General features: G+C 56.5%; 1 protein-coding gene and 1 pseudogene across 1 annotated transcript; both read left to right on the top strand.

Moving 5' to 3' along the window:
- The first annotated feature begins 3,921 nt into the window (after positions 1–3,921).
- On the top strand, positions 3,922–5,060 carry LOC142429761 (proliferation-associated protein 2G4 pseudogene; annotated as a pseudogene).
- Positions 5,061–11,455: 6,395 nt separating this feature from the next.
- SLC29A3 (solute carrier family 29 member 3) lies at positions 11,456–49,443 on the top strand. Its single transcript, XM_075534387.1, has 6 exons — positions 11,456–11,544; positions 14,919–15,217; positions 33,941–34,023; positions 41,238–41,464; positions 46,365–46,527; positions 48,172–49,443. Coding segments are annotated over exons 1-6 (1,428 nt in total). The 5' UTR covers positions 11,456–11,543; the 3' UTR covers positions 48,827–49,443.
- Positions 49,444–60,122: the final 10,679 nt, after the last annotated feature.

Genomic DNA, 60,122 nt, shown 5'->3' with positions numbered 1-60,122 from the left:
TGAGACTTGAATTTTTTCTGGCATTCTTTCCACGCTCCTCCTTTGTGGTCTTCTAACTCGAGGCCTGTGCGCATTTCATCATCATGTGTTACCTTTGCCTTTCTCCGGCTGCCCTTTGGAACGTTCTGTTCGGCTCCTTGACCTCATCGTTTCATCCATGTGCCTTCACCGCTCTCTGATCAAGAGCAAGTCCCAGGTCCTCCCGCAGCTCATCCGCTCTTCTGTCACGAGGGTGCAGTGTGTCAAGTCTGTTCTTGAGATGTTCTCGACGTGCAGGTAGGATAGCCTCCAGGTCGTCTTTGGGCTGCCGGGTTTTCCTTTGCTCCAGCTTCAGCCTGGATTTGCATGTGAGCAGTTGGTCTCTTCCAGCTTCCGCCTAGGGCCTGGTTTAGCTGCTGACACTGCTTCTCCATCCTCCCTTCCCACAGACGCAGTCAAATTGGTGTGTGTCTTCCCCCTGGGGAAGTCACTCTGGATGCTGCTGCTGGTATTTGAAATACCAGTGATACAGCCAGCCTCTGGCATCACAGGACACATGGTGGTGTGGACCCTTAGGGGTCAGTCATTGGCGTCTGCATGGCCTAGGTGATGAGGGGCGAGTAAACTGAGTTAAAGCCCCCAGAATCCTGGCCGATCTGAGTTCAGAAGGGTGTATCAGGCTCGGCCTGAGTTCTGCAGGTAGAAAGGGCAGGTGAGTCGCCTGAGATCATGTGCTGTGGACCCAGACTTAGCCTGCACGGTTGAGTGGGTTAGGCACTGGACAAGGGCAGCAGACTAGAGGGAGGAGGAAGTTGGGCCATCTCCCGGGACGTTGTTGCATGAGTATTTACTGTGTGTTTCCAGCAGATGGCAGCAAATGGTCCTGTTTTAATAAACTAATATAAACCCACTGCCAGGGACCCCACATGAGGTTCCCAGCCTGTAAATCTTCACAGGAGTAGACAGCCTCATCTTTCTGCTGTGAAGAAGCTGGTGGATTTGAACCAACAACCTTGTGGCTATTAGTCCAACACGGACCAGACGGTACTACCAGGCCTCCTTATACAATGCTGGTGTTCATTTCCCCAAATAGGGAAAACCAAACAAATCCCTACCATCAAGTAGGTTCTGATGCATTGTGACCCTGTAGGACAGGGTAGAGCTGCCCCTGTGGGTTTCCCAGACTGTAACTACGGGAGTAGAAAGCCTGGGCTTTCTCCCACGGAGGCTTTCACACTGCTGGCCCTGGGAATGCTGCTGTTCCCTAACTCACACGGCGCCATACGCCAGGCAGAACCCCTCTGCAAAGGGCCTCTGGCGCTGTGATCCTGGAGGTTGGGGTCCTGGTTCTGGCAAAGGGGCCCTGGTGGCACTGAGTTAGGGGTTGGTCTGCTAACCTCAGGGACAGGCTCAAGCCCAGCCATCCCTCCCAGGGAGAAGGACAAGGCCGTTCTGCTCCCATAAAGATTTGCCAAGCCTCGGACACCTGATAGAGGGCTCTGTAGGGGGTGGATTCAACGTGATGGCCATGGAGTTGGGTTGGGGTGGGTTCCAGGCAGGGCCCAGGCCCAGGCCCAGGGGTGGGGCAGAAATCAGGAGAAGGTAGAAAATTGGCTGGCCTTCCGCTTTTGGGACCCCAGTCTGGCGCTGCTAGGGCAGTGTGGTGACGTGGCATGACTTGGAAAGTTTTGAGCCCCTGGGAACCAACTGCCCTCAGGTTAAGCCTCATTCACATGGCCCCACTCTGTCAGAGCGGAGCTCTGTCCCCTCGGGTGCTCAGGTCGCCAGGCCTGTCTCCTGAGAGGCCCCTGGGTGACTTCAAACTGCCAGCCTTTCTGTTCATCACCCATGCTTACCCGCAGAAGGGAAAAGCAGTCACTTCAGGTGACGGCTTGAGGTCAGACATAAGGAAGGACTCACACAAGTCTCAAAACATTTTTCCATTTTACGTCAAGCTGCGATACATACCTGTGGTGGGAGAGTTGCAAAAGGCACAAAAGAGCAGGCACAAAGTAGCCCCCCGCCCCCTCCCTTCCTCTTCTCTCACCAGAACCAATCTGCAGCAGCAGTCGGTACATGTCTTATCCACCCTTTCAGGAAGCTCTGTGCATATACAGATGTATATTTATACACGTGCATATTTAAATGCAGTGGATTTGATCCCACAGCCTCAGCCTCTTGATGGAGAAATGTGAAACACATTTTTCCAGGACTGACCCTGAAGTGGAGCTTGCTGGTGCCCCCTCCCCTGTGGACACCGTCTCCCTGGTCCCCTGTGGACACTGTCTCCCTGGTGACTGGTGGCCCTCAGGCTGAGACTCATCTAGGTGCAAAGGCCACCCTGGATGGCCAACCTCCCCTGTAGCCCGAGCCCTTAGCGCCCCCCAGTGCCACTCACTCTCCACTTTTGCCCCCACCCATCCCCTCCCTCCTGGTCCCCACCTATGTCGCTCATTCATTAACCTGACTCAGCCTCCTTCTGTCCAGGGACCCAGCCCCTCATCCCACCAGCCCAGCCCACTAAGAAGGGGCCTGGAGAACCTGTACCAGCCCCCCAAGGCCCTGCTTCCACTGTAGCCCCTGCATGCACAGAAAACCAGGGGCAGAGGGAGCTGGCCATCAGAACTTTCAAAATACTAGTGGCAGCAGTGTGGACTCAGAGGAAGGGTCCCTGCTTGTTGCCCACCTCTCCTCAGCCACATCTCCGTCGCCTCCCGGGGCCAGCCAACACCGCCCTCAGAAACCCTCAGTAGGGAGATGGACAGGCCACAGGGCAAACACGACCTGGCCCAGGCAGCTCTGGAAGCCCACGGGGCTGCTGGCTTCATCTGAGCTCCAGCAGGCTGTCTGGAGGACATGTGGACTTGGGACACCGGCTGGTTCCCTGAGTCATCGCTCACACCGGTCCTCGGTGGGGCCACTGCCTGCATCACCTTCCGAGTTCCTTTCTTGGGGAGGAGAGGACAGGCCCAATGGGAAGGCCATTGTCTGTGGGGGGAGGGGGGGTGACGGAGTGTGTCCTTGGAGCCCGGTGCAGGGAGTCAGTGCTGTCGGTCCTAGCAGCCGCAAGGGGCTGGCTTAGATCTGTCCATCTGAAGCTTGGCCGACGAAGCTGCTGCTGAGGTGGGCTGCAGGCTAGCAGCTCAGAGGATGGAGGAGGACACGATGTAAGTGCCGCCTCCCAGCCGTGGGGTCCCTGCTTGTCCCCCCCCCCCTGCGTGGAGGAGGGCTGAACGAGAGCAGACAGAGCATCGCTCAGCTCCCAGGTGTGGAGCCTTCGCCGGACATCACGTGCCAAAGGCCTGGCTAGATCCCACTTCGTGCTCAGAGAAGGCGTCCTTGGAGAACTCAGTGCGGCGTCCCCCTGCCCATCCTCTTTGTCTCCTGGTACCCGGGCCGAGGTTTCTTCCTGTTTCCACACTCAGCGCTTGTGGACAGTGGCAGCAACAAAGTGGTGAATTTCAAAAGAAGCACACCAGCCTGTGTGATCCACGGATGCAAATAATGCGATCCAAATCTGCAGGAGGGAACGGCGGCGGAGCTCAACCTGGGCGCACCTGGTCTGCGGGCGGCTCCGGGCGGGCCACTGAGGAAGCCCCAAATCCATCGGCAGGGAAGGGGATAATGGCCTTGTTATCAGACAGAGTGAATCGGAGAGGCGAGTACAGTAGATCTTGCTAGGCTCAAATACAATCTTACTTCATCTCCCCTTTGAACCAGTTACAAGTTGTTTCTATTTTGAAAGGGTGGGAGTGACGGGGAAATACGTGTGGATTAAATGCTTCTGGTGAATCCCCTTGGATGACAGATCAGGAATGTGAATAGTGTATTGAAAAGTGGATCGTGGGCTTTCGAGGACTCTCGGGGCACAGGCTGCGGCTCAGAAGGGAGGCAGAGGCCGAGGCTCAGGGGAAACGAGGCTGCGGCAATGGTGCTGGGAACATGCCGGGCGAGGAGGAGTGGCAGGAGCAAACTATGGCTGAGGACCTGGTCACGACTAAGTGTAAGATAGGGGGGCCGACATCGCCAACAGAGTACTTGGGTCTTTGGTGGAAGCTTCCAGCTCAGGTGTGTTTGTGCTGAGTCTGCGTGAGAAAGGTGCCGCCAGGATCATGGACGAGACCGGGAAGATCTTGCAGTGAGAAAAGGTATTGCCTTTCCGACCAGCATTTCTGTCAATTAATGTGATCATCATCTCTCCCCTTGGAAGAGCTATCAGGACTATATTCTCAAGGAAGGCCATTTGGTGAAAGTTGACCTTGAAGTCCATGTGGATGGCTTCATCGCCAACGTGGCCCACACTTGTGTGGTTGACGTAGTTGGGGGGACGCCGGTGACAGGGCGGAAAGCAGATGTCGTTAAGGTGGCTCACCTTTGTGCTGAGGCTGCCTTACGCCTGGTCAAACCTGGAAAGCGGAACACACAAGTGACAAAGGTGCCCATTCATTTATGCCACCACACCAACTGCCATCGATGGAGAGGAAACCATTGTCCAGAATCCCACAGACCATCAGAAGAACGACCATGAAAAAGCTGAGTGGCACACGAGGTCTGTGCTGCGGATGTTCTTGTCAGTTGAGGAGAGGGAAAGGACAGAGTGCAGGACAGAGCACCACCATATATAACCCACCGTATATAAACGGGACCCCTCTCACCAATACAGCCTGAAACTGAAACAGTTCCGTGCTTTCTTCAGTAAGGTGGAGAGATGATTCGATGCCATGGCGTTTACTCCAAGAGCATTTGAAGATGAGCAGAAGGCCCGGGTGGCTGAGGTTGAGTGCCCCAAACATGAAGTGCTACCACCATTTAATGCTCTCTATGAGGAGGGTGATTTTGTTGCCCAGTTTAAATGTACAGTTCTGCTCGTGCCCAACGGCCCCATGCAGATGGCCGCGGTCCCTCTGAGCCTGACATCTGCAAGTCTGAGATGGAGGTCCAGGATGCCGAGCTGAAGGCTCTCCTCCAGAGTTCGGCAAGCCGGAAAACTCAAAAAAAGAAAAGAGAAAAACAAGCAGCCTTTAGGACTGCAGAGAAGGCTGCCAGTGGGGACGTTCGAAGAGAATGAAGCTGGGGATTGAGCTGGGTCCCATCTCCTAGGCTTGCCACTCCTGCCTCATCCCCTTCCCACCACACCCCAGGCTCTGTGAAGTACAGGTCGGCTTCTCCATCCAGGACCACCAGCAGAGCGGGGGGCTCCCTGTCTCAACCCCGTCCACCCCCCAACCCAACCATTTCCAAAGACACCTCTAAATAGAAAAAAAGAAATTGAATAATAAAATCAGGAGTAAAAAAAAAAACAACCGTGGATCATGGCAGATGGAGTTGGGTCAAAATTCCACACCTTACCAGATGATCACCCTTCAGACCCACTGCAAAGCTGTTCTTGTTTTTGATATTTTCTGCTTTCTTTTCTATTGAGATTTTTCTCTATTTTATTTTGTTACTGCGTTCAGCTTTCTTCCTTTTGTTTTTTGCCTTTCCATGTTTTCCGGTGCATGAGATCTGGGAGGGAAAGCTGCAGAGGGGAGCACAGTTCCTTGGGAGCCGGCAGGGGAGGCTGGTGGGGACGGCAATGAGCACGAGAGAGGTGGGGACGTTCGGACATCGATGTGGTGCCGACCGTACAAGTAACTGTTCTTGCCTTTTCTGAACTATTGTGCGATATGTGGATTGGGCACCAATACAATGGGGTCAAGCAATAAAACTAGAAAATAAAAACAGAGTAGTGAGTCGTGTTTAATAAGGAGGACCCCCTTGTCCTGCTCGCTGTCATGGCCACCCTGAAAGTCAGGAACCTCCATGTCTATTCCGTGGCCATGACCAGCCTGTCCAGCCAGGCTCCCTGCGTGAACACAGTGCTTGGCAGACAGGGAGCAGCGGTCTCCCTCATTGCGTCCTGGAGCTAGCACCTGCTGCTTCGGCATGTGGTCGGAAATCTCGGCACACAGCTTAGTGATCTTCGTGCAAACGTCCGTGAGGAGCTCCCACATGGGCCACACGACCCTCCATGGAGCCACGTCACTGTGTGGACTGTGGAGCAAATTTCACAGCTCATGACTCGGAGCTGGCAGCACCTTTGAGGAGGGCACAGCCTGTGTACCCAGGGTTCCCGGTCCTTACCTGCTCCGGGGAGTGTGTCCACCACCCCCGCAAACAGCCACCTCCGGCTTGGGAAGGTGGATCATGGCAGGTGTAGTTAGGTCAAGACTGAACATCTTGTCATTTGATCTCCCTCTGGACCCGTCTTACAGCTGCTCTGGTTTAAAATAGTTTCCGCCTTGCCCTCTTCAGCATCAGCATCACTCGTGTTAGAACTGGAGAGTCACTGCCGTGTCTGGTTTGGTGCGCTGCATGGAGGGGCACTGGGGTCACCCTGGGATCCTAGGCTATCAAACCACAGAGCGATGTGGAGGGAAGGATCTTTAGGAAAAGAAGAACCCCACGTGCATTCGCTACAAATTGTCATCGGCTCTGAGATGTCTAGGAACTTAAAATTAAAATTACCAGGAGTCTGTTTGGGGTTTGATTTATGCTTCAACGATTGGCTAGAACATGGGCTGGGGATTTGGTAGAAAAATAAGCTTACTTTTCTTTGGAAAAAGAGTGAGTGAGTGAGAGAGTGAGCGAGTGTGCAAGCACCTATGTACCAGGAAGCTCAATAGCCGTGTGTTGTAATTGTGGGGCCAAGCGACAAGGAGGGGAGATGACCCGAGGAGCTCAAGGAGGGCCTGGGTGTATGTGTGCATGGCTGTGGTCATGCTGGGTGGGTTGGGCAGGCCTTGGTTTCACACAACAGCTGGGTGGGTTGGGCTCTCCAAGCTTTAAAGTTAGTGGTCAAGTGCAAGTCATTTGTGCCAAGGAGGGACCCTGTAGAACAGAGGCTCAAACCAAACTCAGAGCTGCCGGTCGATTCTGTCTCACGAAGGTTTCCCAGACTGTAACGCTTCATGGAAGCAGGCAGCAAAGGGTGGGTCTGAATCGTGTCTGAATGGTGATCTACAGAAGAGAAGAGTCACAGATAGACCGAAGAAAATGTCTCAGGGAGATACACCTGCAAACTCAGGAACACTTGGGGCTACCAGAACCGGAGGAGCCCAGGCAGAGACTTTCCCGGGGCTGGCAGAGACAGCACGGCCCTGAGACGCCCGGAATTTGGGCCTGGGAGATAATGAAGCCACTGGCCGTGGGGCACACTGCCCTGGGAAACTTGTGCATGTTGGCACAGATCTGCTCCTTGACCTTCAGGTCGCTCACAGAGCCCCCACACCCACACCAACTAAGGTCAAAGACCCAGATGCCCCTGGACCCAGGCAAGTCAGGAGGATGGTTTAGAGAGAGCAGCCAGCGGACACATCACTTCCCCAGAGACGCCAGTGCTCAGCACAGTGTCCAGCTTCCTGAGCCTCTGAGACAGAGCGACCAGCTCGGGCTTCCACAGGACAGCCTCAGTGTACAGTGCAGGGGAAGTGGCTGCAGCAGGCTGAGACCACAGGGCCACGTGCAGGGGCGGGGCCTTACCCTTGGTTTCACCTCCTGGCTGCCCCGCAGAAAGGTGTATCGGGGTGCCCCAGGCCCTACCTTTAGAAACCAGGGTCTTCCCGTGAAGACAACCTTTTTGAAGTGCATGTGGGCCAAGCCAGACCCAACTCCCAGTGCTAGACCTGAGGTGCGCAGGACGGTGTGAAGCAGGGCTGGCGCAGGTTCATGGGAGCTGTAACTCTCTCTGCAGGCAGCAAGGATGCCTACCTGGGTGCTGTTGACCCGGTGGCATCTGGGGGGCTGTATGCAGGGTCTCTGTCCCAGCTCCTTCCTTCCCTTGTTCCTTCATGGGGTGGTAACCTGGGCTGGACCTTTCCCCATGAGCCACTACTCTGCATGAGGGTTCGCCACCAGGCAGGCATCAGGACCCAAGGACAGATGCCTAATGCCCCCCCACCCCCGCCTTCCAGGAGCTACTGTGTGAGGGGGACTCTCCAGCCAGAGGCCACCCCTGGGACTGCCTAGGCCCCCTTGGGCCCCTTTTGCAGACTTAAAGGATAGCAGACGTAGATCATGCTGGCTGGCATCTCATCCTGCTTACCTCACCGCCTCCACAATGGCTCTGAAATGGGCTTGCCCAGTCTGCTTGAATGCCTCTGGAGATGGGAAACCCACTCCTTTCTAGGTGTAGTAGCAATGTTGATGATGGAGGTGCCATCGAATCGACCCCCCTCACAGCAGGGCCCCTGGGAGAGTCTGAGCAGTCAGCCTTTTGATTAGCAGCTGAGCCTGTGCTTCTTGTACCCGTTGGGAATCCCGCAAGAGCAATAACTGGCCTTCGGAGGGCGCGTCTTTATTTTCACTGTTGGGGCTCGTTTGTCCCTGTCAGGAATCAATAGGAACATATCTAATGCCTGAAACTTTGTCTTCACCACACAGAATACATCCGGAGCCCCAGGTGGGAGGTTCAGCCCCATCTGGCATCCTGAGACCCCCCTGCGAGACCCCTGGAACTTTGGCCCTGGGTCCCGGGCCCCTGCGGCCAGGTGTGAGCCCAGGTGGCAGCTCTGAGGAATGATATCAAAGTGGCCGCTAGGTGGCACCCAACCACAGGTGGAGTCAGGCAGGGGAGGCTCCCACTTGGGGCCTTTCATGGAGTTCCTGGGTGACCCTGCGTCAGTTTGTGTTGGTCTGGGCGACTGGCCTGCTGTTTTTAGTACACAAATGACTAGGCTTTAGGCCCACTCCACACAACCAGTCCAATGAACACAGCAAAGAGCTCTCGATTTCCAAACGGCATCACACCTCTGGTACCTGTAAGTGGGGTTAGGATTGCACCCCATACTGGGGTGGGACACAGTTCAATCCACAGCAGTTGGTGGCCAGGAATTCAGAGGAGAGCTACGCTCCCGCCCTCCCATGCAGGTGGGTTTGCCTGGGCGTGGCTACAAGGGGAGGTATTGTGAATACTGTTGTGAGGTGCCTTCCAGTCTGTTCTGACCCATGGCAACCCTGTGCACCACGGGCCAAAACACCACAGGGTCCTGCCCATCCTCACATCTTCCCCACGCCCCTGCCCACAGCTGCATCCACTATGTCAATCCATCTTGTGGAGGGAGGGCCTTCTTTTCGCTGCTCCTCCATGATGCCCTTTTCCAGGGACTGGTCTCTCGTGACAGCATGCCCACAGTCTGGGTGACAAAGTTGCCACCCTGTTTCTGAGCCCTGTTTGCAACCCCAATAGACCCTGGGTATGAGCCCCAGTGGGTGTGCTGTGTACACAGCCTGCAAACATGTGCAGTGACAGCATGTAACCACTAGGAGTCAGTAGATGCATAAGAACCCCAAGCATAGCGGCCTCAGTCTCCAGCTGTGCTAGCAGCTGGAGGCCCAGGGTAATTAAAACCGCCTGCACACGCACAGCCTCTGCGAAATAGGCATGCTATTTCTAAACTTTCCAGATGGTGACGCTGAGGCTGGACTTGCCTGGGGACAAAGCACCAGCATCCAAGGCCAGGTCTGTCTGCCAGCCAGGAGGCTTCCTTCTCTGGAACGCTGACCACACCGCAGCACCACTGCCCAGCATCCCTAGGGGGCAGAGGGGGTGGGGAGGACCATGGATCAAGCTTCTACCCAGTGCTCAGAACCTTCTAGGGCAGTGGTTCTCAACCTTCCTCATGCCATGACCCTTTAATCCAGTTTCTCATGTGGTGGTGACCCCCCCCCCCACCAACTATAACATTATTTTCATTGCTACTTCATTACTGTCATTTTGCTACTGTTATGAGTTGGGCAACCCCTGTGAAAAGGTCGTTCAACTCCCAAGGGGGTCGCGACCCACAGGTTGAGAACCACTATTCTAGGGTATTTCCAGGCTTGGGGGAGGGGGTGCTTCCTTAAAGGGCTAAAGCAGTCACAGAAAACATTAGCCCAGTGGCGAGCACATTGGCTGACTTGGTATTTCCTTCCCATTTTCCGTCCATCCTTCCATCTATCCATTTTCCAAACCTGCCCCGCCACTCTTGACAGATCCTTCGCCTCCTCTCTCCGCCGGCTCCTTCCCGTGAGCTGAAGCACCATGAGCAGGCACGCAGCTCGGTGCCATTCACAGATGCTTCTCCCGTCTGTACCAGTGCTCTGGGAGATGCTGTGCTCGCCGGCTGGCTCCCGCTGCCACACCGCACATGAAGTGGGGACACTCCAGGCACAAAAGTGCGTCTGCTGCATTCCTAGTCTCACTTATCCAAGGGGCCCTCTGGGGCCTTAGGGTACAAGAACCTGGCCCAGCCTGGGCCTGCCCTGACCACCACTCCCATTCCCAGCCTTTCCCTGGCCCAGTCAAGCCTTGGCCAGCCTTGAAGAACACAGGTCTCTCCATTTGGCCCTGCCTCTTATCAATGAAGTAGGGACAGGATTACAATCTCCCGGCTTTGACAGTGTGTTAGCCTGCCCCTGGTGCCCTATGCCCCCAAGCATTCCCTGGGAAGCTAAATGCACCCCATCAGCTACTCTGGCTGGGAAGTAGCCTTAGCAAAGTGCCCCTCCGCCCCCTTCATGGTGATAACACAGCAGAAGTCCTCCTTCCCACCTCCCCGCCCTTCCCCCTTCCTAAACGCCACTGCCATCAAGCCGATCCCAACTCAACTCATGGTACAACCCTAGACAGGGTTTCTGAGACTGTGAATCGTTTCGGGAGCAGACAGCCTCATCGCTCTCCCTCTGAGGAGCCTGTGGATTTGAACCCTCACTTTTAGGTCAGCAGTCTAACTCCTAACCCACAGCACCAACGGTGAATGAACGCCATGGGCAATGCTGTGGATATTGAACAAGCGCTCCCAGCAGGCACGTGGGAGGAATAGCACCTTAACGCACCTGCAAGTCCAATAACCCAGGAGAGGAAGGGCCTTGAATTGTGAATTTCAAAGTCTCAGGGAGCAGCTCCTCTGGGGCTGGGGTCACTCTCTGGCTCTGCAGTGGGTAGGGAGGGCCGAGGCCATGGGGTCTAGTCCAGGGTGGAGGACCCCGGGGTGGGGCGGCAGCCAGGAGATCGGAGATCAGGTTCAGCCCGCCCCACTAAGGCAACCTGAGCAGTTCATTTTCTGGTGCGGCGTCCCAGGTGGCTCTTCACCCAAGAAGCCCAGGGACTGTCGCCAGGCCAGCCCAGGCGCGGGGGGGGCGGACCAGAGGAGGAGAGTTGGGATGGGAAGCTCAGGGCGGGGCGTGGGGCGAGGGGCGAGGGGCGAGGGGCGAGGGGCGGGGCCGGTCCTGGGGCATGGGGCGGGGCGGGGCCTGTCCTGGGGCGGGGCGGGGGGCGTGGAGCGCGGGGCGGGGGTGGGGCCTGTCCTGGAGCAGGACGTAGGGCGGGGCGGGGCCTGCCCTAGGGCGGGCTCGGGGCCTGTTCTGGGGCGGGGCTCTGGCGGGGCGGGGCTCTGGCGGGGCGGGGCTCTGGCGGGGCGGGGCTCTGGCGGGGCGGGGCTCTGGGCGGGGCGGGGCCGGGCCTGTAGCGCCGCCGTAGCCCCAGTCGCAGTGGCGGTGGCCGCGGGCCGGGAGGCGGCGGCGGGGCGGCGCGGTGGCGCGGCGACAGTAAGTGAGCGCCGGCGGCTGGCGGGCGTGGACCAGCGCTGGGCGCACGGCCCGGTCCCGCCGACACCCCTTCCGGCTTCCGGGCGCTGCCGCGGGGAGGACGCCCGGGCCCCTCCGGCTCGGGGCCTCCTGGAGGCCCCTCTCAGCACCCCTCCTCGCCAGGCTCAGCCTGGCTGCCTCTCCTTTGGGGTCTCCGTTTTCTCTTCGCGCCCCTCCTCCTCCGCGTGGGGTTACTGGACCCCACCGCCGCCTGGATGCGGGGGTACTGGGTACGGACAGGCCAGCCGGTGGTGCCCAGAAGGTGGCCACCTTGTTTGTACAAGCTGGGGTGCCCACAACCCCAAAACAGGCTTTGCCAGCAGGCTTTCCCATAGGGTTAGTCTCCCACCCCCTTTCACAGGTGAGGACATTGAGGCAGGGGGGTGAGGAGAGTCAGGATCCACGTGGTACCAGCACCCAGTCCCCCAGCTCCTGCCCTGGGACCCCCAAACTGCTCCCAGCTCGAGCAGGTGCCTTGAGGGACACACACCTGGTCACCAGCAGCCTGTCCTGGAACAAGCTGGGGCTCTGGCTTACCGACCCCTTTCAATTTTAATCCAGAAGCCTGCAGCTCGCTTTTATAAAGAGTAATAAGGCTGTGTGCACGCCAGTGCCCTAGTCTGTGACCCGGTTTAGAGAGAATTCCTGGCTCCCACTCCAGCCGGTCCTTCAAGCCTGAGTGACCCTCAACAAATAGTCTCCTCCCGGAGCTGAGGAGGGGCCCTGGCCAAGGGTGGCACCGAGTGGCCCCACTCTGGGACCCATGCTTACCGCCCACTCCCCGGGGGAGCTGGGGCCTCTGGGAAAGGAGACCTGCCCACTCTGTGTTGTCCTGCAGGGATCAGAACAGCTCTCCATTTCAGATGACTAATTCAAAATGTGTGTGTGTGTGTGTGTGTGTGTGTGTGTGTGTGTGTGTGTGAGAGAGAGAGAGAGAGAGAGAGAGAGAGAGAGAGAGAGAGAGAGAGAGAGAGAGAGAGAGAGGCTCCCAGTGAATCAAGGTTGGGGAAGGACTCTGTTCTCTCAAGGGAATTGAAAATAGGTTTGCTGATTCAGACATTCGGGCCTGGGCCTCCTCCCTGGTCCTGCACCCACACTGCCCCACGGGTTACTAAGCTGGCCAGACGGTGGAGGCCAGCCGTATCCTCAGCCACCATTGGTAAGGGGCCACTAGAACCCCTCCTTGGCCTCTGCTCACAGTCCTCTGGTTCTGAGGCCTTCAGGAAGGATTCTCAGCCCCCTTCCAGAATCCCCGGGCTGGGCCTTGGAGCGCTGGGCTGTCAGCTTTCAGTCTTGCTCTGGGCAGCTGTGTGGCCTTGGACAGGTTGTGTTCACCTTGTTGAGCTTCAGATACCTCACCTGTGAAATGGGTTTTAGAACCGAACCGTACCATCAGGCCCAAGTGCACGACCCCGATTCGCATGAGTGCTGTGTTCCTTTCGAGCTGTTGGTAAAATTCACCGAGTGAGCCTGGGGCAAATCAAGTGCCTTCAAGGTCTCCGTTCAAGTATTTGCTGAGACCCAGTGCCCCGGAGTCCATTCTAACTCTTGGCAATGAGGTCATGCTCAGGCTGCTAACCACAAGGTCAGCAGTTCTAATGCACCAGCATGATGCGTGGGAGAAGGTTGAGGCTCTGTCCTCCGTCTCAGAAACCCCAGGGCCAGTTCTACTCTGTCCACAGGCTCAGTCACTGTGAGTCAGAACTGACTTGGTGGCAGTTGTTTTGTTTGCAGGGTGGACTAGAACTGCCTGGAGGGGCCCCAGGGCTGCGCTCTCTATGGAAACAGACTCCCACACCCTCCACCCACAGAGGGGCTGGAAGGGTCAAACCACAAACATTTGGGTTGGCAACTGAGTGCTTTAACCACTGTGTCACCAGGGCCCTGGCATCTGCCGAAAATTCCAGCCGGGTCTAACTCCAAGGGCTATCATGGGCTCCCTGGCAGTTGTGGGCAAGCCTCTGTGCCTGGTGTAGTGCTGGGAGCGGAGGCCCAGCCTCCTGTGTGGGCCGTGGCTCATTTACTTACCCATGTGTCGGGGTGGGAGGGAGCGTACGGAGAAGGAGCCACCTCGAGTTCCATCCTCAGCTTCATGGAAATAGTCACCATTTATCAAGCGCTGCCACGTCTTGGCTGCTATCTAGAGCATAGACGTCGGCATGCTACTTGGCAGCCAGATTCAGCAGCCAGCCAGCCAGGTGACAAGCCCCGGATGCTGGGGAAGATGCTGACGTGTGTTTAGCAGCTGCTGCTGTGGACCAGGCCTTGCCAGCCGGTTGCGGTTGTCTGGCGGCTGTAAAACAGACTTCCCTGGGTTTGGGTTATTACTTGCCACGGAGTGCTCAACGCCACGACACGCTGCCTGATCCCGTACCATCTTCACCACCATTGTGTGACTTGCCCATGGTCATGTCATCTCAGAGTCTCCCATCCATCTGAGGTTTCAACAAAGCCTGGGAGTGGCTCCCTCCCAGTGTGATGAACACAGGTGGGGACCCAGGTGGAGTTAGCCACCCAGGCTCAGCTGAGGGCCTCCCTGTCACCTCCTCACTCTTTGTACCTCAATGTCCCCACATGTGAAACCAGAGACTAGACTGTTACAGATCATAAGCCGGCCCTCTCCAAGCAGCTCTGGAGAACAAGGGAGTTCGTTTTAGATGACGAGTTAATTTGAAGGTTGTAATATTTATTTAGAATTATAGTTTTATTTTTGCAAACTGGTAATAAGTTCATGCTGACTCAAAATTCCAAATTTATGCAAAAGCGCAGTAAAGTCCCCTTCCCCCCTGTCTCCAGCACCCTCCTCAGAGGCAACTGCTCACTAGAAATTCCTGGTGCCTTTTCCCATGATTGCTTATGCATGTAAAAATAAACGTGCCTGCATTCTTCCCCCACCTTTTTATGTCAAGCATAGCGTGCTCCACACCCTCTCCCAACCCCGCCTTTTCTCATAGACAGTGGAAGTTTGGAGAGCATGCTCTGTGCATTCACTCTCCCAATGCCTTTTCGCTGCTGCATAGAGTTTGCATGCCTATAGACCAAGTTGCTTTTCTGACATGATTGCCGTCGGATGCTCTGGGCTCCGTTGCCACACACCCGGCCTACCTACCACACTAGATGCTGCCCAGGTTGCCCCTGAATGGGTGGGGTGGCCTCTGAGGTTGAGTGTAGCGCAGACACCCACCCATCTCTGAATCTGACCTATATCCCTGGTCCTGAAGGCTGCAGCTCCCCTGCCAGGCTGAACTTAGAGACCCTGGAGCGGGTAAGCTCCTCCACTGTCCCTAGCTTCTGTTCACCTGCCCCCCACCCCCTCTCTCTTCCTGCTCCAACAGTGGCCCTTGTCTCAGAGGACAGCTTTCTTCACAGTGCCAACTCCACCTACAGAACCGGAAGCCGCTCTCTCCCAGCGGACCAGGAGGCGCTGCTTGAGCAGCTGCTGGACAGCCGGCCGGCTCACCTGCAGAGGCCCGAGGACCGCTTCAATGGCACCTACATCATCTTCTTTAGCCTGGGCATGGGCTCGCTGCTGCCCTGGAATTTCTTTGTCACTGCCAAGGAGTACTGGATATTCAAACTCCGCAACTCCTCCAGCCCCGCCCCCCACGAGGACACTGTGGGCTCAGACATCCTGGTAAGTGGAAGCAAGCAGCCTGATGGGGCAGAGGGGAAGCTTCAGTTGGGGTGCACCTTGCAGGGAGGTCTGCAGCATCCTCAGACCGTGGTGGAGTGTGAGGAAGCCGTGTGGAGTTGAGTCAAGAGTCCCATCCGGCCCGAGTCATGCTTTGTGCTGCCACGCAGCTCGTGCTGGGTGTGGTGGGAAGGATGGGGGCAGCAAGCCCAATTCAGCCTTCAGGGTGCTCAGCATGGAGCGGGGAAGATGTGGCAGATGGTGACTCAGTGTAGCAAAGTACAAACGTACACAGTGGATGGATGGATGGATTGTGATAGGAGTTCTACGAGCCCCCGATAAAGTGATTTTTAAAAACCCCTAAAACCTCAAACTCCCTGCCATCCAGTCAAAGCTGACTCACAGCCACCCCTGTGGGTTTCCAAGACTGTCACTTTGACAGGAGGAGACCACCCGGTCTTTCTCCCTCGGAGCTGCTGGGGGATTCGAACTGTCGACCATGGGGATGGCAGCCCAGTGTGCAACCACACCACCACCACCAGCGCTCCTACAGTACACCCCAGAACCCCCAGGAGCTTGAAGCAGGGTTGCAAACTCATCTTTAATGGCTGAGTGAAAGCGGAACTTTGTGAAAGTCGTGTTGACCCAAAGAGTCACAGCGATGGGAAGCATGCTGGGCTGACATCGTGTTGCTAGAAACGCCATCGTCGCTTGAAAAACAAGGGCAGCATGCGCTGAGTCAGCAAAGACGGTGGCCGGCCCCGCGATGGCAGAGTCAGGCTCCGGGAAGCACTCACTCTGCTGCTTCCGAGTTTGACCCGGAAGCTTCCCCATTCCTCCTCCTGCACCGCCTCAGCCAGACTTCAGACATATCGCTGCATCTGCCATGCTGGCACTGGTGTGAACAGGTCAGAGGTCCAGAGTGGACGCAGCTGTGGGATTCAACGCAGAGGCTGAAGCGAGGGGGAAGTGGAGCGGGCAGCTCGGGGCAGGTGTGGGTTCTCTGGCAAGGGGAACCTCGTTCTTCCAGTCCTAGGTCACCTCATAGACCAAAGTGGTCCCTGGGGCTCCAGCCACTCACCAGCAAGCAGAACAAAGGGGGAGGCAGACACGCCCCTGGCCTGCGAAGTAGCACACATGACTTCAGCTCATATTGTTTAGGTCCGAATCAGTCTGTGACCACTAATGCTGAAAAGGATGCTGGGAAATGAAAGCTGTGTTCCAGAGTACCACGTACTCGGCTGCAATGTGAGGTTCAGTGCAAGACGGCCTGCAGTCATTGCAGGTCAAGTGCCAGGCTGCTCACCCCCAGGGCGTGGTTTGAAGCCGCCCGCTGCTCCGTGGAGAAAGATGAGCTGAGGCCGTGTGCTCCCGTCTAGGTGCAGGCTCAGGAAGCCGCAGAGCAGCGTCACTCTGTCCGATGGGGTCGACAGAGTCAGGCTCGCGTCGATGGCCGCAGGCTGGTTTCCATGGTTTGGGTAGTTAGGAAGAAAAGGCACCGTGGTGGCCGATGGCTCAGGCTGCTTTAGCTGTCACTGGACAGCCGACGGTTCGAACCGGCAGCTGCTTGCTCGCAGGAGAGCGCTGCGGCCGTCGGCTCCCTCATCAGAAACCCCGCATGGCAGTTCTGCTCTGTTCTGTAGGGTCACTGGGAGTTGAAAACACGGCGGCGGGTTGAGTTTTGAATGGCAGTTATGAAGAGGGGAAAGAATCTTGTTGGGGGCTGGGTAGGTAGGGGTGCATGGGATCCCTTAGGCAGCCGGTGGATTTACAGAACCAGGAGGAAACCTTCCAGGCGGAAGGCAGAGCCTGGACGGGGGTGTGGTGGGAGGAAGCATCTGGTGCTGCTGAGGGACAAGCAACAGAGAAGTGAGCTTGAGGTTGCGGCCTGGACCGCGGGTGTCCTTGGGGAGGAGGCTGACTGCTTTGGGCGGGCTGTGCCATTCACTGCCCAAGCGCTGCTCATGCTGTCGGTTGACTCGCTCTGCACCGTGGTTTCTAGCAGCAGCCCCGCTGGGCCTGGGTGCGCACACTGGACTCCCACAGGTGGGAGAGGCCTCTCTGTAGGCCCATCAGGGTGGAGCGAGCACTGTCTCTGAAGGAAGTGCAAGCTCTCTTACAAGGTACTGAACTGAGGAAGTGCTCCCGAAATTCCAGTTAGATTAGTCTGATACAGAGTGTGGCCGCTGGCCCTTCTGAAGCCTGCACCTTCCCCACCCATGAAACTCAGGGAGAGCGCATTTCAGTTCACCCAGGAAATGGAGCCGGGGTATACCTGTGTCTGTGGGGATGTAGTCTTTATGACAACAACCACAACAACAACACCTAAAGCCTCTCCTGGTGGCACAGTGGGGTAGGTTGGTGGTTCAAATCCACCACCTACTCCAGGGAAGAAAGATGAGGCTGTCTGTTTCCGTCATGATTGACAGTCTCAGAAATCTATATAGGTCACTGTTGGGTTTACTCAGAGCACGGTCCAATCTGGGAGCTTGTTAGAAATGCTGCGTCTCAGCCCCGGCCAGCCCTCCTCGGCCTGCCTGTTCACAGGACCCAGGGGGTGGACAGCAGGCTTTGAGGAGCTCTGGCTGGAGGGCAGCTTCTGGAAGCAGACAGGACAGTGGGGGCCCAAACCCTGCCCCACGCAGCCCAGAGCTCTGTCCTCTCTGCGCCGCCCCATTTTCCTGCCGTGTGAAATGAGGGCAAGCACACCACCGGCGTGCAAGGGTGAAGGGTGTCCCTCCCTGCGTTAGTGCCTGGCCCCATCAGCACTGGGTGCTCCGGACTAGCCGCACAGGGATAGGTGCTTGCTCTCAGCTGCCTGGGCTGCAGTGCTTCAGGATTCAGTGACTCCAACTTTCTGCTGTCCATGGTGAGTGACCCAGCTGTCCAGCCTGGGCCAGCCAGTGCCCGGCCTAGGCTGAGCCCCAGGCTGGGTTGTGTGCCTAGCCCGCCTCCCCGCCCACTCTTCCCGGCCTGGGGTCTCTGGGCTGCGCTGCCTCCCAGGCGGTGCCTGCCCAGCTGCAGGCACTTAGCATTCCAAGCCCTGCTCCCATGCTTTATTGCCTTTTTCCAAGTGCTGGCAGGTGCGGCTGCAGTATGCGCGCCGGCCCTGAGCTCCTGGCTCTTGGCATCGGAGATGCGAGACCTGTCACCCTTGGATTCATGGGCCGGCTTTAGGAAGCAAGCATGCTGGGGCATTTCTGTATTTTGTGGCCCATTTTTCTCTGCTTAATTCCTCATTCCTGCCCAGTAACCCCTGGTCCTTCTCCTGCATTTCCTATGAGAAGCTGCTTGCTAGCCCTGCTCCCAGTGGACCACACTGTCACCCACACTGGGGCCACTGGGGGTCAGCTGGGTCAGACCCACCACCTGCACCTCAGTTTGCCTTTTCCTTTTCAGTTCCCAGGGTTGGGTACCATCTGATGGGAAATTTGCGCCAGTTGGAATGTTGGCAACCTTGTTTGCATGACATCATTGTCAAGGTCACCGCCCACCTCAGGGGCAGTTCCTTCTGTCTGGATGGCTTTGCTTGTTTTTGAGGAGTGGGGCAGAGCCCTCTTGGCATAATGGTTATTCATTGGGCTTCTAACTGCAAGATCAGAAGCTCAAAACCTCCAACCACTCTGCAAGAGACAGGGCTTTCTACTTCAAAAAAGAGTTGTGCTTTTGGAAACACGGGGCAGTTCTACTCTGTCCTGCAGGGTCACTAGGAGTTGGTGTGGCCTCGATGGCAGTGGCTTTGTGGTTGGCATTTGCTGTGTGCAGTGGGGGGAGGCTGGAATGCTTTGGAACAGTTTGGGTCATTTCTTGCTTTCTGCCTCCTTTCTGTGTTCTCTGGAGTAAGACCTCTCAGACAAGCCCACTGTACACCTGTGGGCCCAGGGCCCAGGAAATTAGTGCTTCATCAAGGAAGCATTGATATGAGAAGTGGGGTACAGCGGACGGGGGAGGGGGGCACAGTGGGCACCATTTCCTGTGCCCAGGCTGAGCTCACCGGGATGCCAGGGCTGTTATGCCTGGTCTATCCTTAATCTTGCAAAGCAGGTCTGAGCAACTATTTTTCAGACAAGAAGCCAGAGGCTGAGAAGTCAAGGGACCTGCTTAAGATCACACAGCTAGAGTGGGCTGTCAGGAAATTCGGTGGCTAGAAGATTGCAGAACTGGCCCTACGCAGAGAGTGGGTGCAGGGGCTGTGGCGGAGCTCAGGGGCATGTGCACTTTGCATGCCTGTCTCCGCCCGGTAGCACCCTGGAAGGTAGGCATGGCTGTTGTCCAGGAGAGTCACAGATGAGGGTGCTGCCCCCAACCGATTGGTAGCCTTGGGGGAAGTGGGTACAGCTCTCACTGGACATCTCTGTGCCCGCTGCCTCCCTAGCACAGTGGCCAGCTTGGAGACTGTCCCAGCCCTACCTAGCCTCTGCCTCACCAAACCCCACACAGTATTTCTGAGAAAGATGAGCAGAGGACCTCCTCATTCTGCACGGAGCAGCAGGAGGGTTTGAACCACCATCTGTGTGGTTAGTGGCCCAATTCTCACCCCAGTGCCCTCAATCACTCCTGCCCAGCACATGCCACACCCACTGCAATCAAGTTGATTCCAACTCACAGAGACCCTCTGTAGTGTTTCTAGACTGCAGATCTTCATGGAAGACAGTCTCCCTTTTGTCCCTTAGAGCGGTTGGTGGGTTTGAACTGCCAACCTTGTAGTTAGCAGCCTGATGCTTCTTCCACAGCCCCTCCAGGTGCCCTGGCCCAGCACATTGTAGTATGTCATAACTGTGCTGCTATCATCGGGCTTGGGAGGACAGCGCCTTCCCTTCTAAGGGTTCTCAGTGGCCACCACCCATGGCGTTCTGATGTGTGAGGTGACTCACACAGCGCTAAGCTCCTGCCATAGCAGGAGAGAGCCTTAAGCATGCCCTCTCCTTATGCGTGGTGCCCGTGTCTCTCGCTCCTGGTTCAGCCCGAGGCCCCCGAGGAAGCAGGGTGGCATGACTTGGCAGCCATACGTAGGGTCACAGGGCAGATGCTTGGTTCAGGGAGGAAGGGTTAAAAGGAACCAGGACAAACTGCTTTAGAGAAGTGGAAGCCGGCGGTGGTCATTGAGGTCACGACAATGATAGGCCAACTGCCCTGTCGCCCTGCACCCAGTCTCGCCCCCACTCTGACTTCATCCCGTGGTAGCCTGACACATTATGGACTGTCGTCCTCAACTTCCAGATGAGGAAATGGAGGCTCAGAAAGGCAAGGCGAAGGACCCAAGGCCTCTTGCTAGTGATTGACAGGCAGGCGGGGGACCTGGCCCAACCTGGGGGGCAGCAGAGCCCAGGCTGTGACCAGCCTCCTTTGTGGCGCGTCCAGTGCCTTGGTGGGTTGCAGGCCTGATCACATGTTCCAGTCACCTGGGGAGCTTTTAAAACATCCTCATCTCCCCACGCCTTCCTCCATCCTGATTCTGTCTGGGAACAAGGTTAAAAGGCGTGTTTAGCTTCCAGATGAGGTTACTGTGCCGCTAGTTAACCAGGATCAAAGAGGAGCTTGCCACCAGGGTTGGGGGAAGGGCCAGTGAGCAGCTGCTCTCAGCCTCCATCCGAACTCAGACCAACCAGCCTAGCACCGGTTGCCTCTCAGATGGACTCAGACTCTGGCCAGAACCGGGCTGTGCAGGGAGGCAGACCCCAGGTCTGTCTGTCTTTCCAGCACCTCAGTGGACTGGAACCTCCAATGTTTTGGCCAGTGGCCAAACGGTAAACCCTTCTGGGCAGTCAGGCACTCACTCCCCTCTGATGGGGAGCGACTGTAATGTGAAAAACCTGCTCTACCTGTTTGCCTCCTCCTCTGCCCTCCAGCCCTCCTGCTACAGAGGGCCAAGGGGACCTCAGTCAGCTGTGGCTTTCCCTGGGCACTTGGCCAAAGCCCAGGTCCCGGGGTCCGCCCTGCTGACCCCATCTCCCCAGGAGGCCCTGGCCGAGAGAGTGGGACCCTGCGGCCTGTCTTCCTGGCCACCGCAGCGCCATGATTTCTGTGCACCCCCAGGTTGAGTCTGCGCCCTGCTGCCGCCATGGGTCAGGCGAACTGGCCCGGTACCAGCAGGCCCATCTCCCGAGGTGCCATGAGATGGATTAGAACAGTGGTTCTCAACCTGTGGGTGGTGACCCCTTGGGGGTGGGGGGTCGAACGACCTTCTCACAGTGGTCACCTGATTCATAATAGTAGCAAAATGACAGTGATGAAGTAGCAATGAAAATAATGTTACGGTTGGGGGTCACCACCACATGAGGAACTGTTTGAATGGGTCGCGGCGTGAGGAAGGTGGAGAGCCACTGGACTAGAAGCTCCAGCCCTTTGCCGTGCAGCTGACCCCGTGTGGGCGCTTGCCATGTGCGCCGTGCTGCAGTTGAGACCGCTCCCAGAGCAGAAGATGTAGAGGCTCCCTTTGGCAGCCTGCTTTGTACGAAGCAGAGTCCAAATGACGGGGCAAAGTAGGACACCCCCTAGCACCCTGCAATGGGGTGGGCGGGCATCGGGTCTAGAGCAGGAGAGCAGCCCCCCCCCCCCCAGCCCACTTGCTTGGGCTGGCAAGCTTGGCGGTGCTAGACCATTTTTCAGAATCAGCACCAAAAAGGAGTGCTGATTTTTTTATTCCCTTGTCCGCCCCCTGATTCTAACTGCAGACCCAGCCGGCGTGCGTGCCGTCCTCAATAAATAGACCTGCAATGGCTTTTTCTTCTGCTTTTAGCTCTCGCGAGCCCTGCCGAGGGAGGAAACACTCTGCCTGACGTGCTGTCAGCCCCGCTCTGGCCTCCCTCCACAGGGCTTCCACTTCCCAGTTGCCTTTCTGTTTTCTCCCTGCCACCTCCTGGACACCTCCTTTGCTGGCCCTCCCAACCCCCGGGCAGCAGTCGGGGGCCCCCTCTCTGCCTTCAATTTTATTTCTCCTCGCCCACGTCTGTAGAATCCAGAGGCGATTTCCTCGACAAATGAGAGCACAGGCTGGGCATGAACTGCTCAAGTGTCTCTTTAGTGAGATTGATCCTTGCAGGCGACCAGAGAGCAGAGTCCTGTGAGGACCTGTGAGCCCAGCAGCCAGTCCGGCCTCTGCAGCCTCTCCATTACCGTGCAAGGCCGAGGGACTGGCCAGCGTCTTGTCCTCCCAGGACCTGGTGTGTCAGTGGTAGCCCGTGGTCCCGGCCACGTGAGCCTCCAAAGGGCCACAGCCTCCCCTCGGAGAGGACGCTGTAGGAGGAAGTGTCTAGGTCAGTGGTTCTCAACCTTCCTAATGCCATGACCCTTTAATCCAGTTCCTCATGTGGTGGTGACCCCCAACCAGAACATTATTTTCATTGCTACTTCATCACTGTCATTTTGCTACTGTTATGAATCGGGCAACCCCTGTGAAAGGGTCATTCGACCCACCAAAGTGGTCGCGACCCACAGGTTGAGAACCACTGGTCTAGGGACTCTAGCGAAGGACCCAGTTTTCCTGGTAGCCCCCAGGTTTCCTTCTGTTTCTCACTGGCTCTGCTTCTTGCCCTGGGCCACCAGCCTGTGGCACCAGTGCCTGAGGGCACGCAGTCAGGTGAGGGTTGTGCAGGTGGGCGGAGAGTTCTCATAGACCACCTTTCCTGCCTGCCCTGGCCACGTGACCAAGGTCAGGCTACAGAAGAGGAAGGACACCCCCAACAGAGCCCAGGGTCACCTGATCACAAACATGCCAGACTCCGCGTTTCTCTGATCCTTCCCACTGTCGGTTCTGAGCCATTTCTCTACTGGCTAAGGTGCCAATCTTTGGGCACATACAACCTGACCCGTTGCCGTGAAGTTGATCCTGATTCAGGGCCGTCCTTGTGTGTAGAGTACACTGTGCTGTGTAGAGTTGGCTCCTGTGGGTGAGAGGTTGGAGTGCTGACCATAAGGTCACCAGTTGAAATCCACCTACTGCTCCACAGGAGAAAGAAGAGGCCGTCTGCTCTCATACAGACTTAACTTCGGGGAGACCCAGGATGAAGCCCCATGAACTGGAGTCTGCTCATTGGTGAGGGTTGACTTTTTACTTTTCATCGTGGTTTGGCAGCATTTTGGAAGGAGATTGCCAGACCTTACTTCCAAGGTGCCCCTGGGTGGACTTGTACCACTACGCTGTGGTTTGTCACATAGCTGCAGAGCACTATTTGCATCACCCAGGCTCGCTTGTCCTTGATGGGGGTTTGGGGAAGGTCTAACGGAGGTGCGAGTGGGAGGGCAGACAGATGGTGCTTCCAGCCTCTTTGCTTTCCCTACCAAGTCTCCCGAGCTGGGTTCTGGTTCTGACTTGCTGGGCAACGTAGTTCCAAGAAATTAGATGGATGGGAGCAAAGCTCTGCAAACCTTTGCTGTAAAGGGCCAGTAGTCAACGTGTGCAGCAATCTGGCTACTCCGCCAGCATAGCCTCACAGCCTCCAGACACTTGGTAGGGAGTGTGCATGGGGAGGACCCAGGGTGACAGCAGTGTCAGATTGTGTGGCCTCTGGAGCAGATGACGGACAGTCTTGCCCAGCACTTGCGTTCCGTGAGGAATCTCCCTGCTCTAGAGCCTCTGGGGCAGCCCATGGGGAGTGCTCTCAGCTGCTGACTGCAGGGCTGGAGACGCAAGCCCACCCTCTCTTCCCCTAGAAGAGAAGCCCTTGGAATGCTGGGAGGCACAGCTCCCTCTGGTCCCCAGGGCCTGCCCTGAGCTGGAGTCTGGTACAGGTACTGGTACGGGTACCGGTACCCTGCTTTAGATTCAGGCGTAGCACTTCTTATCACGGCCTGACACATTGTCTGTTTAGCTGCTTAGGAGTCTGCTGACCTCCTTGGCTAGAGCGTTCACTCCACACATGTGGGAACTCAGGGCTATCCTGTGCCTAGAATATGTGTGGAACTCGATAGCTATTTGGAGAATCATGAATGAGTTTGTAAGTGTTTGCGGAGGGTCTGTTGTGTCAGTGCTGGAATGCGGGGAGACCAGCTCGCCCACGACTCTGCATCCGGACAGTTGGCATCCCTGGTGGAGGAGGCCTCCTTCCATCCCTGCGCCCAGACAGAGGACTCTGCTGGTTGTCCACTCGCTCTTGGGCCCAGCCTGCATGTCCCCACACTGCCAGCCCGCACACAGAAGGGCTACCCTTCACCTCCCTGCATCCTTCCACCTCTACTTCCAGCCCAGCAGCAGGTCCCATTAGTTCTCCATCCAAATCGTCACCAGTTCCCATAGTTCTCTCTCCCACACCTGCCTAAGCCGCTCTGCTATCCAGCATCTAGCGCACACCCCTGCCATCCTCCCTCCCTCACTTCTGTACCAATAACCTCTTTAAGACACAGAGGGCGGCTGTCCACCATGCCGGGTCAGGACACAAGCCCTAGGCACAGCTGGCTGTGCTGGAGTTGTGTGACGTTGGGTGAGTTCCCTGACATTACTGAGACTCAGGTGTCCTCATCAGAAAAGGACTCTTCCCTCGAAGCATCCAGGGAATCCACAGGAGAAGCAGTGTGGGCGGTCGGTTATTGTGACTGGCTTTTGAGCACATTTCTGTTCCTGGTGCGTGCATGTGTGCTGAGCTGCACACGCTACAGAGGTGGCAAGACTGTGACCTGGCAGAAGCAGAGAGCCAGACCTATCTTCTGAGGCACCTCTGGGTGGATTCAAACTGACTACCTTTGTACCACCCACAAACACCTTAGAGCCCCGATACCAAGTCACTCACCTTCTTACAACCCTGCAGTGGCTGCCCCTGGAGATCCAAATGTGGGCAACACCCTGAACACCCTGCCTCATCCTCCCTGCTTAGCCTCAGTTGTCAGTTCATCTGTGCCCTCCATCCGAATGCCCCTCCTCACGCAGCCTGCTCCGGGGTTCTGCCGACACGGCTCCCGCACCCTTCAAGACACCCCTTCTCTGTACCTTGCTTGCTAACATACCCTTGCTTCCCTCTGAGGGTCAGTTGCAGACTCCCCCTCGCCCCACCCACATTCTGATTTTCTGTTCATTCCACTTGTCCCTGGCAGCAGACCTGTGGGCTAGGTGCTGGACTGCTAACCATAAAGACAGTGTTTCAAACCCACCAGCCACTCCATAGGAGCAAAATGAGGCTGGCTACTCCTGCAGAGCTGTGGTGGTCTCAGCCATCCCGTGGCGGGTCACAGGGAGTTGGAACCAGCGTGCTGACAGTGTGTTGGGTTTGTTGTGTATCAGGACCTGCAGGCTTTCTACTTGCAACTTGCTGTGTGCTCAGCTCGGGCCTGCTTCCCCTCCTCCTGCGGGGACATCTGCCTGGCTCCCCCAGGCATCCCAGCCCGCGAGTTCTGCTTGCGCGCGCGCATGGAGGCCCGTGGTTGCGGCTCACTGGGTAAGGGCACAAGCTTGAGATAGCCCAGTTCCTGACCCACGTGCTGAGTGGCTGGATGCATGGATTCATGCATGGCTGCGGCCGCAGCTTCCTGCCTCCGCTCCTGGCAGGTGATTCCAGCTGTGCACAGACCCGTCATATGGCTTTGCTACTTCCATAGCTCCCAGCACCAACTGAGAGCAAAGCCTTCCCTCAGCTTGGCCCCCTCGGCCTCTCTTCCCTCCATGTGCATCTTCATTTGCCACAAGCAGGAGTCCTCCAACCCTCCCCAGTGTGTCGTGAAAAGGGAGCAGGAGAGAGGGGTCAGTGCCCAGAGGAGCCCAGGGAAGGGGGCCAGAGGGCAGGGCGAGGCAGCCAGGCCTTCAGAAGGGGATGGACCCTGGGCACACAGGGCTCACGGGGAGTGGGGCAGGGAGTGAAGTGGCCGAGCAGTTGGCTGTGGCTGGAGCCCTGGGGGCGGGTGGGTGGAGGAACAGCTTGGGGAGATTGGCTGGGACCGTCCTGTGCAAGCAGAACCCCGGGCAGTGGGGGAGACCCTGCGGCAGGTAGGAGTGGCCCTGGAGGTGAGGCAGGAGGGGAAAGGAGGCATCAGCCAGCCCGGCTTGGGAGTTGCCTGCGGCGGGGTCTTCTTTAGAAAGGCTTTGACTCAAGACCCCGAGTTCCGGCTCAGCAGGCTGCCTGGCGGGGCTGTCCAGCAGGCAGTGGGAATTGGTCTGGAGGCAGGCATGATGTGGTCTGGGCCAGCGGGGCCAGTGGCAGTGAGCTAGAGGAGGAGGTGGTGCTTTCTCAGGAGCAGCCTCGGGCAAGGGTGGGCAGAGAGCCAGCAAGCTGATGGGGATGGCCCATGGGGCAGCGAGGTTGCAAAAAGACAGCAGAGGCCCTTGGAGGGGGCCTGGCCCCACAGCCTGGGAGGCAGAGCAGCGTCAGCAGTGGGGTATCGCCTGGCGTTGAAGGAAAGGAGTGCCTAGTGAGAAAGTGGACCCCGGTGGCCTCTTGGCAGGCAGCGAAGGTGGTGGGACCAGCAATGAGGGTGGGGCAAACCCAGTCCCCTGGAGAGGGCTAAAGAGGTCCTCCCCAGCTAGAGGAAGAGTCTAGGCTCCAGCAGCCTTGCGCAAGAGGAGGGAGGTGGGCAAGAGCGTCCCAGCAAACGTCTGGGACTCACTTATCTTCTGGCAGGGATTTGAAAGCTACGAGGGCATCTGAGAGGCCAGGCCTGGCCAGGGCCTAAGAGGTGGAGGGACAGAGGGTGGCATCAGAGCAGTGTGTACCCCTGACTCTAAGGTGGCTGCTGGGGCTTGTCCTGTCTGGCCAGCACTCCTCCAGGGCATAGCTGCCCAATTCCCACCCTGGGCCCCTAGGGCACATGTCAACCCTCCCTCCCTGTCCAGCAAGCTTTCAAGTTCATCAATGCCTTTGGCCATACACCACGACTCCAAACACAGGGCCTTGGAACCCATGCACAGGACACTGGCTGCACCCCCTGTGTGTGGGCCCTGCCAGCATGCCCGGCAGTGACCGACAAAGCCCCAGGCTGCACATGGCCTGTTCCCCTCCCCCCAAGCCGGGGTGGCAGGGCAGTCTGCAATGGCAGACTGCTCTTGGCTGCAGTCTCCTCGCCGCTGCTAATTTCATGCCCCTGTGATCCAGGTAACGCTCTGCTGCCTTGAGCTGCCACCCCCAGCCTGGAATCGCTTTTCGTCACCCAGCAGGAGTCCAGCTGCTGCTGCCGCTACCTTCTTGAGGTGGGGGCCCGAGAAAGCTACTCGCAGAAGCCACTCGGAAGGCCCAGGCGCAGCTCATGGCTAATGTGCTGCACTTTTCTTCCCCGAGCTCCCAAATGGCATTCAGGGGAGAGCAAGCTTAACCAGGGCCTGCCCGAGATAAACGGGCTCATTTCAGAGCCTCCCTGCCCGAGGAAACCTCTTTACCTGGACCCTGAGCCTGGAATTAAATTTTTCCAGAATAGACGCTTAGCACGGAGCCTCTCAGCGTGGCGGCTGAGAACGGGCCTCACATCTGGCCAGCTGGCTCTCGTGGGCTTTTAAGTTGTGTTTGAAGAGAGTGTCTCGACCAGACCAGCCCCCACCCCTTTCCTGGTGTTCCCCAACCGGGACGAGTGTCACGGATGGAAATGCGTTTCCTCATTGCCACCACCAGTGAATTCAGCCACCCGCATGCCCAGGCCAGCAGGGGCTCGCTCATGCTCACTAGCCCTCTGGGGGTGGGGTCCTTGGCACCCCTGGCCAGCCTCTGTCCCCAGGACGCCCTGCTGAAGTTCGCAGGGTTAGGAGAAGGCTTGGCTGCCTGCCAGGCTTCCTGACAATCATGCCATACTTACCGTGGTCTGCTCTCATCAGTGGGAACTGGCTGCCCATCAGGGGAGGCTGGCAGAAGGCAATGCTTTGTTCTGACTCTTTGTAAATGGCCTTTTTCTTTCTAACACTATTCTGAGATCCAAAGGCCTGAGAAGAGGGGCTTGACGAAGAGACGGTTCACACTCCCCCCTCAGTCTTGTCCACCGAAGAGGGCAGAGAAGTCAAACGCTGCCACCCGCCAGCGAGAGACGCTCGGAACCTCACACCCGAGAGCCCGTCCTGCTTGCTCCAGAACGGGGCCCTGCTGCAGTCCCGGGGACAGCCGAGAAGGCTCTATGAGAGTAGGGTGATGGTGAAGCTCTCCCCCTGCCCCTGCTCCCCAGCAGCAGTTGCTGGTGTGTGCGCCCACACGACTCAGCCGCCCCTTGGCCTCTGGCTCCCCCTCTGTAGATTGGGAGCAAGCCCAGCTGTGCTGTGGGAAGATCAGGCGGCCGAGGGCCGTGCAGACCGTGGGAGCTGCTAAGTCCACATCTGCAGAGCTGACGAGTGTTCTGCAGGGAATTGGTCCCCTTCTGACCCAACAGGTGCCTCTCTGATGCCACTCAGATGTCCCCGCAGCCGAATGCTGGGCGCTAGGTGCCCCTCCCTTGCTGAGCTCAGGTAACTGCAAGTGCAGCTAATTCTGGGGTGGGGGTGGGGGGCACTGAGCAGGAGAAAGGCTGTGGGTGTGCTGTCAGCCTGGCCTGCAGGCTTGGGGAGGCGTCCTCATCCCTAATGCCATGGCCTGTGGTCCCCGCTTGCCTGGGGGTTGAATTGGGGTCGTTCATCTGCCCTGGTGCCTGAGGGGCTCCGCTCATGATGTGGTCTGCGGGGTTGGGGCCCAAGGCAGCACAGAGCCCTAGGGCATCACCCTGTCCAGCTCATCCATCCACTCCTCCATGGCTGGAGCTGGCCGTGGGGTCCCTGTGTTCACCTCTGGTGGGCGGACACGGGCTATTCCGTGGGATAAACCACAGCTGAGCTTTGTTGAGTCAGTTCTCTGGCCTCAGACTCCATGGGGGTGAGCGATGGCCTGACTTGGCCACATGCCAACCCCACTGGGCCAGACATTAGCCATTTTCTGAGAGCAGCCAGGTTACCCGGGTGCCTTCCCAAGAGAGGTGAGAGCAGGCAGCTCCAATGCCCTCGGAAGTCCATGAGATGAACCCAGGCAGGAAGGGCCAGGCGCGCCTCCTCAGAGTGCTCCACCAGCCAGCGAAGGTGGCTCCCATGTTGGACACTCCTTAGAAAGGCGTTCTCTGGGCAAGGCCAAGCTGGCCTGGCAGGGCCCTCCTGGGGAATGTAGCCTAGGGATGGGGAGAGGGACACCACTGGATGCTTGGGACTGAGCTGGCCACAACTTGGCCACATGGATGTCAGGAGAGAGGAGGGGCAGTGGCTTTCCTTGGGACTCAGCCTCACCTGGCTGCCGTTGGTCATTGTCTACATCGTGGGCTCCAGATGTGCAGCCTGGCCCCTCGGAGCCCCTGGGGAAGCAGCACTGCAGCCTGGCCATGGGGTGCTATGGGGCTCTCTCTTGGTCAGCTTCTATGGTGGCCAAAGTGGACATGGTTTTATGACCAGGGGATTGGCCCCGTTGACCGGGCAGCAAGGCAGGTACCTGATGGGTAGGCAGGGTGAGAAGCCCTGAAGTAGCGCATAAATTAGGCCCCGTTTCTTGAAACCAGCATACGCCATTTCCAAATTGATCCTAATCTCCACTAAGCATTTGGGGAGGGGCAGCTGAGAGGTGAGGTGAGCAAGCTCCACCTGCCTCCCCACCCCCAACCCCACCCCGGGGCGGGCTCCATTGGGTCCGGGCCCAAGGGGAGTCGGGTAGGCAGTGAATTAAAGAGCATGCTCTGCTGTTCTCATTTCCACCGAGAAACTAAACTTAGGTTGAAACAGGATGGGGACAGTATTCAGGAACATCCTGATTTGTAGGAGGAAGCCAGCTATGTGAAACGCTCACGTCTGAGGCGGCTTCATAAAGTTTGTGGAACATGGAATGAAAAGACAAGAATTTTTCTCCATGGGCATTTTGAAGCCCCTGCGCATTAGTTACCTATCTGTTGTGCTTAATAAGACAAGACCCGCATCGTGGCGGCGTAGTAGTTACGCATTAGGCTGCAGTCTGCATGGTCAGCAGTTCAAAACCACCAGCGGAACTGCTGGAGGAAAAAGGGACTTTCTACTCCCGTAAAGAGTTACAGTCTCAGAAACCCCCAGGGGACCACCTTGCTGGGTGGCACAAATGGTCAGCTTTCCTTCCACCCTAAAGGTTGGTATCATGGCAGAGAGACAGGATGCACCCCCTCATGCAGATTATAGCTGAGAAAAGACTGCAGAGGTATTCGGCCCTGCCACCACGGGGTCACTGTGACTCAGAACCCACCCCATGGCACCTTGGCACGTGTGTGGATGGGTGGGAGTTGCCCTTGTAGACAGAGGCAACAGTAATTAAATATGCCCACGACAGGGTTATATCAGGAATTCCATTTTGTGTGTGTGTGTGTGTTTTAAGTCTACATAGGCCAGCCCCTGCAGCCCCTGAACCCACTGAGAGGTGGCCCAGGACCCAGTCCACACTACCTATCAGTGGGCTTTGTGTGTGCCAGAGAGGGAAGTCACAGCTTCGCCCAGTTGCCAATGTTTTAAATGGTTCAACATTAAAAGAAACGTTTTCTGCTTGCTTATCACCAACCCAGAACATTCCATTACCTGGAAAATCCCCTTTCCTAAAACGTTCGGGGAGCCTGGCCTGCTCAGGAAATCAAAAGCAGATTCCCTACCCCAGGCGTTGGCCAGCTACAGACTGGGCTGGGGGTGAGCAGCCCTGGGATGGAGGGAGCTCCCTAGGGCTCAGGCTGGAGGCCGCTCTCACCTCTAGCCGCAGCCCCCTCTGCTGAGGGGCCTAAGCCCCTGCCAGCTGTGTCCTATTGCTGCCCCGGCGCCCGCTGGCCTCACGTAAGCCCAGCCACTGTGTCAAGACGTAATTGACGAACTGCCCAGGCCAGTCCAGGCTCGACTGAGCCCATCAGGGAGGAACAATGAGGGCGCCTCTGAGGACGGAGGCTATTTCTAAGGCTCATGGTTGATGGACCTCACTGGCTGTGATTATCATTTTAATTGCCAAGGCCAAAGCGACCTTATATTCAGGGTGCAGGTTTCAAAGACCACAAAGCAGTCAGCGGCTTGAAAGGGGACCAGGGAGCAGTCTGTGCCGGAGGCTGAGCACTGCCCGTTTACGGCAGCTTTGGACCATCTTCTCCCAGAAAGGAGAGGCCAGCATTCAGCCATGTCTCAGGTCCCAAGCCAGAGCCCCACCTCCTCTGAGGCCTTCCCCAACCCCGCCTCATTCCTGTCCTCTCAGGTGCCCTTCCCCACCTGAGACCCTCCTGCCTGGACCTCTCTTAAAAGAACGCACTACCGCGACCATTGTTGTTCTGACCCAGAATGACCTGCCCAGCCCTGCTCCGTGCTCGCAAGCATTCCTGTACTTGAGCCCCTGGTGTCAGGCCATTTCCTCGAGGGCCCTTCCTCTTGTTTCGCTGCCCTTGACTTGACCAGACATGGGGTCCTTCTCCAGAGCCGGGCCTCTCTTGACAGCGTGTCCAAAGGATCTAAGACAGCGTCTGGCCACCCTGGCCTCTGAGCATCACTCTGGCTGTACTTCCTCCACGACACATGCGTTTGTCCTTGTAGCAGTCCGTGGTGCGTCCATTGTTCTTCTCCAGCTCCGCCATGCAAGGGCTCCTGTCTTCTTCCGTCTGCTGTACTCACTGTCCAACGTTCACATGCACACGAAGCCACGGAAAGTACCTGGACTGGGTCAGGCACGGCGGGTTTACATAATGCAATGTGCCCTTCGATTTGCTGCTTGCTGCTGCCATGAGCATTGATTGTGGATCCAAGCAAGACAAAAATCCTTAGAAACCTCAACCTTTCCTCCTTTTTTCACGATATTACGTAGTGGTCAAGCTGTGAGGATTCTGGCCATGACTGCATTGAGTTTGTAATGTGTGCTGAAGGCTGCAGTCCTTGTTCTTCCTCAGTGAGTGCCTACGGCTGCGCATCTCGGGGTCAGTAAGCCTTCCTCCAGTCCTGCTGCCAGGCTCTCACATAACCTGGCTCTCGCACGCAGATAGAGGATACACGCCTGTCTACACCTTTCCTGACGTCAAACCACGCGTTTGTCCCTTGTTCTGTTCCCATGGGTGCACCAAAAAGGGGAAGAGTAAATTCCCCAAAGAATTCTGGCCTCCGCCCTCACTGCCATCGCGCCGATCCTGGCGTGGAATGACCCTGTGCTTTGAAGACAGGGAGCCTGCCCCCACACCCTAGCTGCCATCCTCAGTGGCACTGGCCGTGGCTCACACTCATTAGTGTCTCCTTGGTGGCAAAGTTCTCTGCACGTTGCAGACACGCAGCGAAGTTCCTTAAGCTTTTCAGAGCAGAATGCTCACCCATCCGCTGTTAGCTTTTGGTTTCTTTTTTGAGGGTTGAACGGTATAGTCCTTATAACACCCTCATATTTTCTACATACTAAAAGCTCACTAAAAACAGACCACTGGATGTTGAGACCATTCCCACTCCTGGTGGCCCATGTGTTGGTTGTACAGGGTTTTCTGGGCTGTGATCACAGGGCCCCATCATCAGCCCTTTCTACCGCAAGGTCACTGGGTAGGTTTGAACAGCCGACCACAAGCCAAACTCACTGGTGCCAACTTGTTTCTGGCTCCTAGCGACCTTGTAGACTAGTAGTTGAGCACAAATTTTGCTACCCAAAAATAACGTAAGAGAAACCCCCAAATCTATTGTCATCAAGCTGATTCTGACTCCTGGTGAGACCCTGTGCAGTGTCCAAGACCGAATCTTTAGGGACAGACAGCCATCTAGCTCTGCTGGCCCTGAGGTGGTCAGCGCCACGCCTATCCCCCATCAGGAGCACGCATGCTTCACATGCGCGAGCTGTTAAATCCATGCCACTCACCGGGGCTCATGGCGTGTCACCGTCACCAAAGCCAAAATAGGTCCACTATTCCCCAGGGTTTATTTTGGTTGCTTGGTTTTCTTTAGGTCAAGTATACGTAGTTTACAGGTTTGGATTGTAGTCACAGAGATAAACACACGTGTACAGGGATCCTGTGTCAACCAGATATTTATTCGTGGGTATCCTCCACTCTTCTCCCCACACCTGCTCAGCCTGCAACTGTGCCCCTGCTTCCACTCGCAGATGACTGTTCGGCAGGATTGTGCTCAAAGAAGTCGCTACCTCTGCGTAGTGAGGCAAGTATGTGAAGGGACAGCGCAGGGCAGCCACATCCACCCTCACTGGTGGACAGCCCTCTGGGTTTGACAGCTGCTGTGGCCTCTTTGGCCAAGGGTCCCAGCGCACATGCATCAGGAGACTTTCCATACTGCTGTGGTCTCTTGAACGCCTTGGGTGTTGATCCCCTGAGCTGGTGCCAGGAATATCCTCTCTCCTTCCCGCTGACCGGCGGGAGCCACCATCCGGACTAGTTCCAAGGTAGCAGCTCTGCTGAGCAAGTGACTCCTGAGCCAGAAAGCAGTTCCCCTGGCCGGGGTGAGAGGCCTGAATGTGGGAGCGTGGTTGGACCGTACGTAACCAGACCATTTGGTGACCCTGCAGGTAGACCAGGAGTTAACAAGAAGGCTGAGAAGGTCAGTGTTTGGCTGTTTTGAGCCCTGGCCCGTTGCCTCGGTTGTTGGGTGGGTCAGCCATGTGGGCAGAAGCATGGGGTGCAGAGTGCCAGGGGCCTCGCTGAGAGGGGAACGGTGCCCTACCCGCCATCGTCTCCAGCACAGTTCACTGGACAGTGGGATGTGTGCCACTGGGGGGAGATGCGGGGAGGACCGTGCTGCTGCAGAGCATGTCTCCTCCCCCCCTCCCCATGTGACTGGAGAGCATGGGAGAAGCCCCGCTTTCTTGCCTGTCTGCCCGGCATGTGACCTCAGCGGCCTCCTCATCTCTCTTCTTACAGAACTACTTTGAGAGCTACCTCGCTGTTGCCTCCACCGTGCCCTCCGTCCTGTGCCTCGTGGCCAACTTCATGCTTGTCAACAGGTACGTGCATCCCCTTCGCGCGCTCCCCAACCACTCACTCCCTTTTCATCCGCAGCTGCCTTTTCCTACCTGTTTAGATGACGGGGTCTTAGACCGGGTTCGCTAGAGAGGCAAACAGTGAAATGCCTCGCAGAGTTGGAGAGGCTGGCAAGTCCCAAGTCCATGGCTGGAGTTTCTCCTGGTTCACGTAGCTGCTGACAAACCAACCAAAAATTGGTACTTAGGATGGCAGGCTACTGGCTCACAAACTTCAGAGTTGAACGGATCCCAAAGTCATCAGGTAACTTGGCAAGCTGTTGGTTCATATCCGGAGAATTGGAGGCCAAATGATGAGAGCTGACTGCAGGGTCTGAAGCACACAAAGGACTAGCTAGCTTTCCCAAGATGGCTCTATGTTGTCAGGGCAGGTCGCACGCCTTTACACTGGATCAGAGATCTTGGCTGGATTAAAGGTATTGCCTCCTTCCCTAATCCCCTGATGGTGGATCAGAGTCATGGCCTGAGTAAGGCTGGTACATCCTACCCTGACCCCTAATATCAAATCAGGGACGATGACATAATGGGGGATTATTGCATTGTTACATAACTGCCATCACTTCCTATCGACCAAAGCAGAGAATCGTGCCACTGCCAAGTTGACACATCACCTTCAGCATCACAGGTGCTACCAAAATAGGAGGCGGGCAGTTTAGACGCATTCAGGAAGATCCAGAAGTCAGATCCGTTACGTGGAGCTTGTTAATGGAATTCCTAGTCAGGAGGCTGGGTGGACATTGTCCAGCTGCATCGTGGCATTCTGCCAATAGCCTGTGGATGGTCTTCCTCTTTGATTCTCTTCGGGGAGTGCTGGCCTCGCAGCCAGTGGACACCACATGGACAGCGGCATGGAGCCAAAGACCAAGGCTATGGACGCTAACCTTTCAGGCATTCCTGAGAAGAGCCTCCCCCAGCTTCAGCTTCAGCTTAATCTTCTATTGAGATTTTTCTCCATTTTATTGTGTTACTGCTTTTAGCTTTTTTTGTTTCTTTGTTTTTTGCTTTGGCATCTGAAATCCAGGGTGGGTGAGTCTCTAGAGGCAGTAACTGGACCAATGGTGCCTTGGGGGTGTGGCGGGGGGGTGGGGGTTAGGGAACTAATACAAAGGAGGAAGAAAATGTCCCAAGATTGCTTGTACAGCTTTTCTTACCATGACGGAACTATGGTATGTGGATTATGTCTCACTCAAACGGTTTAAATACATTATTAAACATCAATTCTTAAAAAAGAAGATGGGAAAAATATATAGTCACTGTATCCAAAAGAATCAGTTGACATTTCTCCATTTCAGGAGGTAGCATATGAACAAGAGCCAATGGTACTGAAGGAGGAAGCTCAAGTTGTACTGAGAGCATCAGCCAAAAACAAGGGTCCAGGAATGGATGAAAGACCAACGGGAACATATCAACAGGCTGATTAAGCACTGCAAGCACTCACTCGTCATCTCTGCCGGGAATTTGGAAGACAGCTACTTGGTCAACAGACTAGAAGAGACCCATATTGTACCCCTTCCAAAGAAAAGTGACCCAAGAGAATGCCTGAGTTATGGACTGTCATTAAATCACATGCAGGCAAGATCCTCTAAGCACAGTTATAGTGGTGTTCGAGTCACCTAATCTGGTGTCAGTTTAAGGATTAAGAGTGTAGGGGTGGAGTTTAGGCTGTCAACCTGGAGTTAGCCAATGAGACTTCTGTGTGGGCATGGCCTTCTCCTGAGAATTCTGGGAAATCTAGTACTTCCTCCTTGGAGGTGGAAGACACCTCTCTCTCTGTTACTCCCTGGGAGACCATGCAGAAGACAAGCCACATGGACACAACCAGAACTCGGAAGCCGGAGAAGCCACAGCGAGACCCCTGCCAGTGCTGAGCTGCTTGCAACGCTACTGGATCTAAAGACTTTCTGCCCACTGGCCTGTGATCTTCTTCATTCGGCATCATTGTATGTGTTTTCGTGAGTCTGAAAAGGACTTTATAGATTGATATCAGAAATATGGGCTAATATTAGACTTATATACTTGATCTGGACTGGGCTGGGATGTTTTCTTGATGTTCAATTGCTCTTATATATAAATCTTTTCTTATACACATATGTGTGTCCATGGATTTGTTTCTCTAGTCTCCCCAGACTCACACAGTAGTATATTGACAAGGAACTTAGCTTCCAGCGGTTCAGGCCGGATGCAGAAGAGAGCCTGGTACAAAAGATGATATTGCTGACATGAGATGGCTCTTGGCTGAGAGCAGAGCATACCAGAAAGATGCTTACCTATGTTTCATTGCCTATTCCAAGACATTCGACTGCGTGGATCATACTAAACTACGGAGAGCCTTGAGAAGAATGGGAATTCCAGAACACTTCATTGTGCTCATGCAGAACCTGTACAAGAAGCATTCGCGGTTGAAGATCAAGGATTGCCGCCTTCGGTATGGATTACAACTCAATGTAAAGAAGACCTAAATTATCTCAACTGGACCAATAGGTCATATGATCAATGGAGAAAAGATTGAAGTTATCAAGTTATTTTGATTGGATCCACAGTCAATCCAGGGTCGCTCATGGAAGCAGTCAAGAGATGCAAGGATGCCTTGCAGTAGGTAAGTCTGCTGCCCAAGACCTCTGAAAAGTGTGGAAAAGCAAGCAAGTGACTTTGAGGGACTAAGGTGCGCCTGGTCCACGCCATGGGATTATCAGTCACCTCCTATGCATGTGAAAGGTGGATATTGAATAAAGAATTTGCAGCCATCTTAACTGGCCTGGGTGGGACCGTGGGTGGGTTAGGCATTAGACTGCAAACGGCAGGGCTGGGAGCTCACTCACCAGCCACTCCTTGGGACAAAGCTGAGGTTGTTAGAAACTGCCTTAGAGCCACTGTGAGTCAGAACTGCCTCCATGGCGGTAGGGTTGGGTTTTGGCACGAAGACCCTTGCCCAGTGCAGGCTGAAGAGCGAGAGAGAATGGCCCCAATGGCCCCTCACCTGCCCTTCCGATGGGTGGCAGCCTCTAGAAACCCCCCCCCCAGGGGGGAAGAGTGAATGAGTGGCCCTAGATTTTCCTTGTTTCTTCAGTGCCAGGTGCCGCCAAACAAAGGAGCCGTGGCCGCTGGCTCTACTAGCAGAGAAGCAGGTGATAAGAGGAGGAAAGGGCGACAGAGCCGAGGCGAGGAGGACGCACTCTGTCCACTCCCTCACTGGACCTGAGGGTACGGGGCTCTCCAGCCAGGGTCACGGCCCTCTGTTTAACTCCTCCTCCAGAAGAACTCCCCCAAGCCCCCAACCCCATCGCCATGGAGTCCGTGCTGACACGGGGTTCTAGGAAGGCTGCAGACCGCCTCATCTTTCTCCCACAGAGCGGCTGATGGATTCGAACCACCAACGTTTAGCAAGCAGCCGAGTGAGCTCTTAAACACGGAGCCGCCAGGTCTCCTACGGGATCACCCAGGCTGGCATCAATGCCTCCATCAACCCCCAGACTGTGGGGAGGCCGTTCGAAGCTAAGCTGGTTTTATTTAATATGTGAGAATGAAATGTCTCCTTGTCTCCCTCCCGCCTGGAGAACCCTGGCCTTCCCGGGCTGGCTTATCCATAATCGCAAGTGTTTTATTATGTTAAATCTTCAGCATCATAAATACTGATGAGGTGGATTTACATTTTTGGAAGCTTAGGAAGAAATCAGTCCCCTGCGGTCTTGAGCCCTCACCCACCAGGGAGGGAAGCTGGGGCTTGGGGACAGCTGCAGCCGCCCTCCCCAGAGAGTGAGTGCTCCAGGCCCCAGGGCTGGGGTCAGCGCCACATCATCTGGCCCACAGAGCCACGGAAGTTGGGACAGCACCTGCCTGGCCTTTCCCTGAAGTCCCAAGAATGCCTCGGTCTCCAAAGGTGGCATGACCCCAGCAACATGTGGGCAGCTGGCTCTCAGTGCCATCCCTACAGTGCTGTGAACACTGACATAGCCCTGGGCGGGACCCCGCGGGCCCTCCTGGAGTCAGGGCATGGGGCTGCCCTCAAGGGTGCTTTATGCAGCAGGTAATGGGGCGTGTGAGAGAGAGAGAGATGGATGGCAGGGTGCAGGCAGCCTTCTGCCAGCACTGCTTGGGCAATGCCTTTGATGTTGCGTCCTCATGGCACACTCCTCCCTCATCTCCTGCCCTGGATGCTAGGTAACTGACCCCCAGCTCCCTCCAGAGCCACCTTCCAGTTCAAGCAACTAAGTAGAGCTTGGGGGGTGGTGTTCCAGGATGCCCCCAGCATTCCTGGAGTGGACGTCTGCTGCTCTGGGTTCACGAGGGAGGTGCTTGGAGACCGCCCGGCCCCGTGGTGGGCAGGGGACACCGCAGACCTTTCACAGCTGGCTTCCAGAAGCTGCTCATGGCCTCTGCTTGTCAACTTGGGCATCCGGCCCATAGGGCATTAAACTCCTGGGCCCTGGCACAGGGTGGAGGATGCTGCAGGGAACAGCCAGGCCCTGCCCTGGAAGCACTGGCCACACCTCCCTGTCCGACGCCCCTCCTCAATCTGCTCTTTGCCTCTTGGCCCAGAAACTGATTCTGGGTTCGTTTGACAGCCTATCTGAAACCTTCTTTTGAATGAGGAGCTAACCGCAGCCCAGAGAGGTTGAATATTTGCCTGGGGTCACACAGTGAGTTAATGGCAGAGTTGGGCAACACTGGCCCACCCTCGGGGGTGGGGGAGGCAGCTTCATCTGTGGGACAGGCTAGTGTATAAGGTCACTCCAGGCACCAGAGATAAGGCCTGGCCACCTGGGTCCCTTTTACATTCCACCTTCAAGGCTTCCACCAGTTCGTGACCAGGCCCAGGGCCCTGCAGGGCCCTGGAGGGTAACTGTACATTCTCAGCTGGGGGTCAGCCCCCATGACTTGGTTTGAAACCCCGGCGCCCACACATCCTATAGTCTGCCCCTTCATCGTCTACGCTTCAGCCTTGCTCCTGCTCCGCACCCCTTCCCAACCCGTGAGGGTCCTGTGCCCCTCCACATGCCCTGATGGGCCCAGCTCCCCACTCCAGGATGACTAGCTGGGGTCTTCTATGATTGCCCTTTGGGACACACACGTCTAACACCACCCTTGGCCTCTGCCCCAGAAGGTGCCCCGTGGCTGCTTGCTGACCATGCCCTCGCAGGCTAAGTGCTGTACTGGGGGCAGCTGGCCGGCTTCTCGTCTCAGCTTGCAGGGAGTCACGTGATGACCTGGAAATACCTTGACCTGTCCCTTCCTTGGGGTCTTCCCTCCACCCCCCCCCCCCCCGCCGCCTTTACACAGTCAAGGCCACACCTGCTGAGGGTTAGAAGGCTCAGCTGTGGCCCCAGGACCCCTTTGAGGACGCCTGCTCCTGCTCTTCACACCTAGCCTGTCAAACACAGCTACGAACATGCTATCTCTCCATTCTAGTTTCCAAGTTTATCTCTTTTTTTCCCCAGACTTTTTTCTTCTTTCTTAATCTGGCTGTTTTCCCAGCCTCCACCCACTGCTTAGTGAAAAATTAACTTCCCCTCCAATCCTGTTGAAAGCTTAGTCTAATCTGATGCTTTAAAGAGCCTTTCTGGAGGGGTTCTCCCTCCCTCCCTCCGTCCCTCCCTCCAGAGGAGACAAACTGCTGCTGCTGCTGCTGGAGAGCCCACTCCCTGCCCCTCTCCGGTGACAGCACAGGGAGCTGGTCCCGGAGCGCACTGACCCTGCATCAACTGCTGCCCAGGACCCGTATCCTGTGATTCCTGGATGCCACCACCCGCCCTTCACTGCAGGGGGGCACAAGCATCTTCTGAGCCCAGCCCGGAGCAGGCCTCCTGCGCCAGAGCCCAGCTCTGCTATTTAGCAACCGAGTGACTTTAAGCAAGTCCCTTAACCTCCCGGCACCGCTGCCCCTAGTGTGTAGACAGGGGATAGGTAAGTCGTGGATAGAAAGCACTGGCCATGCTTGGCACCGGCAGAGTGCTAGGTGAGGGAGTGTGCTGCTGCTGCTGTCTGCCCTCCCCCCTCCCACCACCGCACCCACAGCTAAGTTTGGGGGGACAAGTCCGGTGGAGGGTGGTTGTGTTGGAACACTGGACAAAGCCCGCAGAGCTCAGTTCTGTGAGGGGTGGGGATGGGGGGAGGCAGCAGGCAGACAGCCCTGACAGCCCTTGAACCTGGTAGTACGATGACCAGACGTGGTGTTGACTGAGCATTTTCCCTGAGCCAGGCCCTGGGTTCGGCACCCACATACAGCTCCTGAAGCTCACGACTGCCCTGGGACGTGGTCGGCGCTGGCCTTGCTCTCGGAGGGCTGTTGCGCATCAGGGGACGCCCAGGGGACGCCGCGGGGCTCTCACACCACAGGCCTCTGTTCTCCCAGTAGGAACTCGGGGCGCTGGCTCACGGGAAGAATTTCTCGCTTGCCAGCTCTGGGGGTCGGTCCTTGCCTGTTTCCCTTGGTCATCTTCCTGTGGCGTGGCACCTCTCTTCCCCGCCTTGGCTTGCTTGCTTCGTGTCACGTCTATCTTAGAGAAGGTTGGTCTGCAACACACCCCGCATGGAGTAAAAAAGAGACCTAATTCCAAATGGGATGATAACCGCAGGACTCCGCCCCCTTGAGTCCATTCTGACACACTGATTTTCTGTGGGTTTCCAAGACTACAGCTGTGAAGGGCCCGATGGCCTCAGCGTACTCGTGGGAGACCGACCTCGTGGTTGGCAGCCCATTACGTGACCCACAGGGCCACCAGGCATTCTCTCTCTCACTGCCATGGGGTCGATGTCCACGCCTAGCCACCGTACGGGGCAGGATAGAACTGCCCCTGTGGCTTCTAAGATGGCCTCTCTTCATGTGAGCAGGAAGCCCCGTCTTTTTTCCGAGGAGCAGCTGCTGTTTTCTAACTCCTGGCCTTGCAGCTCAGCATGTAAGCAGTACATCGCCATGGCTCCTCCCACCAGGTAGAGGGCGTCGGATGGACAGCACACATTGGAGGAGGCACAATTCAGCCCATGGCAGTTCCCCTCCCCATCATCCAGTTACTGAGGCTGCATCCAGAGGCCCTGAGTAATTGTCATGAGGCCACCTACCCAGGGATCCGGCCAGGCCAGGTTGCTCCCTACTGAGGGGACACTGCCAACCCTTGAGCTCGCCGGCTTCCTCTCGGAAGGTGAGCCCCAAGTGGCTCTCTAACCAGCTCTGTCTGCCCCAGGGTTCCAGTCCAAGTCCGTGTCCTGACATCTCTGGCCATCATGCTGGCCATCTTCCTGGTGATGACTGTGCTCGTGAAAGTGGACACTTCCTCCTGGACCTACGGCTTCTTCGCTGTCACCATTGCCAGCATGGCCATCATCAGCGGCATCGCCACTGTCTTCAACAGCAGCATCTTAGGCCTGACGGGCTCCTTCCCGATGAGGAACTCCCAGGCCCTGATATCAGGTGAGAGCTGGGGTCCTGGCACTTGACCAGGTTATGGATCACAGGAATAAGCCGTAGGTGAGTGTATTCCCGCCCCTGTGTTAGGGGGTGTGCAAACAGTTAATGCACTCAATTGCTGACTGAGAGCTTAGTGGTCGGAGTCTACCTGGAGATGTCACGGGAAAATGGCCCAGCAACTTTGGAAACTTTCTCCTCTGACACACACGGTACAGCCGTGAGTCATGACCCACTGGGCAGCAGCTGGAGGTGGTGGGAGGTGTGTGTCAATTGTCTGGGAAGCCTGCTGTGTAAACAGCCACTCTAGAATGAAGTCGCAGTTCAGGCAGGGTGTGGCAGGGGCAGCGCATCTCTTTTCCATACGGTACTGGCTTGACCAGGGCCTGGACGATCCCCTGGCCATATGGCTTGTTGACTCGGCACTGACTGACCCCTGGGAGCGTAGTGGTTATGCATTGGGCTGCTAGCCTCAAGGTCAGCAGTTTGAAAACACCAGCCGCTCCTCAGGAGAAGACTTTCTACTCCCAGAATGAGTTGTAGTCTTGGAAACCTACAGGGCAGTTCTGCCTTGTCCCATAGGTTGCTGGGAGCTAGAATCGACTTGATGGCTTGGGATTTGGCTGGCTGGAAGCCCCGATGGTTCTCGGCTGGGACTCGGGTTTCTCCGCCCGGGAACACACTGTGGCTGCTTGAGCCTCTTGGTGTCACGCTGTCTGGATTCCAAGAGCAGACACCCCAGGAAATCCAACAGAAGCGCCATTTCCCTTGATCACTTAGCCACAGGAGCCGCCTAGGCTCACTGCCGCCTGAATCGTAGGCCCAGACCTATCTAAGAAAGAGAACGCCTGGGGACGCTGGGAGCCATACTGTAAGAAGGGCTCTTGGGAGCCGCATCCGTTTGTGGAACACACCACCTGCAGTTCCTGAAACCAGCACCCCCTTCCCTGTGCCCCCTCCCCTTCCTCTCCCACCGTCTTCTTCTGGCTTTCAGTGTTCCCTTTCCTTTATCTCCCTTCTTACCTTCCTTCCTGCTGTCCTTTCTCCCTTCTTGACTAACAGAGGGCCTACTGCATGCTGAGGATTCTGAGGTGAACCAGATCCCTCCTCCCAGGGGCGGATGGCCTCGCAGCAGCCCCTCCCTTAACCGTTGCCCCATGCGTCTGGTGCACGGGAACAGCCAGAGGGCTGCTGAGGGGTGGAAGCTCGAGTTTGGCCGCTGACACTATGTCTGTTGTCTCGACCTTAGCCGTTTTGTTCTCTAAGCCAGAGCCGTATCCAGCTGGCCCCAAAAGATAGAAGAGAGCTGGGTCCGTAAGAATCCAGGCTTTGCTAGAAGACCACGTCCCTTAAAGCAAGACTGGGGGCTCCAATGCTCTGTCCTGCGTGCCTCCTTGAGAAACTGCTCTATGCCAGGTAGTATGTGTCACGGGGTTGACAGACCCTGACAAGTACACCACCCCTCCCACTCCCACACCAGTGCCAGACATTACTAATCGATGGGATCGTTCCTCCTCAGCCTCTCAAGTCTTCTCAACCCAGCACTTCAGGTAGTTACTCTCAACTGATCAGCGCTTAGAAGGGAGCTCAAATCTGTTTGCCACCCTTAATGTATAGGATTCGGCTTCTGGCTATATTCTGGGAAATACTAAGACTTCACAAACCAGACTCTGCTGTTTCTGAGCACAGACTAAGCTTCCCAGGTATGGACCTGAGGACGGTGTGTCTGGGCAGCGGGTGATTGGTAGGTGCTGTGGAGTGGGGCCCCGGTCACAGTGACCCTGCAAACAGCAGGACAGAGCCCGAGGGCGCTGGCCACCAGCCTGGGCTCTCTCCGGTCACTTCTGGTGTCTGAACGTGGTACCTAGCCCCTCAGACCGCCCCCACCTGCCAGGCAAGCGACGCGGCTCTTGAGGTATATGTGGCTCTGAAGTCAAGTGGAGAAAGGGTTAAGGTGTGATTCAGATCATGGTTTGTCAAATGCACTGATGACTCTTCAGCCTTGATGGTGGTCTCTCTAGAAGCCAGTGACATTTCCAGGTGTCCCTTCATGTCCAGCCCGCCCCCAGGTGTCTCCTAAGGAAGGGAACCTAACCCAAACTCAAACTCCCTGCCACCGAGTCAGTACTGACATGGTGACCCTGTACCTCTAGGACAGGGTAGTGCTCCCCTGTGGAGAGCCTCGTGCTTCTTTCCCAGAGTGGCTGGTGGTTTCAAACTGCCAAACTTTCGGATCTCAGCCCAATGCATAAACCGCTCTTTGAGGAAGGGAACCATTTGCTGTCAAGTCTGCCAGACTCTTGGAGACCCCACATGGGTTGGAGTGGGCCTGTGCCCAGTGGCTTTCATCCATGTGGCTCGGGGTGTACCTGCCTGTCTCCTGGGGTTTCACCCACGTGGTTTGGAGTGGACCTTCCTGTCTCCTGGGGTTTCACCCACGTGGTTTGGAGTGGACCTGCCTGTCTCCCGGGGTTTCACCCACGTGGTTTGGAGTGGACCTGCCTGTCTCTGGGGGTTTCTCCCATGTAGTTTGGAGTAGACCTGTCTGTGTCTGGGGGTTTCGTCCACATGGGTCGGGTGGACCTGTCTGGGGGGGGGGGTCAGTGGCAGGCTTTGGAAGCAGATCTCCGGGCCTTTCTTGTGGAGCGTGCCAGGCAGGTGACAACGTCCCGCTCTCAGCTAACAGTGGACTGAGCTCATCTTCATACCTCCCCAGGGGCTCTCCAAGGTGTTCCAAGAGCCCGTGTGTTTAAAAGGTGAGGGGCAGGTAGTGTTTGTATGTCAGTACTAGCACCCTTCATCCTAACCCATTGGCATCAAAGTGTGAGGCCACCTCACCACTGCAGACACTGTCCCCCAGGAGGCCCCAGTGTCACTCCACCAGCCCCGGTTACTTATTTATCTTTTTTTGTTCTGAGGAGCCGATCTGTGAATTCTGTGTGTGTTGGCATCTGAAGGAACAATCCATTTGTTTTGTACTGATGGTTTTTTTAAGCCCCTCATTTGCATGTATTTCCATAACTGATGAGATAAAAGTAGGGAGTCATGAAGGATGAGCTCCCCGGAGGCCTGGCTTGTTGTTGATGATAATATTGTAAATCCTGCACAAGTCGGGAAGGGAGAGGGAAAATCAATAGGCAGTGATGTTAAGATAGCGTTCCTTGGGGCAGCTGGGAAACGTCTTAATGAGTTTCACCCCAGTGCTCACACAACGCCCAGGTGGGGATTACAGCTTCTCAGAAGTGGGCACCCTTTTGGCAACGAGTTGACTCTGCTGTTGCTGCTTTGATGTGGGGAGAACAGAAAGAGCCGGGGACCGAGTGGGACTCGGCATTTCAACCGCAGGGATTCTTCTGCATACCCCTCTGACCTTCAGAAGAGCCCTATGTAATAGGTGGCATCCCCACCACGCAGACCAGGCGTGGTGATGGCTTCCCCAAGACCGCCCAGTTGGGGAAGCAGAGCTGGGCGTGTGCTCATCCAGAGTCTGCGCTCTCACAGCGCACTGCTCTGTCGCCGCCCTGCCCCCGGAGCCCAGCCCCCGGCCGCCAGGCTAATGTTGGAACCGCTGAGGGGTTGTGGAGAGCCTCGGAGTGATGGTGGCCATCGTGGCTCCAGGCAACCACGGGCAGAAAAGTGGAACAGGACAAACTGCCAGAGCACTTTGTACCCACATGTGGACCAGACTGCTGGCCCCACCTGATGGTGTGTCACCAGTCTTCTTGGCCCATTTGGAATGGCCTCGTCTGGACACCCACTGTATTGGTTGCCAGCAGACTGCCCGTGCATGTGGTGTTCCTCATTCCTTAGCCCGCCCCGCCCCCCCACCACCTCGCTGCACTCTCACATGCTGAAGAAGACAAGGACTAGCCCACATTCCAGGCAAATCAACTGGGGTGGAGAGAGAGGGCTTCTCGAGTCTGCCCACACATACGAAGTGCTCCCCAAGCTAGCGCCACATCCAGGCCCTCTGACTCTGACCAGAAGGTGACCCAGTTCCAGCCTCCCAGGCACAAAGTTGGATGCCCGGGGAAGGCAGCGCCGTGGCGGACACCGGCCTGCACCAGGCCCATTCCCAGCATCTTCTCCGGAAGTCCTCAAGCAGGTGTTAGCACCCCTGCTTCTAGGAGAGGCTGGCCTGCAGGGTCACCTGGCTAGTAAGTGGCAGAGCCACAGGCCAGAAGTACATCTGTGGCTCTCAGGCCTGTGACCTGCCAGACTGGGACGCCTCCCTGGCTAGGGAGCAGTGGAAGACTGTCACATGATGCAGGGCCTATGTCAGAGACCTTGGCAGGTGGGGCCCCCTCTGCGGCAGAGCAGTTGCATGCACATGTGAGCATGGGCGTGCATGCGTGAGGGGGTCCATGTGTGTGTCTGTGTGTGCTCATGTGTGTAGGCTCCCCCACTGCCTCGGTAAGAGGTACGTTATGTGCGCTGATGGTGGGAGACTGGCCATTTGTAGCCATGTCAGGGCTCCCTGGGAGAATCTGTGCTAGGGACTTCCTGAACTTTCTCCCAGTTCTCAGTGGGATGTCTGGGCCAAGGGCAGCCGAGAAGAAGCTCAGGCCTCTTGGAGACCCATCAGCAGGGTAGGAGGGGGCGAAGGACAGCCAAGGGTGGGAAATAAAACCAGAACCCGGGTGGGGGCTGGAGCTCGTGCGGCATTTGCTACCTCAGACAGCAGCCTCCAAACAGCCCCATTGGAGAGAAGCCCCTGACCAGGGACGAGGACAGCCGGGAGTGACGATGCTCCTCTGTGTGCCAAGTTCACAGGAGCTGTGAGGACATGGCCCTGTTCTCAGGGGCAGGAGCATTTTTCTCGCAGGATGGTTTGAGGCATCAGGAAGATTGGCCTGCACCCCATCCCACTGACCTCCCCCTTTGGGGTGTCCTCTGGTTCCTGCAGGAGGAGCCATGGGTGGGACCGTCAGCGCCGTGGCCTCGCTGGTGGACCTGGCGGTGTCCAACGATGTGACAGACAGCGCCCTGGCCTTCTTCCTGACTGCCGACATCTTCCTGGTGCTCTGCCTTGCCCTCTACCTGCTGCTGCCCAGGCTGGAGTACGCCAGGTGAGGGTGCCGCCCGCTCTGCGGCTGCCTCAGCTGCCCTGCAGCCGGAGCCTCGTGCTGGCTGGCTCCCCACTGCCCCACCTGCTGAGCACGATGCCCTCCCCCCGGACTTCTCTCCCCTGACAACACGTCCAAGCTACGGGAGACTCCTCTCTTTTAAAGGAGCGGCTGGGCTGGGCTTCTGAGACAGACGTGGCCATGCCTTCCCATCTCGGTTCGTCCTTGTCCCGTTCTCGCAGGCTCATGAGGGGATGGGACACTCCATGGCGGGGCCAGGTGGACCTTCGTCCTCAAGTGACTAAGATGGGTATGGATCAGCCGTGCTGGCACCAAGCGAGGCAGGATGACTCTCTCTTTCTCGGGGTGCCCTGAGTCAACCCCCTTGGCAGACTGCTGTCACCACCCCTCCCCCCCCCCCCCCCCGCCGTCTTCACATCCCAGGGAGGCATTCCCTGGTTTTGCTGGCCCTTGTCTTCCCCAAACATGATGTGCTGTACAAGGAGCTCGTCTTTTCTGGGGATGCTTCCAAAGTAAGCCAGTGCATGTCCCCCCTGTCTTGCTTCTCAGGGACATCCGCATTGTATCCCTACATCAGAGGACTGGGGTGGCCAGTCATCCTCATTTGCCTGGGACGGAGTGGGTTCCCAGGACAAGGGGCTTTCGTACTAAAACTGGGACCATCTCAAGCAAACTGGGGTGACTGGTGACCTAAGTTCCTGTCTCACTTGGGCAGAAAACACCCAGGCCACCCTGGTCTGCCACACCAGCCTGTGGCAGGTTCTGTTTCTCTGCCCATCAAGACTGTGGTGCAGACGGCAGAGAGCTGTGCTCACCCGGGCCGATGCCGACCCCAAGGGAGGTCACAGGCACTGCCCTCACGAGGGCTCAGCGGCGCTGCCTCTTCCGGCCCTGGAGGCCCTGGGCCTTATGCAACGCCAGTGGCCATCTGACGAGTCCCCCCTGGCAGGGGCTAAGGCGACGAGAGGAAGCAGGGAGCTTTGGGAGAACCTCTGAGGAAGAGCTTCAGCCAGAGGAAGTTGGCGAGGAGCCTTCTTGAAGCATTGTGAGCAGAGCGGAAGTCAGAGGTTCCTCTCCCTAGAGAATCATTATGAAAGAAGACCAGGGCCAAGCAGAAGCACGCTGCTCAGTCATTCCAGGGGAGGGGAGGTCCCCCACCCACCTGCTGACTCGTTTGATTCTCAGGGTGGGAGGGTTGGCAGGGCTGTCCTTAGCCTGTGCCACAACGTAAAAGCTCACAGCCCCATTGCACAGAGGAGAACACTGAGGCCCGGAGTCACATGGGGCCCAGAGCAGGGCTCTCGACAAGCACGTCTGTGGGAGCTCCTACGTCTTAATACAGCCAGCCTGAAGCTGCCAGCTTTCCAAGACACCTGTGGCCTGGGGGGCGGGGGGCATCAAGTGACTACGGCAAGACCCTTTGGCAACACACAGTGACCCGTGCTCTGGCCCTGGGCAGAAGGGCAGACATGGTAAAGACTGATGGTGTTGGGTGCAGGGGTTGGGGTGGGGTGGGAGCATGTTGACAGCTCGCTCTTTCTTTCAAACAATGTGTTTGCACGGCAACCTAAGTGAGCCTGCTCTCTGGCTGGCCCTCTGACCTTGTCCTGGCTCTCTTCCCTACAGGTACTACATGAGGCCTGCTCGGCCAATCAGGGCATTTTCTGGTGAAGTGGGGCAGCCCCAGGTCTCCCCGAGCGCCTCTTTGTTGGCCCCCACATCCAGTTGCGCCCACACGCCCCCCCTCCGCCCCATCCTGAAGACGACTGCTGGCCTCGGCTTCTGCATCGTGTATCTCTTCTTCATCACCAGCCTCATTTTCCCCGCCCTCTCCACCAACATCCAGTCCGTCAACAAGGACTCGGGCTCCCCGTGGACCACCAAGTTCTTCGTCCCCCTCACCACCTTCCTCCTGTACAACTTTGCCGACCTGTGTGGCCGGCAGGTCACAGCCTGGATCCAGGTGCCAGGGCCCAAAAGTAAGCTGCTCCCGGGGCTCGTGCTCCTCCGCACCTGCCTCACCCCACTCTTCATGCTCTGCAACTACCAGCCCCGCGTGCACCTGCAGCTGGTGGTCTTCACGTCCGACGTCTACCCCATACTCTTCACGTCCCTGCTGGGCCTCAGCAACGGCTACCTCGGCACCCTGGCGCTCATCTACGGGCCCAAGATCGTGCCTCGGGAGCTGGCCGAGGCCACAGGCGTGGTGATGGCCTTTTACCTGAGCGTGGGCCTGCTGCTCGGCTCCACCTGCTCCACTCTGCTGGTGCACCTCATCTAGGAGGGCGGCGGCCTGGATGCCAGGGAGCTGCCGGGAGGTGGGAGGACGTGCTGGGAGAGCCTGGGGGAGAGGAAGGAAGGGCTGGAGGTCCCCTGGGTGCAAAGAGAAGAACTCACCCAGGCCTCATCTCCTGGGGGTTGGGACCAGCCAAGAGCACACCGCACACACTGTCTTATGACACACCACCTCTTCAGACACGCTGAGACATTTGAAGAGGATCGTGACAACATGGGTCCCCTGTCACCAAGAGGCAGTGCCCTGTTGGTAGCTGAGGCTAACACCCACCAGCTTGAAGGTGCTCCCCGGGCCTGGCCGACCGCCAGGCAGTTCCAAAGCCAGTGTGCATGCCCCAAGCCTTGCTCCTCTCATCTGACCTCAAGAGGTGAGAGAGCTCTCAGGCCCCTGCCCTGGGTTGGGTCCCCGGGCCCAAGTCTGCGCAGATCCCTCCCTCCAGCCTGAACATGCCAGTAAGATAGGCTTTCTAGGAAGGAAGCCGCCAATCCAGAAATGTGGGCTGGAGCAGTGTGTAGGCTTGGGGTCCATGAGCTCGGTCAAGGCAGGGTCTTTCCATGTTTCTGTGGTCCAAGGGCATAATAAATCTTGGGTCTTTTATAAAAGCCTGGCTGGCCTGAGCACTAATTGGGCAACAGCATACTGTTTCAGCGCGGGTCGGCCAGGCTGTCGGAAACCTGCAGGAAATAATGACGCCCCAAGTTGGCCCTCGCCCCTTGAGTCTCCCCCATGTCCCCTGTTGGCTGGACCACAGCCAGAGGTATGTGGCCTGATGTCACATCCCCAACAGGGCCCACAGGCCCTTCAGTGTCACAGGTTGCTTTATATGTAATTCAGGAGAGCTTTGGAATTGGTCAGCCAAAATGATTTCTCCCACCTCCCTTGATTCTATTTTGACCCATAGCAACCTGGAGGGCAGGCTAGAACTTCCCCCTTGGGTTCTGAGGCTTTAAATGTCTATGGTAGTAGGCAGCCTGATCGTTTTCCAGTGAAGCTTCTGGCAGGTTCAAACTGCTGACCTCGTAGTTAGCCGCGTAGTGTGTAACTGCTGTGCCGTGTCCCACTGCAGTTAGACGCTGCGCTGCATCAGCTGTGAGTTTGTCCCGGTTTGCTGTGGGGAGAGCTGGATATTTTGATGCTGCTGCTTAAAAGGAAGAAGGCCTGGTGGCCCTGTGGTTCAGTGTAGGTCTGCTCACCAGAAGGCAAGCAGTTCAAACCCACTAGCTGGTCTTCTGGAGAAAAATGAGGCAGTCTGCTTCCTTAAAGATGTACAGCCGTGGAAACTGGAGCAGTTCTCTGTCCTATCGGGTCCCCGTGAGGTGGAATCCGGCCAGCAGCAGGCGGACACGTTTAACTTCAGAGGACACTCCCAATGCTCAGCTGCCCTTTGCTGGGGGACCCATCTGCAGAGCCTTCCATGAACGTAGTGTGTCTGATAAGGGTCCCCGGGGGAGCTGGCTGTCTGGGCAACCTGAGAGCGAAGGGACTCCATTCGGCTGGGGAGGCCCATGAAGAGGGGCCCAGCAGCCCTGAGAGCAGGAGGAGCATCTCCCCAGCCACAGGCCTGTGCGTCCTGGTTTTGGGCTTCTGCGTGCCCTTTTCTGGGCCTGAGGCTGGAGAGGGCACCGAGAGGTTTATCTTAAAACAAAGAGAAAAGAGAAAATGCCTCCGGTCTTGGGAGCCTGAAGTCTCCCCTGGGCTTTTTCATCCTGACTTTAATGCTGAGAACGATGGCGGGATCCGTGTGTTTAGTGATCTAGCTCCACCTCTGGGTCCTAGAAATGGGCAGCAGTGTCAGCTGTGAAGACAGATGGGGGCAGCCCTAATGCTAACTGGGATGAGGTGAGGGTCTGGCATGCTTTGGGACAGGCCTGCAGTGAAGGGAGCAGGGGCCAGGCAGGGCGACACAGTGCCAGTTACATCAGCACCAAGAGCACGGTAGTCGGGGGTGGACCTAGCCTTTGCCCACTCTGTCACCTGTCTTGGCGGAGCATTCACAAAGGACCCTTCCCTGCCAGAGAGGGAGTAAGGGACAGAGCATGGCTGTCCAGGCGTGTGTGTGTGCGTGCGCGCGTGTCCCCATCACATCAGTCCTGTAGAATCAGTCACTAGTTCTTTGATTGAACCAAGTGACAGTGTCCCACTGAGCACGTGCTCAGTCTCAGACCCCCCCCCCTTTCCTTTTACTCATCCACCAAGGAAAGCCTCTCATCCAGGGGTGATGGGCCCTTCCCAGGAGATGACTGTCCCTACGTGCACAGGGACAGGAGGAGTGGGAACCTGGACAGGCATTGTAAGCAAAGACTGTCGTCTGCTGCCTTCGCGCAGTACGCTACGCGGGAGACGCAATGCCAGAAGAGGACCCAGCTTTGGGGACAACTTGGTGCTTCCATGGAGAACTCCAAGTGGAAGAGGGAGACAGACATAACTTGAGGTGTGAATCCCAGCTGGATTTAAACTCAAGGCCCGAGTTCATGTCAACGTGGCAGGCTCATGTCTGCTGGCTCCTCCTCACTGCCAGTGACACCCAGGCCAGCATTCCCATGCCCTTCTCCACCACTGGCTAACTGCATCCTGGCACACAGGCCAGCCTCACGGCGGCCCATGACACATACACACCACACATACACTGCACATAGCACATACACAGCACCCCATACAGCACACACGCATAGCACATACCACACACACAACACACCCTACACGCACGCAGCGCACACACGTCAGGAGGCCGTGGACCCTGGATTCAACAGAGCCCTCTAATCCTGCCGCCTGCACCCTTGACGTGGCTGCCCCAGGACCTTCACCATTACCTCTCAGTGCAGCTGAGTGACTTCCCCATGGTCCCTCCGTGTATATCGGAACCAGATCTAAGTTGGCCTAAATCCAGAAGTCTTTCCCACCTGTCCTCTTGGCTGGGCCTGCTTTTCCCACTGGTTCTTGACCCCTGTTCCCCTGGATCACCCAGGATTCTGACCCTGACCTCCGCATGGGTGGGTTTGCTCAGGGCCGCTGCCTGCTGAGCTGGGCCTCCCATAGGTCCTGACTTGCCTCCTAGGGATGAGATCTCAGGCTGTTTATTGCTGTCCAGGCCCTCCCCTTCCTACCACCCCTCTTCCCCCAGGGCCTGCACCAGGGCCCGCACTATGGCAGGGTGACTCCAGGTCTTCTAGCACCTCCACACCGGCCTGCCTTCCTGCAGCCTCGCCCGAGCACATGCCACACATGCTGGGGCGTGACGCGGCTTCCCCACTCAGTCACACTCTGTGAAATGGCACTAGCTAGAGTTTACACACGCCAGCCAGCACGGAAACTCAAGACACACAGCAGCCGGCAGCTGAGTGGCAGAGCTGGGTTCAAGCCCAGGCCTGACTCCGACTCAAGCCCCGTGGCAGCTGCTCTCATGAGAGTCTCCTTATAAAGGCAGGTTGCTGGACCGACCGACCCCCAACTCAAGAGTCCATGGCTCTGGAGAGGGCCAGGGGGTGTATGGGAGCCTGCATTTCTAAAACATCCCTAGTCGGGGAATCCAATCTGTAGAACCGCTGTGTGGTGCGGGACTGCCAAACACTGGCCCTGGCAGAGAGAGAGCCTCCTTCATCCATGGCAGTGCCAGCTGAGGGCCCGGATGGAGAGTCATTCAAGGACCAAATGCCGTCAGGCACTTGCATGGCCTTCCTTACAAAGGAGCCCAGGCTCGGGCATGTTAGATGCCAGGCTCCTCTACCGCCCCCACCCTTGGCACCCAGTGGCTTTGCTCTTCCGTTGCATCTTTCCCACCTCCTCCCTTCAGCCACCAGGGCGCCGGATGGAGAGCAGAGGGGTGAGAGGGGGGTAGGGGCTCGTCAGCTGGGAGGTGTCAAACCAGAAGCAGTGGAGGTCTCACCCCCTCCCAGGCCTTCCTCTGGCTGGGGAGCAGCAGGCGGTGGGGGGGGGGGTGAGGAGCTGCCTCCTGCCTGGGGGTCAGGGTCACACCTTGCACCTGTGCTGGGAGCTCATTAGCGCTGAGGTGGTGCTAAGTGCGCCTCATTCTGCTGAGTCTTTGCTGAGACTCCAAAAGGGAAATGAGCCTTTGCCAAGCAGCAACCCTTGACACAAAAACCGGCCTGCATTTTCCAGTGAGCTCTGCCAGGGCTGTCTTAGGGCGCAGCCTCCGCCTGGCCTTCTGCTTTCCGACTCCCGGGAGCAGCTAAACGCTCAAACACGCCCGGCCTGTCAGTGCCGCACCAGTCTGGCCCTGGCTCCAGTGAGGGTGTTTGCTCCTTCCACTCCTCAGGCTTTAAGGACCAGCCTCCCCGGGTGAGCTTCTTGACATGGCATTGGGAGACACAGGCCTTACAGCCCAGGGCCAGAGCCTGAGTTGGTGTGACTTTGGGCAAGTACTAGCCTCGCCAAGCCTGTGTCTTCATCTATAACTCGGGTACCAATCTTGCCTGCCTCTGAATTTTTAAGGTCAGAGTCCTTTGAAAGCCACCAAAGCCACCCACGGTGTTGTTGGTGTCATCAGGTCAGCTGCGGCTCACAGTGCCCCATGTAGGGCAGAAGGAAGCACTTCCGGGTCAGTCCTGGGCCATCCTCACAATTGTTCCGTGTGAGCCTGTTGGTGCAGCCCCTTGTCAATCCATCCGGTTGAGTGGCTTTCTCTTTTCCTCTGACCCCTTACATCCCCAAGCACCATGCCCTTCTCCAGGGACTAGTCTCTCCTGACCAGCATGTGCGAGGACATGCGATGGGCTTCCGCCGCCCTCTCTTCTAAGGCACCTTCCGGCTGCACACCCTCCTAGAGAGCTGTGTGGGTTGCCGGCTGCACACCCTCCCAGAGAGCTGTGCAGGTTGCCGGCTGCACACCCTCCCAGAGAGCTGTGCGGGTTGCCGGCTGCACACCCTCCCAGAGAGCTGTGCGAATTGCCGGCTGCCGCGGGACTTCCATTGCTCTTTGCCAGCACTGTCATTCAAATGCACCGATCCTTCTCTGGTCTTTCCTATTCCGTGTCCAACTTTCACATGCTCAGGAGGGGCTTGAAAATTCCACGTCTTGGGCGCCGGGGTCCTTAATCTTCAAGGTGACTGTGGCTCTTTAACAGTTTAAAGAGGCCACCTCAGTATGTCGTCTGATCGCTTGATTGCTGCCTCTGTGAGCACTGATTGTGGATCCAAGTTAAATGAAGTCCCCAACCACTTCAGTCTTTGTTTTATCGTGACGTTGTCTCTGGGTCCAACAAAATATGAACTGCTGCTGGTCTGATGGCTATGTGTCCCTTAGCCCCCTTTGTATCTTATCCCAACAGGAAAGGGGTCTGCGGGACCAAGAGACCAGGGTCCGCCCCCTCTCCTCTGCTGGCCTGTGTGTGGGTACTGGGGACTGCTGACTCTTCTTTCCCGGGGGTCCCAAGGCTGTGACTAAGGCCCAGCAGGCCCTTTCCTGGGCCCATCCCTCCCAGGGCAATGTGCTGGAAACACTAGTAGGCTCCACGTGGCACCTGCTACATGCCCCGAGGTCTGGGACTGCACGGTCTCATCCCAGAGTGAACTGCGGAGGGCCTGGGGAAGTCTGGTGTCAAACCTGGCCTTGCAGGTTCCCAATAGAACTGGCCGTGTCAAAGTGGAGGGAAGGACCTGTCTTCAGTTTGCTTCTTGCTTCCTCATGTGAACATACTTGGAGACTGGGCTACAGGCCTCCATGTAGGATCTTGCCCTGCCCTCACCCCGAGCTTGATACAGGATGCTTTGGTTTTCCACGCGCTCAGATCTGAGCCAGAGGGACCTCTTTACCTGCCTGGCTTCCTTCCGTTCCCCTCCTCCGGCTTCCGAATTGCTCGGAGCTAGGCCACGTTTACAGACCAGTGGAGGTCCAAGGCGCCCTTTCTTCCCCCATAAGCCATTCCCCATTCCCTTCAGACACGCAGGGCAGACCATGACAGGGGGCAGGGGTCCCTCAGGGACGGCGGCTCTTCCTTTGGTCTGTGGGCAGTGGGTGTTTGGGCTCTGCTGGGCTGCGGCTGCCGTCACCTCAAGCCAGGGGGACAAAGGAGACTTCGAAACCCCACAGGCTCCATCCTGTGCGGGGAGACCGGACTCTAGAAGCCTGAGTGGTGTCGGGACTATACGTGGAAGGAGTGGTATTGCATGTTCTCCTCTGTCCTCATAATGAAGGGCACGGGGCCACAGCTGGCAGGGGGGACCAACTAGGTGGGTGCAGGGTAGCAGCCAGCCACGTCACCAAGTTCATTCCATGAGCCGGGCCCTTTCTGTATCCCCTCACCCTTCCCTGGCCTGCTGTGGAGGGCAACTCCATCCACTCCACTTGGCTAGCCCCCTCCCCAGCATTTCTTTCCCATTCAGACACCATAACAGTGCAGACTGCGTAATAGAGCAGTGGTTCTCAACCCGTGGGTCGCGACCCCTCTGGGAGTCGAACGACCCTTTCACAGGGGTCTCCTGATTCATAACAGTAGCAAAATGACACTTATGCAGTAACAATGAAAGTAATGTTATGGTTTGGGGGTCACGACAACATGAGGAACTGTATGAAAGGGCCGCGGCATTGCATTAGGAAGGTTGAGAACCGCTGCCCTAAAAGCTGAGCTGCTTTGAAGACAAGGCTATTGCTGCCCCACCTCCAGTGCCCAGGCATGGGTTCTGCTGCTTGGCTGCTATCTCAATATGTCCGAGATGGGAGGCTGGCGGGGGCGGGAGGTACCACAAAGAGTTATCTCCTACCCCCACAGAGTCCGTAGACCCTCAAAGAATCAGAGCACGTGCGAGATACGAGACATGCACACTGGATCGGGCTCCCAGCACAGAAAGCAACTACTGGTACCGGGCTGGCTGGAGTGAGGGGCTATTGGGCAGGCCACCAGACAGCAACCTTTCAGCCTCTGGAGGCACTGCCCTTTGGAGGTTTCCTCAATCCTGATCCCCCACAGGAGAAACTTCCCATCTAAGATGGGAACCGCTTCACACCCTGTTAAAAGCCGCTACACGCCCTTTTCACCAAAAGGAGGTCGGCCTTGGTTCCAGGTCCTGCCCGGAAGGATCGACAACCATGGTTTGTTTTTATTTGCAGGCTTGTGGCTTCTTGCCTTTGACTTACCACCGCCTGCCCGTCAGTTGGTCGTGGTGCGGTGGCTGTGTGTTTGTGTGATGCTGCAAGTCATGTCACTGGTGGCTCAAAGGCCAGCAGGGTCCCCCCTGCTGAGAACAGACTGAGAGCTCCCAGAGTGAGAACAGACCGTGAAGAAAGAATCGGCTGTCTACTTGTGAGGAAGGAGCCACAGAGTGAAAACACTGTCATGAAAAGAGGCCGGTCATGGTCGGAGACGGTGCCAGAAGATGAGCCCCTCGGGTCAGAAGGCACCGACACATGACAGGAAAGAGCCGCCTTCTCAAACCAGAGTCAGCACGGTGACGTGGATGGAGCAAAGCCTTCAGGACCTTCATTTGCTGATGGGAGCGACTCAAAATGAGAAGAAACAGCTGCCAACATCAATTACTAATCAGAACTTGGAATGTACGAAGTCCGACTCTAGGAAAATTGGAAGTTGGAGAAAATGAAACGGAATGCATGAAAATGGACATTCTAGGCATTCGTGAGCGGAAATGGGTTGGGAGTGGCCATTTTGCACCGGACATGCATATGGTTTACTGTGCCGGAAATGAACCAGCGAGAGGGATGGCCTGGCCTTATTCATAAAAGGACATTTCAAGGTCTAGCTTAAAGTATGGTTTGGTCTGTGATAGGATTATATCGATCTGCATCCAAGGAAATCTGATCAATACAACTTTTATTCAAGTTTATGCGCCAACTACCAAAGCTAGTGATGAAAAGATGGGCGAATTCTACCAATGTCTTCAGCCCCGGATTGATCACACCTTCAGTCCAGATGTATTGATAATGATTGGCATTTGGAATGATAAACTTGGAAGCAGAGAGGAAGGGGCAGCAATTGGAAATGATGGCCTTGGTGATGGAAGTGAAGCCAGAGATCACATTAGAATTTTGAAGGGCTAACAAGTACCCCCCTTTTGGACCCCAAAACACAAAAGGTGACTCATATCTGTGGACTTCTCCAGATGGAATCCACAGAAATCAAACTGACGACATCGGTGGGAAGAGCTCAGGATCAGTAGCTAAAACCTGCTCAGGGAGGACTGTGGAACAGACCATCAATTGGTCATATATAATTCAGGTGGTAGCTGAAGAAAAATAAAACAAGTCCCTGGGAGCCACAATTCAGCCTTGAGCATATCCCACCTATCTTTTGAGAACTTCTCAGGAACAGATTTGCTGCATTGAACACTAGTGACAGAAGACCTGATGAGCTGTGGGAGGTCACTAAGGGCATCACTCGTGCAGAAAGCAAAAGGTCATTTAAAAGACAGGAAAGAGAGAAAAGATCAAAGTGGATGTCAGAAGAAACTCTGAAACTTGCTCTTAATCATGGAGGAGCGAAGGCAAATGGAAGAAATAATGAAATCAAAGAGCTGGACAGAAAGCGTCAAAGGAAAACAAGACAAAGTCAAATATTATAATGAAATGTGCAGAGACCTAGCATTAGAAAACCAGAAAGGAAAAACGCAGTCAGCATGTCTTCTAACTGAAAGAACTAAAGAAAAAGTCCAGGCCTTGAGTTGCAACATTGAAAGATTCTATTGGCAAAATACTGAATGATGCAGGACGCATCAAAGAATATGAGAAAAATACAGTCGCTGTCTCCAAAAGAACTCGTCAGCCTGCAACCATTTCAAGAGGTAGCATATGAGACCTGCACAAGACTCTCTAAGGTGTTGATAAGCAAGGATGTTACTCTGAGGACTAAGCCAGGGGCACTGAGTCTCACATGCCTGTGGAAGTTGGACATTGAATGATAAGGCATTTCAATCATGGGGCTGGTAGAGACCGGACGTGCCATGGACTGCCAAGAACATCTGTCTCAGAGGACCTATAGCCAGCATGCTCCTTAGAGGTCAACATGGCAAGACGACACCTCCTGTACTTTGGACATGTTGTGAAGAGACCAGTCTCTGGAGGACATCATGCTCCGAAAACCAGAGGGGCAGCGACAAAGAGGAAGACCTTTGACAAGACAGATTGACACCGTGGCTCAGACCTCAGAACAGCTGGGTGCTGGCGCAGGACCAGGCGGTGTTTGGCTGTTCTGTTGTGCACAGAGTTGCTAAGAGACAGAACTGACTGAACTTTTCCTAACCATAGCAACACCTACTGCTTAAGAGATTGTATTGACAAATGATAGTGGGTTCCTCTTAAGGTAACGGTATAGTTTGCTTTAAAGGAAAAAATACATAGCTATACATATTCACACACATACATACAAGGAGTCCTTGAGTATGTCACTCAGGTTCCGTTAGTGCACAGGCAAGGAAACAGACCCAGGCAGAGGGGCTCACACCTCAGAATGGGCAAGAGCTTGCCTATGCAGGAAGACCCAAGCCCACACTGTCCTGCCACCCACTCTTCAGCCGCTTTTCAGCCTCAGGCGGCCCTGTTCCCACTTTTGGGGATTGCTGTTCCACGACTGTCACTTTGGCTAAGGAAAATGAGACCTGTGCAAGCAGCCCAGGTGGTGCCGTGGTTCGGCATGTGGTCTCCTTATCTCTTCATAAGTCTCAGGGCAGCGGTAAGGTTTCAATAGTAGGATGTTTATCAAAGGTGGGAAGTAAGCAATCAATGCTAAGTTTCCTTATTCCCCATTGGTATGATCCGATCAATACTAACAAGGCAAAGACGTCCCTGGAGGTCAGGCCGCCCAAGGTTGGCATCACTGTCGGGGCGAGCCCGTGGGGCCCGGGCTGCCTGCGGGTGACGGAGACTGGGCTCAGGAGCCTGCATCCCTGGGCCAGGTGGGTGCGGACCCTCGCTCTCCCGGGCCGCCCCGCCCAGTGCCGTGCGGCGACGCAGGGACGCCCGCATCCAGTTACGGCCCACACGGACCCCGACAGTCCGCCGAGCATCCACCAGCCGAAGTCACCACGAAGGTGAAGCCCTGCTTCCCGCCGTCTGCGGGCCTGGGGCGCTGGTGGCAGCTGGCACAGCCGTGGAGCATGCCACGAGCGAGCGGCCTCCCAGCCAACCGGCGCTCTGGGGCGGGCAGTGGTTCCCCGGCAACGGGCGGGCGTCCAGGTGAGGGGGCGGGGCCAGGCAGCGAGGGCAGGCCGGTGTGCTAGCCAGGAGGCCGCCTCCAGTTCCCCTGGCCTTGGCTCCCCCATTCCTAGCTGGACTTGGAGGAAGGGGAGGGCCATCAGGAAGCCATTGAAAGAAAGCAGGAGCACACCCTTGGGACAATGACGTTGTATGGGTGCCGACTCTTCGTGAGCTTGCAGGACGGAGCAGTAGGACCCCCTGGGGTGCCCTGGACTTAGTCCTGAGCAGAGAAGAGAGCCCCGCCCCCCCTGCCGGGGTGGGCTAGAGTCACCAACGTCCCGGTTAGTAAGTGGACAGCTCCGGGCTCTCCCATAGCCGTGATATCCAAGAAGACCCCAAGGAGCAGCTCTTCTCTGTAGCCCCTGGGGGTCACCACTTGTCACACACAGACGGAGTCACGCTCATCGTAACAGGTCCCCTTTGTAGTTTCCAATGGCCCGGGTTCTGTACAGGGCCTGGCAGTGTGGCTGTGAGTTGGGTGTTGGGATGCTAACCAAGAGGTGTTCTCTTTAATGCCAACTCTAACCCACTCTCCCCCCCACCCCCAGGAGATAAACGGGGCTACTCCTGTGAAGATGTATGCTCTCCGAAGCCCTCAAGAGTGGCCGTGAGTTGGAATCCACTGAAGAGCAGTGGGTTGGGGCTCCCTACAGGAACTACCCCCTTTGATCCTCTCTGTTCCTGTCAGGGAAGGCTGATTACTCTCTCCATGTCGTAAATGAGTAGACCCAAGGTTAAGACAGATTAAGCATCTCCCCAGCTGAACTCCGTGGGGAGTGGCTGAGCTGGAATGTGAGCCCAGGTGGCCTGTGTTCTTCAGGAGTCCAGCTGTGAGCAATTCTTCCCGTTGAGCACCCCCACCCTCACGGCTGTGCTCTTACCAGGCCCTGCTGGGGCCATGCAAGCTTTTGGGGGCCTGGAGCTTATACAATTTGGGGTACCCTCTTGGAGAAAAAGAATTTAACAGTTGCATAAAATTTGGTACCAAAAAGAAGATCTATTTAGAACATTAAAAAAGAAATCAGCATAAAATGCCTTTTGCAAACATTCCAACCCATAGCCATATGAACACATTGCTTGGACCCCTACACAGACACATCCTTGACCCCGAGTTTGCCACTG

This window comes from Tenrec ecaudatus, chromosome 16, assembly GCF_050624435.1.
Source record: "Tenrec ecaudatus isolate mTenEca1 chromosome 16, mTenEca1.hap1, whole genome shotgun sequence".
Taxonomy (NCBI): Eukaryota; Metazoa; Chordata; class Mammalia; order Afrosoricida; family Tenrecidae; genus Tenrec; species Tenrec ecaudatus.
The sequence above is the reverse complement of the archived record's forward strand: the minus strand, read 5'-3'. Positions and strand labels throughout refer to the sequence as shown.

What these genes read in the sequence shown, in the direction of transcription:
- SLC29A3 (XM_075534387.1), top strand. An exon ending in CTGTGGGCTCAGACATCCTG is followed by an intron (nt 15,218 to 33,940) that starts GTAAGTGGAAGC and finishes CTCTTCTTACAG; the next exon opens with AACTACTTTGAGAGCTACCT. An exon ending in CTCCCAGGCCCTGATATCAG is followed by an intron (nt 41,465 to 46,364) that starts GTGAGAGCTGGG and finishes TGGTTCCTGCAG; the next exon opens with GAGGAGCCATGGGTGGGACC.